At 37.0% G+C, this 72,089-nt stretch overlaps 1 pseudogene; it reads right to left on the bottom strand.

Moving 5' to 3' along the window:
* Nucleotides 1-11,882: 11,882 nt before the first annotated feature.
* On the bottom strand, nt 11,883-70,896 carry LOC100618812 (ruvB-like 1; annotated as a pseudogene).
* Nucleotides 70,897-72,089: the final 1,193 nt, after the last annotated feature.

Below are 72,089 nucleotides of genomic sequence, written 5' to 3'. Positions count from 1 at the left end.
AGGATGGGTCTAGCACCTATGTGTCTACTTGACATTGCAGAATTAAGTTCTAGATCATGGCCACCCCATTGTCATGATAATTTCCCTGCTAGACTGGTTTCCACTTAACAGACCCAGTGTGGGAGACTACTTTTGTATAACTTATAATGTCATCACATGATTTCTTTCACTCAAGCACATTGAAAATTCCTCCAAGAATTTGCTTCATTAATTATGAACATCATCATTATCACCATCATGAGCTTTTCACAATGATCTACCAGCAATGGAAGCAAGCACCTATTTCTAGAGAGCACTGATTCTTCCTCTTCTATAATTTTTTTCATATTTCTAATCCTGGCCCTATGAGTACTATGGTTATGGAATGTTGAAGAAACCCCATACAGTCATCTATATTCCAGAACTATGAGTCTTTTACATGATTTTTATCAGCAAATACCTCTTAATTCTTCAGGGTCCAGAGTTGAGATTTTTCTTGGGGGAGATTTTGTGTGAGTAGTCTATTGAGAAGAAGCCATCTTATTTGAAATTTCACTCCAACAAAGGAAACAATACTTCTCTTTGAGGTCCCTCTCTTTCCCACCCCTATGTGGGCTCATGTTATATATGTGTTATTAGGAATCTACATTTTTTGTCTTTATATTTTTCTGTTTAGTTTTAGGACACACAACATCACAATACCGAGAATGGGCATCTGCCTAACCCATGGCCATTGGCATCTTGTGTCGCCTTGTATAGAGGAGTTGGAGGAACCCCTGACTGCAGAGTCGTTCTTTTTTCTGCTATGCCCCGTTACGCCTGAACCTGAGGAGGTTTGCTGATTCCTCTCTAAAAGTCAGTGATGATAAACATTTTAGAGAATGAGTGACCAAACTGTAACCCTCAAGCGTAATGCAAGCCCCCTGCCTTATCCCAAATAGCAGAGGGAGGAAGATCTCCCATTGGGCTACTGGGCAGAAAGATGGCTGATATGAAAAATGTCCTCCAATGCACATGGGGAGAGGGAAGGGAGCTTTCTTGTCTGGCATGCTCTGGCACATGTGCCATGGAGTTGCCAACACAGCTACAGGTGCTTATTGGTCCTTCCTCATACATTGAGAGAGAGAGAAAGAGACTGGCCAAAGCTGATCAGCTCAGCCTTTGTTGTGGAAGTCTTAGATTCTGAGGGAGCTGGACTTGCACAGGGAAAGAGGAATATGATAAGCACATGAATAAAGAATGATGATGTCCCACCCCCCTGTCAATTAAGGTGGGGGATCCCTTCCCCTGCCCACCCCCAAAATACTCTCCAAAATACTGCTTGACCCATCCTCTGTGCTATGTGCCCAATGATCAATACAGTGGCCTTATGCTTTCTTCCTAGGAATCATGTCACATTTTGAAAGGAGGACTCCTCCTTCTGCTATAAATTATATATGTAACATGCCTTGTTCTTCCCATTCAAGGTTAGATCCTATGCTAGATACTTCAAATGCTCCCCTCCCCTTTCTATTCTACTTAGATGACTCATGCCCTTTCAGGTTCTCTATGCAATGGCACATCTGGGCTCCAAGAATCAATGATTTTTCCTCTATCAACTCATGACCTTTTCCCCAAACTGTAAATATATTTCCAGCCATAGCTGTAGAGAAAGAAAGAAAGAAAGAAAGAAAGAAAGAAAGAAAGAAAGAAAGAAAGAAAGAAAGAAAGAAAGAAAGAAAGAAAGAAAGAAAGAAAGAAAGAAAGAAAGAAAGAAAGAAAGAAAGAAAGAAAGAAAGAAAGAAAGAAAGAAAGAAAGAAAGAAAGAAAGAAAGAAAGAAAGAAAGAAAGAAAGAAAGAAAGAAGGAAGGAAGGAAGGAAGGAAGGAAGGAAGGAAGGAAGAAAGAAAGAAAGAAGGAAGGAAGGAAGGAAGGAAGGAAGGAAGGAAGGAAGGAAGGAAGGAAGGAAGGAAGGAAGGAAGGAAGGAAGGAAGGAAGGAAGGGAGGAAGGGAGGGGCATTCTGAAAATATATGCCACTGGGTTCACATTAATGGGAAAAAAATGGTTTAGTAATCATACACTTAACAATGATTTTGGTAAGTAAGGGAAAGTAATTTATAAAGATGAGGTTTTATAACACATTCAACTTTATTAAGATTTTCAAAACATTCTCTGTACTAGGCAACTGAATCACAGAATAAAAAAAATAAAAAATAAAACAAAAAAAACAACTGGAGACTATGAGAGAAAAGAGTGTATGAGAGAAAAGAGTGGAGGAGACATTATTAGCAAACCAAAATTAAATGAATGACAAAGAAGGTTAGAAAAAGAGACACAGGATAAAAAAGTGGCATAGAGACAAGATTTGGAAGGAAATAGTTCCAACTTCAAGTATATTTAATTAAACAATTTAAATAGAAAGTCAGATTGGTCAGTAGTAGAGACAGGTTGACCTTGATGCAAGTCCTACTTCTGGCATGCAATGCACACCTAACATATATTGGATAAATTGTTCTGGGCAAATATTTTACAGTCCTATTTGCTTTGGGAGCAAATCTCTAGACTATATATTACAAAGCAAGTAGGTCTAGTGTAAAAGTAGAAAAAAAAAGGAAAAAATGACCCCCTCCCCCCAAAAGGCCTGAATATTAAGAGGATTTGGTCCTTGTCTCTATGGAATTTATTGTTGTTTATTCTTCATTTTCAAAGAGGACCAATGACATTATGAGGATGATGTCTTTAATTACATTTGAATTGGGTTTAAGTAAAGCAAAATCAAAAAAAAGTCCTCAGCTTCACTGTCTCATGCAGTAATGGAAGTCTACTGGCAAGACAAAAGCCAAGACAACTGGTGATGGCACAGGATACAGTGGGATACCTTTGTGTTTTTGATGTCTGACTAAGCTCTAAGCTTTCCATGGAATGAGCTAAATCTGACTTCATTGCTACTGGAGCATACTGTTGTCAATCACCTGTTCTAGTGGGGAAGTTTTCACAAGCATGAGGAAAATGTCTCCCTTCCTGTCAAAAGTTTTGAGGCCTGTTGGTTACCTTCAGAATGGTGTAACCTATCTGCCAAAGATAGTTTTACCAGGATTGCTTTGCACACCATAGCTTCTTGGAGCCACAGGTGAGAGCTGGGTTGCAAGTAGACAAAAAAAAGGTAGATGATCAGCCCTGAAATGGACTCAGGAAACTTCATAAGAGATGCTAATCTTCTCTGCATACCTATACCCTCCATGGATGGTATAATGTAGTTGATAATAGCATTAATATAAAAACTTAGATTAACCTGAGATTCATGTGGGTATTCCCTCCATTATAAAAAACAGTTTATTTGGTCAAATGAGACACCTGTGTCTGTTGAGAACAGAAAAGACATCATGTAGGTTGTAGAATTTGAGCTGAAATTTTGAAGGAAATAAGGGAATCTAATCTGTAAAGGGGAGAACGGAGAATATTCTAAACCCAGGATGAAGTGAATAAGTATAAAGCTTGAAAATAAGATGTCATGTGCAGAGAACAGCTGGAAGGCCAATTTGGTTGAATTCCAAACTGTTTGAATAGGATTAATGCATAATAAAGCTGAAAATGTGGGTTGTAGACTAGCTGTGAACTCTTTTTTTTTTTAAACCCTTACCTTCCATCTTGGAGTCAATACTGTGTATTGGCTCCAAGGCAGAAGAGTGGTAAGGGCTAGGCAATGGGGGTCAAGTGACTTGCCCAGGGTCACACAGCTAGGAAGTGTCTGAGGCCAGATTTGAACCTAGGACCTCCCATCTCTAGGGCTAGCTCTCAATCTACTGAGCTACCCAGCTGCCCCCTAGCTGTGAACTCTTACCAGATATCCTTGTATAAATCCTCCACAGGTGATGTACACAGTGTGTTCATTCTTTGAATATTTAGTTTCACAATTGAACTATCCATTTATTATTCCTCATTTTGCTACATGGCTGGATCATTTCTTTTATCCTGTCATATATAGTGATATAACTTTTTAAAAGAGATATAATATATATGAGGGAAAATTATGTTTCATTGGAAAGACCACTGATTTGGGCTTGTGGGAGGGGACATGTGTTCAAATTTTAACACTGCAATTTAATAACTGACCTTGGTCAAGTAATTTAATCACCCTGTTACTCTCTTCATTTGTAAAATGAAAAAGTTGAACTAAGAGAGGTCCAAGAGAAGAAGTACTATTATCTGGTAACAAGATCAAAGAATGTTTCATGAAACACAATATTTGAGCTGTATTTAAAGGAGGTGTAGAATTTCAACAAGTGAAAATTAATATTTTTGTGGGGAGGCATTGAAATGCTAGAAATACTATATGACTCCAGCCTTAGAGATGGAACAGAGACTGATATGTTGAAAACACAGGGCTTTTTTAAATATTTCCCCTGATATTACATCAGTACAGTTTTCAATAATAATTTCCTGTCATTTTGTCATCCATGTTGTATCCCTCCCTCCTACACCTGCTCTCTGCCTAAGACTTCAGGCAATATGATATAGGCTGTACATGTGTTACTATATAATTCCTATTTCCATATAGGTCACGTTGTGAGACTACACATAATGTTTATAAAAGAGAAAAATTAATGGAGAAAATTAAATGAAGAATGACATGCTTTAATCTTCATTCAGACTTTAGGAGTTCTTTCTATAACAACAGGAAGCCTTTTTTGTCGTAAGTCGTTTGGAATTGTTCCAGATCCTTGAATTGCTGATAATGGTTAAGTCTTTTACAGTTGATCATTGAACTTTATTACTGTTACTCTACAACTTTCTGGTATTCTGCTTACTTCGCTGCATCACTTCATATAAATCTTTTCAGGATTTTTGTTTGTCATTTATCATGGCACTATAGTATTTCATTATAATCATATACCATAACTTGTTCAACCATTCCTCAACTGATAAACATCCTTTCCTGTTATTGGCTACAAAAAAGGGGATGGGGATGGGGATAGGCTCACTTTTACTTTAGTTGTTGCATTGAACATGTAGAGGAGAATTTTGTAAGGTAAAATTTTGAAAAAGAAACAATGGTAAATATATGACAATATATTGGGCAGTGTTTGTAAATGTTCATACAAGAAAGATGGAACAGAGACTTAAGAAAGAAGAATAGAATGTGAGGAAAAAAAGAAAAACAAAGGTACAATTCTAAAAGGGGAAAGTTTTCTAAAGTAATTGTCAGTCCATGTTCATTGGGGTTCATTTGCCCTGTGGACTTCACCTTTGACTCCAACCTTTGGATTTCTGATTATTGGATTGGTGTTCATGAATCACAAATTCCTCAATCAATCATTCTCAAAGTGTGGTCAGGGGACCCCCAGGATTCCCTTGAGAATCTTTCATTGAGTCCTTGATGTCAAAACTATTTTCCTAATAGTTCTAAAATGTATTATTTTATAATATGGCATATATTGAATGTTATAAATCACATAAACAAAAGCTCTTTGAGTACAAATAGTTTTTAGGGCCAAAATATTTGAGAATCGCTGTTCTCAGACTTAAATATAGAATTCAGTCAATAGTTTGATAGGCTTCTTTAGGATAGACAATTCTTATGTAGTTTGGTCAATTACTTACCCCTTTCTCTCCTCTCAGTTATATTTTTCCACGGAGAAGGAATGACATTTCCTCTCACAACCTTGAAGTCCCAAGGAGAGAGGGTATGACAGAGTATGGACATACATCTATTCTACTCAGTTCATTTTGAAGCTTTAGGTGAAGAATAAGGGGAAGGATATGAAAAATATTAATGTACTCCTGAAGATCATGTGGTATGATGACACACATTGAAGCTGTATATTCATTCTTATGCATTCACACGTGTAGCATCTACCCCATTGGAAGACTGAGAAATCTAAATGAAATTATGCATGCTAGCTCTTTGTTATGGAATACCAAAGTATAAATAAATTCAATACCATAAATTAAGGTCACTGTCAAAACTGATGCTCAGCTTATAAAGATTGGGAAGGTTTCTTAATTTGGATACTAGAATTAGGTGCACAAGATCATAATCATTATAATACAGGGGAAAGAATGCTCTCTTTATAATCATAAGTTCTCATTTTTTTTTTATTCTGATTCTTCCAATACCATCCTATGGGACCTTAGGCAGTTGCTTAACCTCCCTGTGTTCCAGTTTTCTTATCTACAATATTATAAGTTGAACTAGGCAACTTCTATGGTTCCTTCTACATATGGTGGAGTAGGATGGAAAGCTTTCTTGCCCTCATACAACCCCCACATGCCCCCAAAAATAACTCCATAAAATCAACATTAAAAGCAGCAAGAACAGATCTGAGTCCAGAGTGAAGCTGAATAGCTAAGAAACATTAAGGAGAAAGGTTTCTAATTGACCACCATAGGCACTGACTTCAGGAACAGAAAAAAAAAGAGGGAATACACAAAGAGACCTGGAGGGCAGGATTAGCAGCCTCACCTTGTTTACTAAACATAGAGAGCCTGTAGTCCCCAGGATACCATAGGAACCTGAATCCTCAGGTAGAGGGCTCTGAGAGTTACAGTGTCTGCAGAAACCTTGGTTCAGAAGAACTTTCCTGGCCCTAGTCTGGGGACTGAAGGCATGGGGACACCTCAGAATCTGTGTGTGCAAGCCCCTAAGGGTAGAATCTCAAGTCTCATTGCTAATATATGAGGGACGTTAGAGTCCGCTCTGTCTGGGACTGTGGAGATGGGAGAGAAAAAGTCAGGTAGGAGTGTGCACCTCTGTAAAATTGAGATTTGTACTCTGGACTCCATTCCCCAGGAGTCCTTTCTAGCTCCCAGAATGCCCTCTAATCTCACTGAATTCTCACCTGGGATGAGAACAAAATTTTATTTAAAGGGTCTTCCCTGTAGGTGGCTCTCTCTTGGACTTCCGTTTTGGGGTGTTACAAGGGAATCACTTTAAAAGACTGATATATATTAATTTAAGGTCGCCAAGGAATTCAGCTATGTAATTCCTAAATGAAAAACTCAAGTCAGCCATCAGCCTTTTTTGGAGTTTAATTACAATAGGAGCAAGAAAGGAATTAGAGATAGAGAGAAAGAAAAAGGGAGAGAAGGGAATAGGGCTTAAATACTCCTTCTGTTTAGGCTGGGCCAAAAGGCCCAAGCCCTTAGATAGCTGGGGCAAAGAAAAGAGATCAGTCCCTATCACTCATGTGACCAAAATGGAGAAACAGTCTCAGAGGCCCCCACCTTCAGCTTCCTTCAGCGCAAGCTTCACCGAGTCCACCCCAATCACCCCGACCAAACTCCTCAACCCCCTCAAGTCTCCAGACCCTCCTATCTTTAGGAAACCCTCCAAGTTCCTCCTCTCAGTTCTCCCATCTACCAATCACTGTTCATCAATTTCCCTGTGCCAATGGAGGCTCTAGCTTAACCCAGGACCACCCAGAGGTTTCTGGCTTTTGCACATGTCTGTTGAAGGTCATATTTTCAAATGATTAAATCTTTGATCTAGGCTGCAGCCCTTACTCAATCCTGTTAGGACTGAATAGGGTGGAGATTTATTCCAAGTATCTCCATTGTATCAATTCTAAAATCAATCATGATTCAAAGAAATTCCTGTTCTATGCTTAAGCATAGGTCAAAGTCCTTTCCATTGTTCAGCAAAAGGTTTCTGTCCTAAAGTAATCTGAAAAAGGGAAGAGAAGGAACCTCCCATGCCAATGGGGTTCCCATTCCAATAGACTATCAGTAAGAAATTTTCCAAGTATGAAATATCCCAATGGTGAAATTTCCAACATTTATAAGTCTAAGGAATTTTGAGGTTTACAGGGGCAGAGGTGGCTCTTTCCATAATGTAGGTGAGGTCTTGTCTAGGCCTCTGGCTTAGGCAGGTGTTTTTTCTTACTTGTATATTCTTAAATTCTCAACCTTTAATAAACCTCATAAAATATAATACTCCTTGCAGAGAGAAACTAATTTCTACCTGCCTCAGTCTCCCCTAAATTTTAACTGTTACACCTCTGAGTGTGTCTGCTGAAGGATTGGGGCCATGTCAATAGTAGTCAGTACCAGGAGAATGGGAGTCTCTGATTATTGCCACAGTGGGAATCAGACTAGATGATTGCAGTTTTAGTGGCAGAACTGTCCACTGAAACTTGGAGTACTTGAAATTAGTCAGCAACTAGTGCTTGAGCAGACAGCTTAGAGTACATCTGATTCTGGACTATAAAATCACAATAATTAAATAGGACCTAGGGAAAAATAAATATATACAAAATAATTCTGAAATCTAAGATAACATGCATCAACAAAATAAGAACACTGGAACTCCAAAAAAGAAAAAAAAATTAAGGCTTCTGGCCAGGCCTCTAAAATTAAAATAAAGAAATAAAAATAAAGAAGCAAAGGATAAAGAACCCAAGTATTAATACCTATCATGAGGACAGAGAAGATCTCAGATCAAACTCAGAGGACAGTGAAGTAAAAACATCTACTTCAAAAATAGCGAAGAAATACAATAAATGGCCAGATGCTTTTGGAAGAGATCAAAAAATGACCTCAAAAAACAAATGGAGAAAAAATTAGACAAAAAAAGAAATGCAAGAAAATCAAGAAAATTATAAAGAAAGATCACCCAAATGGAAAAATATACTCACAAACTTATGGGGGAAATAATGTTTTAAGAACTAAAATTGGAAGGAAAAGCTAATGATATCCTAAAACAATACAGAAAAATCAAAATAATGTAATAATAGAAGATAATATGAAATATTTAATCACAAAAACTGATCTGAAAATCGATCAAGGAGAAATAATGTAAGAGTATCTTGACTCCCATATAGTTATGATCAAAACAAGAGTTTAGACATCATCCTCCAATAAATCATCAAGATAGACTACCCAGAAATAATAGAAACAGAGGTTAAAATAGAAAATGAATAAACCACAAACACTTCAAAGAGATCCAAGATAAACGTGAAGAGGAACCTTATTGTCAAGTTCCATAGCTCACTGATTACGGAGAAAATATTAGAAGCAACAAGGAAAAAAATCAAACCTTTTGGAACTATAGTCAGAATAATACAGGACTTAGTAGCTACAACATATGCATTGCATGGAACATAGCATTTCACACAGCAAAACAACTAGGCTTACAACAAGAATAACATATCTAACAAAGATGAGTATTATCAGAAAAGTATTATCAGAAAAAATTAATGGATATTAAACAAACTAAATGAATTTCAACTATTCCTCAAGAAATACCTCAAACTCAGGAAAAAAAATAATTGATCAAGAAAAACATAATAGGAGGCGGAGTCAAGATGGTGGGGTAGAGGCAGCAAATGTTCAGACCTCTGAAAACCCTTCCTTACCAATTGCAAACCAAATTCTCCTAGAGGACTGAAAATCAAACCTAACAAAAAGACAGAGCCAAGGAACCCTCCTACAGGACTCAACTTAAAAGGGATGCCCCAAAAGCCAGAATTCGAGAACACTCTCCTTTAAGGGGAAGGAAGAAGGAAAGTCCTGGTACCCCTCCCCCACCTAGAGCCCTAAGTCTCCAGAGGCAGCTGGAACCTCTGGGTGGGCAAAGGCACTAGTCTGGAGGGGGAGTACCTTGCAGGAAAAGCTGTGCCAGGCTCAGTGTCCAACACAGGCAGTGGGGAAGCAGATAGAGGAGAAACTCAGAGCTCAGACCCAGAGGCATAGTTGCAGCAGCAGAGACACTCCATATTGCCCTCCACACCCTGAGCTTTTGGCACCAGGGCACATCCAGCAATCCAGTCGAACTTAATCCCATCAAAGCCTCCAGAGGACAGGGAAGCTCAAACTCCAAAACCCCTCCCCCACAGACCACACTGAGAGATTTACTGACAAAACTCCAAGGGTGAAGGCAACAAATTGGGAAACAATCTTTATAACAAAATCCTCTGATAAAGGTCTAATTACTCAAATTAATAAAGAAGTAAACCAATTGTACAAAAAATCAAGCCATTATCCAATTGATAAACGGGCAAGGGACATGAATAGGCAATTTTCAGTTAAAGAAATCAAAACTATTAATAAGCACATGGAAAAGTGCTCTAAATCTCTTAAAATCAGAGAAATGCAAAATCAAAACAAATTTGAGGTATCACTTCACACCTAGCAGATTGGCTAACATGACAGCCATGGAAATTAATGAATGCTGGAGGGAATGTGGCAAAGTTGGGAAATTAATGAAATGCTGATGGAGTTGTAAATTGATCCAATAATTCTGGAGGGCAATTTGGAACTATGCCCAAAAGGTGATAAAAGACTGTCTGCCCTTTGATCCAGCCATAGCACTGCTGTGTTTGTACCCCAAAGAGGTAATAAGGAAAAAGACTTGTATAAGAACATTCATAGCAGCGCTCTTTGTGGTGGCAAAAAAATAAATGGAAAATTAGATGATGCCCTTCAATTGGGGAATGGCTGAACAAATTGTGGTATATGTCGGTGATGGAATACTATTGAGCTCAAAGGAATAATAAAGTGGAGGAGTTCCATGTGAACTGGAATAACCTTCGGGAATTGATTCAGAGCGAAAGGAGCAGAACCAGGAGAACATTGTAAACGAGACTGATACACTTTGGTACAATCAAATGTCATGGACTCCTCCATTAGTGGCAATGCAGTGACTGAACAACCTGGAAGATCTATAAGAAAAACCACTATCCACATTTAGAGGAAAAACTGTGTTTTTTCAACTGCTTGAATACATACATGGTCAAGGGGATTTGGCTGGGGATGTAGACTCTAAATGAACATCCTAATGCAAACACCAACAACACGGAAATAGGTTCTGATCAAGGAAACATGTAATACCCAATGAAATTGCATGTTGCCTGCGGGAAGGGTGGAGGCAGAGGAGGGAGGAAAATAATATGATTCTTGTAACCAAGGAATAATGTTCTAAATTGACTAAATAATTTAATTAAAAATTAAATTAACAAAAAATAAACATACTATGATAGCAAAAGATGACTTATTAGTCACCCCCAAAGTCAAATTATTTGTTTCTGGTTTAGGAAAATATCATCCACAGCCCCTGGGAATGACATCATTGCCAGGGTATTTTGATGTGATGGGTATGGATGGAAGAACTGAAATTGAGGGAATGTAATAGAATGAGCTAAAATAGTAGTGGAATAGACCAGAAGGAAGAAGGCTATATTGGTTATCCCATATGGAGGAAGAAAAAGTGGAGAAACTGCCATGGAAAAAGGATGGGGATGGGGAAGACTGGGAGTATTAGAATCCAACTCTCATCAGACCTGGCATAAAAGCACAATAAAATATACAACTAGAGGGATACTTTTTTTAATGTACAGAAAAATGAAAGAAGAAGATTGTGATAAGGAAAGGACTGGGAAAAGTATGGAGGACAAGGGGATAAGAAAAAAAGAGGAAAGTGAAGAATAGCTAGATGGGAGTACATGTCAAGGGTCAGGTGACAGGATGAGGGAATCAGAAAGGAGGACACAGCCGGGGAATAAGGAAGGGATTTTAGTAAAGGTAGAATAAGAAATAAGAAATAAAAGGTAAGGAGAAAGGAATAAGGGAACCTTTGGAAAGGTAGGCCAATTTGGAACGAGTAGGGCAAGGGGAATGGATATAGGAGGAGGATTTGGGTAAAAGGAAGGTAATAGGAGAGTTTTTCTATAACTAAACTTTACTTAAACTTTAACTAAAAAGATTTATTAGATGATATTCCAGCAACTCTGGGAGAAAAACATGATAATTTTATATTAATTATTTCATACAAAATGAATTGCTCATGACTTAGAAAAAAAGACATTAAGTGCAGAGGTTTCTCTGCTCCAAAAATACCCATCCTTATATTTTTGCTGTTTTAGCTGGCCAAGGTACACTTTTTATGTCTTTCCATTATATCTCAAAATTGTTAAAATTCCACCATTATTTTACTTCATATTTTTATCCTGTTGATCAGGCAGGATTTTGCCTGAAGATTTGGCATCAAAAAAGAGTTCACTAATTTCTTCAACATGCTCCTTCTCAATACTAACTTTCCTTTTGATCTTGACTTGCAAGTTAATTGGGATCGATATCTGCAGTAAGTATCTTAATGTTGTCTTGGTACAAATTTTGCCCAGGTGGTTCAATATTTCCTCACTGATGTTCATCCCTCCTTTTGGGCTCTGATTTTTATTATCTGTTTCCCTTCCTGTGGGATATACAGAATGGTATGGATGAGCATCACTTACTCTAGAAGGTCAAGGGCAATTCCATGTGGCCAGATCACATCCTCAAGGCCCTAGATGACACATTTGTTCTGGTTGAAAGCAAAGATGACAAGGGCCAATGGAGGTCTCCAAGGTATCGTACAGGTAGGTGAAGTATTAGATATCCAATCTGTGCACTTCATCAATAAAAAGCATGCCAGGAAACAACTCAACTAGGCCTTGGTCAATGAATTTGTTTAACACCATTTTTTTCTCCTTTCAGAAATGATCTATGACCTTGTTCTTCTTTGGCTTCATTAATTGACTTATCATGGAGAAGATAACCTGTCCACCCTGGGGTCTAGCATTGGCAACAGCTGAATCATTCAGGGTCAAATCCTGAATAATCTTTTATTTATTTATTTATTTTTTTGGTGCAGTCACCCTTTGGAAATATTCTTTCACTTCAAGGTCCAATTCAGCAGCATAAGTATCACACCTGCTTTGCCTCTTTGTTGCATCACTGTTTTCTTCTATGTATATCACTTCTCCAGTCTAAACTTGCTTTTTCTGCAGACTTTCAAAGCTGCTGAAGTTGTTTCAATCATTTGGGTCTTTTTTTGCAATTTTAGGTCCCATAATTACCTGGCGGATGGTTTACCATATCCACCAATAAGGTTTTCTATCTGAGGAGGGATACTGCAGAAAATAAAGAAGAGGGAGACAAACAAAAAAGAAGAATGTAATAGATGGAAATGTACAACTAATAACTATGACACTACATGTATTGGGATGAATTCACACATGAAAAGAAAATGGATAGCAGAAAGAATTAAAAACTAGGATCTGACAATGTGGTGTTTACAAGAAACACTGAAAATGAGAGACAAACATAGAGAGATAGTGAGGGGCTAGAGCAGAATATACTATGCCCTAGCTGATCCAGTCAGGTGCCAGTCAAGATCTCTGACAGAGTTGGGGATAAAAAGGATACAATGGGTTTAACAGGGTAACTGTTGGGGGGGGTGATTACTATAAATAATGAATTATTATCAATATTGTTCTTATTCAACAAATAGGAACAGGGTTCTGAAACTATGACCTGGGGGTCACATGTGCACCCCCCCCAGGCTATTTATCCATCCCTCACCGCAATTCTGGAAGGGGCATCTCTTTCACTGGTGGTCAGTGAGAGGAGCACTCTATGTGGTGGTGCCTCAAAGTATGGCATCACTAATGCACAGTACTACTTCCTGTGACATAATCCTTTGTGTGCTGCCTTGTTCTGAGAGTAACTGAATGAGAACAAGGCACCATGCAATGGATTATGTGGCCGCACAATGGAAAGCATTAGCATGGTGAGCAGCAATATTGGGGAGGGGATTCTACACTGTATATACTGCTGCCTGGTATAGTAGTGGTGGTGATGGGCCTGTGCAAAGTGTTATAGGCCCATCACAGCCAGTGCTGCAGCTTTCACTATCCCAGACAGCGGTACACAGATTTTTTCATAATTTTTTTTAATAGTCCATCCCTCCAACGGTGTGAGGGACAGTGAACTGGCCCCCTGTGTAAAAAGTTTGGGAACCCTTGCTATTCATCAATTGTTATAGCACCCAGATTTTTAAAGGAAAATCTTCTAAATGAGATACAGATGGAAACAGAGAACAAACTAATAAGAGCAGTTGACTTTAATTTTCTCCTCTCAGGGCTAGATAAATCCAACCAAAAAATAAGTAAGAAAAAAGGTAAGATGAATAGAATATTAGATAAATAAGATAAATAACTGAAGATACACACACACACACACACACACACACACGTACCAGGTTAGTGATTAATCTAAGACTGAGCATACACATGATCCAAATACAATTTCCTGTGAGACAACAATGATTTAAAGAGAATAAAGAGTCTACAACAGTCTTACCTTCATACTCATAATACTGTATATGTAATCCTGCATCCCTGAGGGATTGAAGCACTGGAACAAAAGTTCCATTAGTTATGACTAACATGAAAAGACTTGTTTTAGAAAGAGTATGGTCCTGGCAACAGATTGCATCTGATTCCTAAAGACCAATCCAGCAAAATATGGTCCTGGTAATTTCTGTTAACTGAGAACTGGACAGGCTAAAGTGATCAAATTAAATACAAATAGGAATATTGAAAAATGTGCCTAATATCATACTACTAGAACAGCTATGACTTTTTTTTTTTAGAAAAGAAGATGGACTTATATTTAGAGCAGTAAATCTCTTCATATTCATTGATCTAGAATTCTCAATCTTAGGTAAGGCTCTAAGGACATTATTGAGAATGTGAAGAGCTGTGTTTATATAAAATTATCTATGGAAACTTTATTATGAAAAATAACTGGAAATAACAGAAATGCAATTAATGGGAAAATGATTGAATAAACAGTAACATTTTAATGTAGTATGTTATTATTGAAATGAAGAATATTAGAATGTAAAGAAAACAAAGGGAATATATGAAGATATGAAAAGAAAAGAACAGAGAACAGAAATAAAACATATTGTTAAAGGGATTTTCTTAATCTTCCTCTGTCTCTTTAAGAGCAGGAGATTTCTAAGTAAGAGCCAGGAACTGAGAAGTTGCTTTGAAAGAAGCTGAAAATTCTGTTACCTAGGAGACGAGGAAGATATATATAAGGAGAGACAGTTGAGAGTTGAGGGTTGTTTTTTTTTTTTCTCAGTACTTGGAGAAAGCAGGAGGTCTGTCTAGCTCTCTCTCTAGCTGTCTCTCTCTCAGTCAAGAGATGGACTAGAAGTTTTATTACTGACACTTGTAATAAAGAAATGGATTTAAGGAGGTGGTAGGTGACTAATGTTTATTGATTAGCTTATGTAGATAGATAGTAAATATATTTCTAGATAGGAGTTGTATACAAAAGTTAGGCCTGGCCTAGCCAGGCAAGAAGAATATATCCTCGAAGACAGTAGAGTTTTTAAGAAATTTTAGGTAGGATTAGCATTTTAGGTATAGTTATAAGGTATTAGAGTAATAGTCTCACTTTCCTCCTTTCTTTTTTCTATCTGAACTACTTATAAATTAAACTTAGTATTTTATCAAACTGCTCTCCTTAATTTTTGTCAAACTCCTACCCCAAAATTAACCCTTAACAATACCATGATTACATTTTTAAAATAGCCACAAAATCAAGGGGAAAAATATAACCAAGTAAAACAAATCCAAAGGGAACTCAAAAGCAGAGGAAATTTATATTAGCATACCTATGTAATAAATATATCTTAAACAAATTATAAACAATGTAGAGTTTGTGTTCTTGCACATGATATTTTTATGCATTTGTTTGGTTTATTTTGGGGGGATTTTTTGGTGGTGGGTGTGGTTTTAAAAAATTAGGAAAAGAAAGTTATGAGAAAAATAACAGCCCAGGAAACATATATGAAGAGAAAAGATAAGATAGAGCAGCAGTGGTCAGAAAAAAAAATGTCAATGATTGGATTGGACACCATATGTGTGGCATGGAGAATCAAAGAAATGCTCATGAGTAAGGATGACAAAGCTATAATAAATAGTGCATTTTGTAAAAGAATAAAAAAAAATATGTGAGACAAGGGTAACCATAGACAGAGGACTTAATCTTTCTTGTAGTAAAGAAATAAATTCTACTTTAACTAATCTGTTAGAGAATATATAGATTTTGGGAAAATTATATGACATAAAGAAATGCAAAAGCATACATGTTCATCTCCAGGTTTTGTGGCTCTTTTTCCTTCCACGTTGTCTGTTAACTTGAACATTTCAAAGATTTATTATTTTGTTTATAAACATTCTGTGGCTATACTAATATAGAATATGTATAGGCCATGATAAATGCTTTCATGATATTCTGTGGCCAAGAAAAATAATAGATTTAAAAAAAATTTTTTTCTAAATTAGTTTTTCTGACCATACCCAGACTAATCCTTGAGAATCATTTGTCAAATATAGTCATTTCTACCTTTGCAAAATTTACCATATATAGTGAATTCTTTACAATTTTTACCGGAATTTATCACCTATGTCTTATATTAAGAAAGAACCTCTCTATTCCTTGGGTTTCTGACAAAACCATTTAGCTGTTAAAGTGATTTTCCTAAAATCCATGTCTGACCATGCCTCTCACCCTACTAAATTAACTCCATTGACTCCTTATTACTCCATGATTAAATAATATATTTTTTCTCTTCACTATCAATTCCTCACCATACTAAGTTCCTTCAAGATTCAGCTTACGTCTTATGTTTAAAGGGATAATTAACCAGAACCTACTTATTATTTCCTTCTCTCTGAGATTACTTACAATTTAGACCGTGGACATATAAAATATGTGTGTGTATGTATCTACTTATGCATGTTATATTCAGGTGTATTTAGAAACCAGTTCAAATTAGTTCTAGAATGTTAAATTTTCATTGAAAGCATTTATCACTTTAAAAATCAGTGCTTGCTTTGTTATTTTTTGTTGATTTATCAGGTTAAAAAAGTGGTGGTGAAAATATTAATAATGCAAATTAAACTTTAAAATATGTTGATTATGCTTTCCTCCAAGATGTACTGTTATACGTACATCAGTGCACCACATTTTATCCCCCATTAGAATAATATCTCCTTGAAAATAGGGACCACGTTTTTGTCATTTTTTAAATTCCCAGCCTTTTTCAGTGTCTGTCAAAAAGCAATGACTTAATAAATGCTTGATAACTTGATATTTGACTAAATAACTCAGTATGCTCTATCAGTGTTTGTACTACACTCACATCAATCAGGAAGACACTCTTACAATGAAAATTGAGGAACTAATAGTATATTAGTCATATTTACCTTGAGATCATTAATATTTGTGGATACTAGAATTAACTATATGGATCCTGGGAAACAACTAAGAAGCAAAGAACACATTTACAGAACTCTAGAATAAATAGAAAATCAAAATCCTACTAGGTTTTTGAGTATGCAGAGCAAAAAGGGTAAAAGAAATTTTAGTCAGACAATTAGAAAGCAATCTCTAGTACCAAAAAAGAACTAGTGTTTATGTGACTCATTCTGTTACAGAGTACAATTTTTACATTTTTTTCCCTTTCTGTTTTAATTTCTGTTCTCCAGTTCATGAAGTAATGGGTTTCCCTATACAATGTAAAAAATAGACTCGAATACAGGACTACAATCCCCATGAGCCTTTGCTCCACTTCCCCAGAATGCCTTGTAATCTCACCTGGACCGAGATCGAGAAGATATTTAAGCAAAGGCTTTTGAAGTCTTGGGGCTTTTTTGGACTTCCGTTTTTGGAGCAGAGGCGTCTCTTCCATGATGTGAGGTTATTTTGTCTAGGCCTCTGGCCTAGGCACATGTTTCTTACTTGTATATTCTTAATCTTTAACCTTTAATAAATCTCTAAAAAATATAGTACTCCTTGCAGAGAGTAACTAATTTCTACCTGCCTCAGTCTCCCCCTCTCCCCTAAATTTTAATCTTTACAGTTTGGCTAACCACTACGGGAAAAAGAACTTTCAGTCTTCTGATTTCTTTTCTGATCTTAAATTCAGTTTTAATAGCTAGTACCTAGAAAGCTGCCCCGCCGCTTCCTGCCTGCAGCCTGCAGCCCTGATCATCCTCACCTGGTACCTGGTCCCGGCCTTGCCCACCCCCGCAGCCGCTCCTGCTCCTGGCCTCTCACCGGCCCGCTGCCTGCCTATTTCTGTGCCCCAGACCCAGGAGCCCGACCCAGCCGGCTCATCACCCAGATCCTTGGAGCAGATCGCTCAGGACTCATTGCGACCAGCTGGTAACAGTATTGGCCACGTGGGCGGAGGGGAGAGACCAGAGGGAAAGGAGATTTTCCCTTAGGCTAAGCCTCCACGTGGCTGGGGGTATTGGCCACTGCGGGATCAGAGAGGGGAAAGAGAGAAAAGACTAGAGAGAAGAAACAGACTTTTCAAACAGAAACCTAAAAAGCAATGGGCTGTTTAAAAGGATTTTTGACTCTTCTGGCAATTTCATTGATTTTGCCTGCCTGTCTGGGAGCAGACTCAGCCCAAAGATTCAACTTTAACTTTGGGGAGGAAAATGGGTGGCCCAGCGAACTGGAAGCCAGGCCCAGAGACGGGAGGTCTCTAGTTAAAATCTGGCCTCCGATGCTTCCCAGCTATGGGGCCCTGGACGGATCCCTTGAACCCCATAGCCTAGCCTTTACTACTCTACCTTCGGACAATAGACATTTAAATGGATAATTAAAAACAAACAAACAAGAAAAAACAACCCAAGGAACTTTGAAGAGACTAAAGGCTACATTCTAAGGCATTTCAAACTCCAATGGTTTATAAAATTATCTGTATTCTATTGCATTTTTTGTTTAAGGTTTAACTTTGTGATTTTAAGTTCATATATTACTGGATTGAATATTATTCTGTGAACTGAAGGTTGATTGAATTTATTTTGAATGTACTGAGTTTTGAAATTCTGTTGTTTTTCCCCTATAACTGTGTTGAACAAATATTATTGTGAATAAGCCCATATATGAAAAAACAGCCTTTTTCTATTTTGCTGAGGATAGATGGACTTCAGAACTGGTTATAATTGTATTAACAACCTTTGGGATTTTAATGTGCTAAATACCTCAAATGATTTGATTTTAAGGGTTTTTTAAATATGATTTTGGAATTTTTTTAACAGTCTGGTTATTTTTGCCTGCCCCTACCATGAGGTAAGGCCCATTACAGTAGCTGAAGTGAAATGTATTTTATAACCCCCAACCTTCCCACATGTGAATGGAAGTTGGGCAGTTAATTTCAGGGCATTTGTACCCTTGGGAAAAGCCTCCAAGAACAAGGAGCACCCCTTTATTTATGCTCTTCAGCTCACTATTTTACTTATACCAGGATGATATATAGATTTCTTGATTATGTTCTAAACCCAAGATGAGTTTTACTTTGTTTTAAAATATGTTTATTACCAAGGTTGAAAGATTGCTACGTTTGTAAAAATTGTGACAAATGTCCATCAATTCATAGGTTTTAAAAATGTCATACAGCAACTTATGTGAAATATGAAAGTGTGTTTGTTTGCTATTGTAATTAATTGGGCTATTGAGAATTTTGGGGATTTTGATATCTACATATTTGTACTACTGTATTTTTAAAGATGAAAAAATTGTTAACCTTGTTCAATTCATTTGCCTTCTACTCACAGTGATCATGGCCAGATACAAAGAGGAAATGGATCTCATTTTTTGGTGAGAAAGCCTTGCATATCTCTTGCCAATTGATTCATATACCTCATACCTCAGCCATGCATCCCTAACTGATTCTGAATCTTTCAATCACCCACAACACGGGGGAATGTAAAAAAATATCATTATTTAAATTGCAAAGTTTAAATTCTTTTTGAGAAGAATTTTAGGTAAAGAAGATGCTACTTCCCTGAATTCAGAAACTGAACTGTTGGAGAAGCCATCATGAAGAAGCCTCCAGACCACAAGTTGCACAAAATTGAACTTTGGGTGTGGTTGATTGAACATTTATTTGTATGTATACTTTTATGCCAAAGGGGACTGCCCCCTAACGGCTTTTTGTCAATGTGTTCAGAAATTATTGGTTTTATTCTTTTTTCTCTTATCCTCACACTATTGTAATCTTTTAAGTTGATTTTGTTTTTATGATCCTTTTGGGGAAAAATTAATTTTTCCACAAATGATCACACGGGGGGATGTAAAAAATAGACTCGAATACAGGACTACAATCCCCATGAGCCTTTGCTCCACTTCCCCAGAATGCCTTGTAATCTCACCTGGACCAAGATCGAGAAGATATTTAAGCAAAGGCTTTTGAAGTCTTGGGGCTTTTTTGGACTTCCGTTTTTGGAGCAGAGGCGTCTCTTCCATGATGTGAGGTTATTTTGTCTAGGCCTCTGGCCTAGGCACATGTTTCTTACTTGTATATTCTTAATCTTTAACCTTTAATAAACCTCTAAAAAATATAGTACTCCTTGCAGAGAGTAACTAATTTCTACCTGCCTCAGTCTCCCCCTCTCCCCTAAATTTTAATCTTTACAACAATGAATGTCTAAGGGGGAATTGTCCATGTTTTAGTGCTAATATTTACCTGAGCTCACAACTACATGAAGTCAGTTTAGTAAAGTTTCTTGCATGGAGTCTGATCTCATTAAATATGTGAAAAGTTTGTGTATTACTCTTTTTAAAATTATTTTATCTCATTAAAAATATTATTTTATTTTAATAAATTTCCACACGTTTTTAGAAGTTATATGATCCATATCATTTCCCTCTCTTCTTCCCTCTCCCTCCCAGACCTGATAAGCAATTCAATGTGGATTATATATAGAGAGAGATATAGATATTATCAGCACAAAGCATTTAAATAATCATACTTTCCCCTGAAAGAATATAGTTGATATTGATGAGTAGGTGATTCTTGTTGTAAACTCAGTTTCCTTAACTTCCATAATATCATATTTCAAGCCTTCTGAGCCTTCGATGGGGAAGCTGGCAGATCCTGTGTAAGCCTAATTGAGTCTTCATAATATTTGAATTGTTTCTTAATGGATGCTTGTAGTATTTTTTCTTTGAACTGGGAGCTCCTTAGCTTGGCTATAACATCCCTGAGAATTGCCATTTCTATATTTATTTCAGGAGGTGATCTCTGGACTCTTTGAATTTCTATTTTACCCTCTTGTTCAAGAATATCAGGGCAGTTTTCTTTGATAATTCCCTGTAATCTTGTAATATTATATATCTAAGTTTTGTTTCATTTTGTTTTTGATGATGAATTTCAGTAGTCCAATAATTCATAAATTATCTCTCCTGAATCTATGAGATATTTAATAATTTCTCCTATTTTTTTAATTATTTTTATTTTGTTTTATTGTTTCTTGCTGTCTTGTGAATTTATTAGCTATTATTTACCCAATTTTTTTTAATAAAGAATGAATTTCTTGACCTTTTGATCCTCCTTTTCCATTTGGTCCATCTACTTTTTATGAAACTTTTTTCTTCATTGGATTTTTGTGCCTTTTTTCCAGTTGATTGATTTTGCTTTTTAAATTGTTATTTTCCTTTTGCGTTATTTTAATTTCTCTCTTTTCCCATTTTCTTCCCATTTTTCTTTGACCTATCTTATTTATTTTTTTATTCCTTTTTGAGAACTTCTAGTGCTTAAGACCAATTTCCATTTTTCTTTAAAGTTTTGCATGTGGTTGCTTAGATCTAACTGTCCCCCTTTGAGTCTCTGCTTCACTCTTTGTATCCATAGAAATTTTTTAGGTTTAAGTATTTCTTTTGCTGTTTGTTTATTTTCCTAGCCTTTTTTCCTTCTAGAAACTTGGAATTCCAAAAGCTGGTGATTCTGACTCCAATGCTGATGGCTTGCAGGACATAATATTGTTAACTGTTTTTCCCTGGATCTTAAACACAGCATAAGCTTGAAAAGACCAAGTACTTTCAACTTCTGGGCCTCAACATGGGTTAGTGCTACGGCCTGGTACTTCAAGGGGTCAGTCTGGGGTTTGGGGTGCTCTGTTGTTGCTGGTGTAGTCAGGGTCCCATGATCCCAAATTTGGCCTATGCCTAGGCATGGAACCTGGAGAAGTAGGTGGCAGAGAGGTTGACCAGCTCTCCTCCGCATGCAGTTTTGATTTCAGTTCCCCCTTATCCCATGAAAATCAACTCTCTCTACCTACCTTCCAAGTTATGTTCAGCAGGGGAGACCTTTTTCTAATTTGTCATAGATTTTGACATCATTTTAAGGTACCTTTTAAAAATTGATTTTGGATGACTATCAGAGTAATTACAGCTTTTTCTGCTTCTAAACCACCATCGTGGATTCTGAATTACTCTTATCTAAACAAACACACACCTTCTAAATACTTTTCACATCTTGAAGTATAACCTTTTTTGAACTTTTGCATTTTATAGAACAGACATTAAATATCTAGTAAACACGAAATTTCATCTAACCAAAGTAATAACTGGGAACTAGAATCCAAAAAACAAAATGATTTTATCTGTCAAGTCCCACCTTGATCTGACTAGTGGTATAATAAATACTAATGAATTTTTAAAAATAGATCCTTGCTATAAATAACTTAAATTTCTTAAGAAAAATATGAAATACACATAGATATACTTTGATTATACTTGGGAAGAGATGTAGCATAAGACAGTGAATATGAGAATGAAATGTAAAGATAGAAGAAAAAGTAATTAGATTCAAGAGGAAAAACTATCCTCACACAAAGTAACATTAAATTAACTAAAAATGATGAATGATAATGAAATGACTCAAAGGACTAGAACATCTTGGAATTGAATAGCTAGGCTCTCATCATATTTGGCCTTCACTAGACCCTTAGAAAATTTGGTCTGAATTTTGAGTTTGTAAACAAATGAGGTAGTGAACAATTTATCAAGCATTCAGAGTAACAAATAAAAGTTACTTAAAATGAAATATAAAACAACCAATTAAATGTTAAAGATAATAGTATTCTTCCAGCCAGAGAAAAGGAAACATCAGAGAAAATCCTAAATCTTTTCATGTATATTAGATGTCATAAGAGACCTGAATGACAGAGTTGAGAAACTCACTTTAGAAACCAATTTTTCTTTACGTCCAGCAGAGAAAAAATTTGCAATTTGTGCTTGAGTATATTATAAAATTAACTTCAGGTATAGAGGTAATTTAAATAAAAAATAGAAAACCATAACCAGAATCATGGAAAAAATTGAGAACTCTTTTCAAAGATATTAAGCTGGCAGGAAATGTCATCATTTTTACAGTTTAATATGGTCAACCTTTTTAAAGTTAGTGGGATAAATTAGATTATCTTTTAGTTAGTTTATAACCACAATATTCTATGAATATATATATACTGTCAACATGGAAATCTAGAGATCCCCAGTTTATTTAGTTTGAGTGTAGAAACCCCAGGTTTTGACCTTGTCACAGGAGAGTTTCCCACAGAGGGAAGGTCCCTCTTCACCAGACAGTGAACTTCCTGGTAGTTTGGGTGGGAACAGCTAATCCCATCCAATATTAAACATCCCTTTTGTCCCAATGGTTTCTTCCCCCTAGGCTAAAGTCCATGACCAAGGTGACCCAGCCCTAGGCTGAGTCTTTCCCTTTTGTGTCCATTGTAGGGCCCCAGCCCCTCACTATTATTCCTGTCCGGAACTCTTCATTTTCCTTTCTTACCATTGTAAAGTCAATCAACTGTCCCTCTAATCCTAAAGCCCCCAGGTCACCTAGAGTGGTATATAGGTTCCCCAAGTTCTTTTGTTCCTAGGAGTCCATCCTGAGTTGGTGGCACTCCCAGGGGCTGGTGACCAGAGCGTCTTGACTCCGGTGCAGTCTTGGAAATCAGCTCTGTTGTCGTAGCAGCGCTAACCCCTTTTCCCTTGATTAAAGAGTGATTTTGACTATTTAATAGTTCTGTGTTTTTTCTAGTTGACAATACATATATACATATTTTACTAATCAACAATTAATAAAACTTTGAATGACACATTACAACCATAGAATGCAAGGCAGTAAAACTAATAATAATTTTACTGATGCACAAGATGATGATGTTGAAACAATATTTAGAAGTCTGCAGATGAAACTAAATTAAGTGGAATGCTAAAAATGCATAGAGTATATTCATAAGCAGAGAAGTTTCAAGCATTTAATTACCTCATAGTGCTAACATGATAAATGCACCTGGATTCAAATCAGTGGTAAATCATAGGTTTTGAAACAAAATATTTCAAGAGAGCAGTACTCCCTCAATAAAGTATTGTTTCCAATATAAAATCTGGAGCAATGCCAAAAGTAGTGCCAAGAACTGAAAGCAACAGAACTCGAATCTTATCTTTAGCTAAACCCTGGTGATGAGAGACCTACTTTCTGAACTAAAGTTAGGCACATTTTTAGGACATTCAATATTCTTTCAGAAAATATGGGGCAATTTTATGATTGAGGACTGTATTTGTCTGTTTGGCTGTATCTAAACAACTTTTCATTTTAGTGAAGAATCTCCATAGGAAACATATATGTTTCTTCTCTCCATAGACCTATACCCTCCCTGCCCAGAAAAGTTTTTGGATCATCCAGGATTCCAAATGAAGACAATATGGTCTGATCTGTGTTTCTTGACTATATTTATATATCCATCACCATATTCATCTAACCATCCAACCATACCTCATCTCACAGACATATTGCCTCCAGCTAATTAAAATAGGTTGAAAGATGATTGAGAAAACAGAATCAGAGGGAGTAAGGGGCACAATATCTAACAAGTAGTGGAGTGGAGCTCAAATTATAATTGTCAAACAAGTATATATAAAAATCAGCATTCATTTTACATACAAATAGATGCTCATAAGTGGCTTTAAAACTGCTTAAAATGTTTCCATAACATCAAACATCTCCCCCACCCCATCCCTGCAGTTTTACAGAAACTATTTATTCACTTACCAAAACTTTTGATCATCCATTATGCAGAGGGAAAATTCAGCCAAGTCTTCTTTAATTGAATTGGCATACCTTCAGAATGAGTTGAATGTGGATGAAATTTCAACATCATTATGCAGGATTGAAATTAAAATTAGCTACACATAATTTAAGACAATTAGGTGGAGAGAGCACTAGGCCTGGAGTCAGGAAGACTCATCTCCCTGAATTCAAATCTGGACTCAGGCAATGACTAGCTCTGTGATCCTGAGAAAGTCACTTAACAATAATTGTCTCAGTTTCCTCATTTGTAAAATCAGCTGGGGGAGGAAATGTCAGTACATTTCCCTCCAATACATTTGTCAAGAAAACCCCAAACGAGGTCATGAAGATTCTAACATAATTTTGTGACAGTTTTTCATGAAATGTTATGTGAATCTGGAGGATAAACTACATAAATGGTCAACATGGAAATATAGAGATCCCCAGTTTATTTAGTTTGAGGGTAGAAACCCCAGGTTTTGAACTTGTCACAGCAGAGGTTTCCCCCTGAGGGAAGGTCCCTCTTCACCAGACAATGGACTTCCTGGTAGTTTGGGAGGGAAAAACTAATCCCATCCAATATTAAGTATCCCTTTTGTCCCAATGTTTTCTCCCCCTAGGCTAAGGTCCATTACCAAGGTGGCCCAGCCCTGGGTTGAGTCTTTCCCTTTTGTGTCCATTGTGGGGCATCAGCCCCTCACTGTTATTCCTGCCTGGAACTCTTCATTTTCCTTTCTTACCATTGTAAAGTCAATCAACTGTCCCTCTAATCCTAACACCACCCCCTACCCCCCTACCCCACCCCCTGTCACCTAGAGTGGTATATAGGTTCCCCAACTTCTTTTGTTCCTCCCTGTCCATCCTGAGTCGGTGGCACTCCCAGGGGTCACTGACCAGGGCGTCCAGACTCTGTGCAGTCTCCAGGAACAACTCTGTTGTCCCACTTAGTAGTGCTAACCCCTTTTCCCTTGATTAAAGAGTGATTTTGACTATTTAATAGTTCTGCGTTTTTTCTAGTTGACAAAACCAAGATCATATTCTAGAATCATAGAACTTAAAAGTTGGTAATATGACAGATCATATACTCCAGTTGCTTTTTGTAGTTTTGGAAAATGATAGTTTATGGCTCAGTAGAAAAATAATGAATTCAAAGTTAAAAGATGTTTCAAATCTCAACTTTTTCTACTTATTTATATTTACTACCTAATCTCTCTTAGTTTCAGTTCTATTATTTGTGAAACAAACAAATTGCATTAGATGGCTTCTCAGGTCAAATCCAAATTGACATTGATGTTCTTGCGATCCTAGGCCAAGAGATTTTAAATAATTTGACCAAGGCATCTCTTGGAGTAAAAAAAGCAGAATTCAGATTTTAATCTAAGCCCTTGAATTCTGAATTCTTAAGTCTTTTTGTACATTATTTTTAGGAAGTACAGTTTTTAGAGATTTTAATTAACTGAAGATATTCTATAGAAAAAAATCTGTAAGGCAAATCATAGTTAAAGCAAAACTTCTTCTGAGGCAGAATTTATTTTTTGAATGAGTATTAATAAAATAGGGAATAAAACAAGCTCATCCATTAGATTTCACTGTCAGGTGCTACTGCACATATGGTCAATGCAAGCAATCTATTTTGGAGACATCTGCAAAAACAAAGTTAAGTATGCATGCCAAGAACCAAGTTCTGTCTTCACTTTAGAGTTAGCCTCAATTGCAAACTTGTGATCCTAAACTTTCTATACACTGAAACATCCCCAAGAACTTACTTCCCTAAATAAGAAAGGAAGAGAAAAAGAATGAAAAAAAAATCAATGATTAAGGTCTCTTGAATAGTACAACACTAAAGTGTAAGAGAAAGGAGATATCCTTTGGATTTGGGAGGGTATCATGAGTAGAGGTAAATAATCAGTCCTATGGTCAAGGTATAAAGGTTTTGTTTTGTTTTTATAATTACTATATGGAACCAACTTCACAGAAAAATATAAAATTTAACATGGTAAAAGAGTGTGAAATTGAAGAATTATGATTTTGAAGTTAAAGTTAAAAGATAACTATCTTTCCAACACACCAGAAAACCCAACTTCAGCATCAGTGATGGGTAAAATATCTATTCACCAATTCACAACATACCCTTAATAAGAATAGGTTTCCCTAAAAGGCAAAGAAATCTTTCCACAAGAAATGATTGACCCCTTCCTGAATTTATACAGCTTTCTATTTTTTCTATGTTTTCCCCTAAAGACAAAGTCCAACACACATGGATTTGGAGCCCTTTGGCTTGGTGAATGTTTCGATATCAAGAGATAGATTACATCCTGCCATGCTGACTCATTATTTTTCAATATGGAGGTAGAAGGTTGTCTCTAGAAGCTAAACATTACTGGAACTTTGTTATATGTCTGATTCTTATAACTCTATTCAATGTCATTTTATTAATTATTCAATGTCTTATGAGTACTTCATCAAAGTGAAGTAACATGTTACTCATGTCTCTTTGAACCTCAATGTCTGACGGAATTGGTAATTTGGATAAGAAAGCCTGGTGGCTCACTTTATCACTGACTTGGGTGAAGGACCCTGCAAATACAAATGGTAAAGTAATCATATGGTCAAAATTGTTATGATGTTTTAATGTGAAATTTGTTGTTCTGATGTTATAGGGGAAATTTCAATTAAAATAAAGCAGAGCAAGGTGACTAGGTCAGTGGGTAATGGAGGAACCTATTCAGGTGATAAAGAAAGCACTAATCACAGCATACCTCAGTTGCTGACTATTCTGCAGAAGTTGTACTGTCAACATAATAATATTGGAAGACAACTATTTTGTCATATTGAGCACCTGGACACAGAGCTCTAAGGGTCAGATAATGGCACTAATGGCCACAACAATGAAGAGACCTTTCCTGATGGGAGCAAGGACTGGCAGCCATAGCCAGGAACCCATGTTTCATCTTCAACCCAAAATTTCCGAATTTACCAAATTGAAGCCATTAGAGAGAAAAAAAAAAGAATGGAAACAAGGAAGTGATTTTGGGAATTGCAAGCCATGGGATAGAGCATATTTTTATGCTTTAGACTTTTCTTATTTTTATTTTCATGGGTTGAGGGTAATTATGTCCCCTAAAAGATAAAGAGTTAGGCAAGCCTTCACCAGCAAGAAACACAGAAAGTTCACAGAGAAACCATTTTAAACATTGCAGCAGGGGTTTCTGAGAGCAAAGTCTAAGGAAGCTAATGCCAAGACTCCTAAGCAGAGTTCAATAAGCTTCATAAACTATTTGAGGACTCCATTAGAGTCAATCAAATCAATCAGAAGCTCCTGATAGGATTCCTTTGATTCTTTTCAGGTGCATGAAATACGAAGTTATTAATAACTGTTCCCATAAAGATGAAATCCTTTTATAGTCAGTCTTCTAGTGGAATCTCAAACGGATGGAATATTTCCGAAGGAGGTAGGTCTTATAGAATTTATATATCCCTGCCTGTAGTGACCTACCACATTTTATAATACACTTGATTCAGGGTACTTAGCTATTTCCTTCTGAGTGAGGCTATACCTGAATAGTTATGGGTTTTCCATATTATGCAAATGTAAAATTAAATATATATATGTATGTATGTATTACATTCTTTTAAAATTTTGACTTTTCATTTTTCAGTACAAATTCTATCCCTCCTTCCCCTTTTCAACCCATTTAGAAGGCAATAAATACAATATTCGTTATACATATGAAGTTATAAAAACCAAACTTCCCTATTACCCATTTTGTGGGAGTAAAAGGAAAAGCAAAAAAATATATATATATATCCATATATACTCAGATTTTATCAGTTATCACTTTGGAGGTGAATAACATTTTTCATTGTGAGAAATTTAGAATTGTCATGATTCATTCTATTCTTCTGAGTAATTGTCTTCTACAGTTGATTATTTTGACAATAATACTGTTCCTTTGTATAGTGTTCTTCTAATTATGCTTTCTTTACTTTGCATCTTCACATATATAACCCCATTCATCATTTCTAATAACATAGCATTATATCAAATTAATATGCCATAATTTTATCATTCTTTCCCCAATTAATGAATATTCCCTAAATTTCTAATTCATTGCCACTCAAAAATGAGATGTAAAAATATTTTTGCACATATGACTCCTTTTCTATTTTTTTTATCTCTTTGAAATATAGGCATAATAATGGTAGAAGTCTTTAAGTGGGGCAAAGTTTTGTATCATTCCTCTGATGTAGTTCAAAGGGATGTAGATATTTTATTCAGTGAGACATATTGGAAGCCATTCATATCAATTCTCTGGACAAGTCAGATGCAGGATATTTAAAAATGAATCTTATGTGTGAAGGACTGTTGATTGTGATGGAATTGTCATCATCTATGCTATAGCCCTGATTATCTTGGTACTTCTCCTGTTCAACATGTTACCTTCAATCAGGAGAAAAACTTCTGACTAAGCTGATGAATATCATGATCTCTGCAGTATATCTTATACTTTTGGTGTTACTTCTCCTCACCAGTCAATCTTCACCACTATACATTATGAAATTCACTATGAATTGAAAAGATATAACATTACTCACAACATTACCTAGCTAATTTAGATCTGTGGCTCTGTCCTTCAGAATCAGAAAGGAAAGTCTAGGATTTTGGATATTTTCTTATCTATTTCCCCTGTTCTTTTCTCTTTTTTCTTTTCTCCTTAGTAATTTATGCCAAGTGGAAAGGGTAAAAATGTTCCTAAAATGTTCTCTTTGGACTGCAATAAATTCACCTGAAATATGAAAAAAGCTTATTTGCAGCAATAATAGGAAAACTTCTATAACATTCAAAATTTTATCTAGCATAGTTGAGCTTTTTGAGGGGCTGAAATGGCTAGACTGATACATAGATGCTAATAGTTCAGTTTTCATTTTTTTGTAGAAAATAACTAACTTCTGGAAGTTAATAATCTAGTCTATGTGGTAGGTGATGGTAAAAATCTTTATAGTTTGCAAAGAAATGATCTCTATTAAAATACACAACAGATGGCATTGACTTACCATGAAGAGCCATGATTGTTCAGTAGGTATTATCATCTTCTCTGTCTCCCTAATATTCTTATTCCTTTTCCTCTCATAATCAACACTTTTTATTAGAGTTCTGGAATTTCAAATATTTGGCATTATACAACACATGGATTAGGTGATTAATATCTAGGATTTGGTCATTCCAAAGAAGGAAGGGAAAGAGAAAAGAATAAGCATTTATATAGTGAAAGAATGAAAGAGTGATAGTTCAGTGAATAGAATACTTGGCCTGGAGTCGGGAAGACTCATCTTCCAGAGTTCAAAACTGACCTCAGACATTTACTAGCTGTGTGACCCTGGGCAGGTCATTTAATTTTATTTGCCTGAGTTTCCTCATCTACCAAATGATCTGGAGAAGGAAAAGGCAAACCAATCCATTATCTTTGCCAAGAAAACCACAAGAGGAGTCATTTAGAACTCAACATGACAGAAGATAACTGAACAACATAATACCTACTTTGTGCCAGGCACCATGCTTAGTATTTTATAAAATATTATCTCATTTGACTTTGACTAAAACCCATGAAGTAGGTACTATTTATTTTCTCTTACTTTACAGGGAAGGAAACTGGGCTGACAGAGGTTAAGTGATTTTCTGAGTAAAAAATTGGGGTATATTGAGGTGTGTGGATGCTGCTATCCACCAAGTGTTACCTCAGTCCCCTTTAGTGAAGTAAGGCAGATTGGGCCTCACCCCACCAGACCAGAGTGTAAACCAGTCTTCCAAAACTTCGTTATGTAAAATTAACAGGTTTATTAGTAAAAACAAAAGGGAGGGAAGGAGGATTTAGAAACAGAGATGTCCTAATCTCTAAGATCTCTTACTTCCCTCTTCACTCTAACTTCATTACAAGATAGAGTCTTCATGATCTTGATGCTCTCTGACACTTCCTGCTTCTGGCTAAATATTCCCAAATTCTCTTCTCTATTTTATCTGACATTAAAAATCTTCCCTTCTTGGTTTATATAGATGTTATTAGTTTTCAAGATAGATAAGGATGAACTCAAGGTGACTGAGTTCATTCACCCTGGCTCGACCAGATCTGAGATGGAGACCTCAATTCTCACATAATAACAGACTCTGGATAATAATTCTTATTAGTCAGGGTTGATATTACAAAGATCTTCAAGTGTGTTTTGTGTAATTAGAATCTGTTACCCTGAAAACTATGATCCCCAGCAAAACTTCAATTTTAATTCCCAGCAAAACTATGATTCTAAGAAGCCCACTCACTTCCTATCATTATGTGCTGACTTAGACTAGGCTATAAATTGGGTGGAGATTCATTTCTCTCTCTTTTTCTTCCTGTCACAGCTTTAGTGGAGCAGGGATTTTGAGCAGGTAGAAAAACTTAGTTACTTGGTTCTATTATGTCAGATAATAAACTTTTAAAAATAGAATACTTCAAGTATTGGACATTAATTTTAAATCCTACAGTTTATTTTGTGAGAAAAGGTACTCCCAAAGGAATTCAGAAGGTTTCCCTCCTCTTACCAACAGGCTTGATTAAACAGGCTCAGCAGTTAGAAACTCCTTCCTCTGACTTGAGGACAGGAAGCAAGTGCAGTTGACCATTGCAACTTCAAAAACTCTCCTTCCTCTGTCACTTCATTCCAGAATCCCTTCTCTAGAGTTCCTAGAATGTGTTCATGTTAGCCTCTGCAAACCAACTTTCAATGATACTTAACTCATTTCTATTTCTATTATTTATACTATAACATGAGTCACACAGTTAGTATCTTGGGCCAAATTTGAACTCAAGTCTTCCTAATTCCTGGTCCAGAACCCTTTGTAGTGTGTCAATTAACTGCCTCAGACAGACTATGAAACCTGAGTCTTCTGATTGTAGGTCCTTCATGGAAAGAAATTGAAAGCAAAAGTGCTTAGATTATTTGTTGATTGTACTATCATTCTACTTTAGGGTTGTTTTTTTTTTTCTCCTTCAGTAAGGCAAAGCATATATACCTAACTAAATCTTCCATGTCACTGTTATCCATCAATAGTTTTTACGCCATAGAACTTTGGAACGTCTCAGTAAATAAATAAAAAGAAATACATACCAAGTATTGAAATGTCATGAAAGCAGCTTGTAAAGACCATGCCCCAAATATTTTAGATCAGTTTTTTCCCATCAAAATTTCTAGAAATGGTCCTTAAGCTTTCAAGACAAAATCTTGGGCTCTGGATGTAGCTTTCTTGTTACCTGAGTATAAAATCCTTCTGTACATGAAGAACTAAACTTTCTTCCTTATGTTTCTAGACAAAGACCCAGAAATGACCAATACAACCACAAAAGATAAGTACTCAGCTGAATCAAGGATATATATTTTGTCAATATGAATTCATCATTATAATTTTTCCTGACATTGCAGAGTAAACATCCTTTTATATTGCCTTTCTATCTCATACATGATGTATTACACCTATGCTATATTTGGAAAAGGCTGTTAAGCTAAATTACCTCTGTGGTCCCTTCCAAGTTTAAAACTCTGATCCTGTGGTATTATGGATTTAACTCAATAGGATTTTATAAACATCTATTGGTCATAAAGCCATGTGCTAGGTATTTTAAGAATTAAATTAAGCTAAAACTTGTTTTTTCTTCATTGAATTCATAGTCTAAGAATATGATAAAACATGTAGACAAATAAACATAATACATAAAAAAATTAGTTAGATAGATGAAAAGTTAAAATGCTTGATAAAGTTGGGAAAGGGGATACTTCTTACCAAATGAGGATAGGCATTGTAGAAGAGAGATAATTTCAATTGAACTTGTTTTTTCATCTAAAATATTTTATTTTTTCCAAGTATATAAAATAATTTTAAAATTCATTAAATTTAGCATTAAAAATTTGAATTCCAAATTCTCTTCCTACCTCTCTCACTTACTGAAAATGTAAGAAATTTGATATAGATGATATATGTGCTGTCTCATGTAAAACAAACTTCCATGTAAGTTATCTTGTAAAAGAAAACAACAAAAAAGAACAATTCACTAAAAGATTTTTAAGAGTAGATTTTTTTCTACATTCAGATGACATCAATTCTCATTCTGGGAGTGGATTGCATTTTTCATAATAAGTCCTTTGGAATTATTTGAATAATTTAATCACTGAGAATAGCTATCATTCACATTTTAACATCATTAATATTGCTGTTACTTTGTAGACCATTTTCCTGGTTCTGCTCACTTTACTTTAAATTATTTTATCTAAATCTTTCCAGGTTCTTGTGAAAGCATTCTACTCATTTATTATGTATTCCATAACAGTCATATAACACCTTTTCTATTTTTATAGAATTGGTGTAATTGTGTGTGTGTGTGTGTGTGTGTTTGTGTCTGTGTGTGTAAAAATAGGTCCCTTTTTTATTTTTTAATCTGTTTGGGATACAGACCTAGGAGTAGTATTGCTGAATAAAAGAGAATGCAGATTTTGTAGCCCCTTGGTCATAGTTCCAAATTGCTTTTTAGATTGGTTATATGCATTTTAAACTCAACCAACAGTACAATCATGTCCTAATTTTCCCAAAACCATTTCATTATTGCTCATTTTCCTTTTCTGTCATATTAGAGAATCTGATAGGTTTAAACTGATACTTAGATTTGTTCTAATTGGAATTCTCTAACCAATAGATGTTTAGAACATTTTGTATGCCTAGATATAGATTTGAATTTTTCTTTAGAAAATTACCTGTTCATAGCATTTGACCATTCATCAATTGGAGCATGACTTACGTTCTTAGAAATTGGACTCCATTCTTTATGTCTTTGGGAAATAAAGACTTTATCAAAGAAATTTGCTATAAATATTTTCACAGTTATGATTGTCATTTACCTAATTTCTATTTTTTTCTGTTTATTCTCCTCTTCCTCCTTCCCTCTTGTCCCATCTTCTGACCACCCTCTCTACCAAAATGTACTCTCTTCTGTTAGAAGCCCCAGCTTATCTTATTCCCTTCACCTGCTATTTTACTTCAAAGAAAGGTAGATTTCTTTACCCTGATAAGCATGTATTATTGTATTTCTGAGGAAATTGTGATGGGAGTTAGAGTAAAGTGTTGTTCATTATACACATAGTAGTAGTCTCTCAGAAGCCGAGAATGGCAATTGTCTTTGTGCATTATCATCTATTAATGTGCCCTCATATGGCTTTGAAGTCCAAAGACTGAGGTGCAAAGTTTGTGGCACATGGGGCATGGGACAACAGTTGTTATGGGAGGTGCTGTTGTGGCCTGGCGTCGGCGTTCACGGCTGCTTCTGTCAGAGGCAGCAAGTTCTAGTTGCTTTGGTGTAATGCCAGCCCACTTCAAGTTGGACTTTAGCTGATCCTTGAATCTTTTCTTCGGCCGGCCTTGTTTCCTGAGTCCAGCTGACAGTTCACCGTAGAATACCTGTCTTGGTATGCTGTGGGTCCATGCAGATGACGTGTCCAGACCATCGTAGCTGGGCTTTGAGGACCAGGACTTCGATGCTGGTGGAGTTGGCTCTGTCGAGGACTTCCTGGTTGGTGATTCGGTCCTGCCATCGGATCCTCATAATTGACCGGAGGGAGCGTTGGTGGAATTGCTCCAGCTGTTTCATGTGCTTCCGGTACAGTGTCCATGTCTCACAACTGTACAGGAGCGAGCTGAGGACCTCTGCGTTATACACTTTGAGCTTCATCGCAGTGTTTACACCGCTGTGTTGGAGGACTTTGGAGTGCTGCCGTCCGAGTGCCTGGCTGGCCTTTTGGATCCTGGCATTAATCTCGTGGTCTAGGGACCCGTCATTGGCGATGGTGCTGCCCAGGTACTTGAAAGTGTTGACGTTAGAAAGCTGCGTGCCGTCGATTGTAATGCATGGCTGGTTTGTTGGCCTCCCTGGTGCAGGTTGAAACAGCACCTCTGTTTTACTGAGGCTGATAGTCAGGTCAAACAGTTTTGTTGCGGTAGAGAACCTGTCCACAATGGTTTGAAGGTGATTCTCTTGGTGGGCTATGAGAGCACAGTCATCTGTGAAGAGAGCTTCCAGGATGAGTCTCTCTGTTGTCTTTATATACATGAACATACATAAACAAACAAACCCACACACACACACACACACATCTTCTAATCCATTGGATAAGTTTTTTGTAACTTTTTATAATTTGAGAGGTATTCTATATTTCCCTTCCCACTTCTTCTATTGCAACATTCTCTATCAACCCTTAATTAGATATAGATATAGCTATCTCATTATAGTCAATTCACACCCATTCCTTCTCTCTTTGTATATTCCTTCTGATTTTCCTGAATAAAATTAAATTCTTAGGAGGTATAGGTATTATCTTCATGCATAGAAAAATAAATAATTTAATCTAATTGAAGCTCTTTCCTGTTTCATTTTTTATGCTTCTCTTAATTCTTGTATTTGAAAATCAAAATTTCTATTTGAAACTGATATTTTCTTCAGGAATTCTTGAAAGTCCTCTATTTCATTAAATATCCATTATTTCCCTGAAAAAATTATACTCAGGATTCCTGGGTAATTATTTCTTGTAATCTTAACTTCTCTGCCCTCTTAAATATCATATTCAAAAATATCCAATTTTTAATGTAGAAGCTACTAAATATTGGTTTATCTTGAATATGGTTATATGATATTTAAATGGTTTCTTTCTGATTCCTTGCAATATTTTCACCTCACTCTGTGATTTGGCTATATAATTTCTCTGAGTTTGCATTTCAGAATCTCTGGAATTTCATTTTTAACAGCTTTTGAAGAAAACCAAATACATTACTTCTTTTACAAATCTCCATATTAAGTATAACATTAAAATGACATCCTTAATTGACTTGATAGTAGAAGAAAAGTTTTTTCCTCATCATAACCAATTTCATGAAATTGCTTGCTGAAAATGGTCAATTAACAACACTCCTACATGCTTCCAGGATATCAAGACATTATTCCTTGATAATTTATTGATATTTTTGTTTCTAGGTTCTTTCAAATAAATCTTATGTTTCCAGATTATATCAATATGATTTCTTAATATTTATTTTTTGATGTCTTGCAATATTCTGCCCTTCCATTCCTCCCCAAAAAGGAAGGTAATATAATATAAGTTCTACATGTATTATAACATCACACATATTTCCATGTGACCATATTGTGAAAGAAGATGCAAATTACTTACACCAGATAAAAGCTCATAGATATCATAAAAGAAAGAATTATGTTTCAATTTTACATTTGGATTCCTATGTTCTTTCCATGAGAGTAGATAACTTTTTTTTCTGATAAATCTATTAGAGTTGTACTGAATCCTTTTATTGTTGATAATTGTTAAGTAATTTACAGTTGATCATCATATATTATTATTGTGATGGCATACAGCATTCCCCTCATACTCCTTATTTCACTTTGCATCATTTCATGCAAACAATTTTGTGTATTTCCTATCTCCATCCTCTTTACACTTCCAGTGTATTGATGTTCTCCACCCTCCAGCCATGAGCTTCTTTGTGATATATAAGTGTACCCCCATTTGTTTCTTTTCCCATTTTTTAATATTAACCTATTTTTAAGCTCTAGTTATATATATACATATATATGCATACTCATGCGTATGTATTTTTGCATGCATATATCTACATACCTATTTTTCTCTTGTCCTTTCATCCTATATAGTTTGTCACTCTTCCCTCTAAGTGTAATCCTTCTAGCTGTCCAGATGATAAGAAAAGTTTTTAAGAGTTATAAATGACCTCTTTTCTTATAGGGATACATAACATTTTAACTTATTGAGTCTCTTTAAAAAAAAGTTTTGGACTTTGGCTAAAGTTGGTAAACATGGTAAACATGGCTGCAATCTAGACGCGAATCACTTCCTCTCCCCAACACCGAACGAAATAGACTACCTTAAAAGATCATAAGAAGAATGGAGGGACTCTCCAGTATACCACAGCAATGAAGGTACGTGGGGAGTGAACATTTCCATACTATAAGAAGGAGGAAAAGACTTCCGGGTAATCATGGCTGCAATCTAGACGCCACACACTTCCTCTCCCCGGCACCGAATGAAATAGACTACATCAAAGGAGCATAAAATCACCTTTGGAGGAACAGAAGGACTCCCCAGTACCCCACAGAGGCAAAGGTACGTGGGGCTTGAACATTTCCACACTAAAATAAGAAGGAAAAGCTTGCACAGAAAAGTGAACTGAGCCGCCCTTCCCCCACCCCACCTCCCCCACTAAACCAGAGTGAGCTACCTGAGCGCTCACCAGGACAGCAAGTGAGTGGGGAGCGTTTCTGTCTGGGGGGGCACTCCAGGGTCCTTGGGATCTGGGGACTGCCAGGAAAAAACGTCTCAGGGCGCTTTCACTGGAGAATCCAGTGGAACTGGACTTGGGGCGGGCTGCGCTGAACAACGCGCTGATTATCTGGGCGGAGCTGAATACCTGGGCTCGGAGGCTGGGAAGAACTAGTCTGAAGCAACCTAAATTCACAGAAAAACCGCTCTTATAACCCAGACCCCAGACCAAAAAGGAAAGGGGAATAAAACCACCAAAGGGATGGCTCACATGGCCCAAAATCAAGCCTCCAGGAAGAAAGGGAAAAAAGTGACTATTGAAAACTTTTATGGTGGAAATACCCAAGGAAAAGAGGAGAATGAGGAGGAAATCCAAAAAAATTCAGAACACGCCTCCCAAAATGGAAACTATCAACAAGCTCTGGAAGATCTCAAACTGGAACTTATCCAAAAGATGGAAACCTTCTGGAAAGAAAAATGGGAGAAAGAGATCAGCTGTCTGACACATAAGACTGCTCAATTGGAAAAAGAACTCGAAGCATCCAATAGAAGGGCAGACAAGGTTGAAAAGCAAAACCAGTCCCTAATGACCAGAATTAAGCACCTCGAAGAAAGTGAGATGATAAAACAGCAAGAATCAATAAAGCAAACCCAAATAATTAATGAATTGGAAGAAAACATAAAATATCTCACTGAGAAGATCACGGACCTGGAGAACAGAGGAAGACGAGAAAATCTCCGTATCATCGGTCTCCCAGAAAAACCAGAGGTAAACAACAAATTGGATATTATTCTACAGGAGATTATAAAAGAAAATTGCCCCCATGTTCTGGAGCAAGGGGGCAAAATAGAAATAGAAAGGATTCATAGAACACCTTCTATACTAAATCCCCAAAAGACAACGCCTAGGAATGTAATTGCCAAATTCAAAAGCTTCCAAGTAAAGGAGAAAATCCTACAAGAAGCCAAGAAGAAGAGCTTCAGATATAACGGGGCTCCTATAAGGATCACACACGACTTAGCGGCTAATACACTAAGACACCGCAAAGCATGGAACACGATATTTAGAAAGGCAAGAGAGCTGGGTCACCAACCAAGAATCAACTACCCAGCAAAACTGACTATATACTTCCAGGGGAAAGTATGGGCATTCAACAAAATAGAAGATTTCCAAGCATTTGCTAAGAAAAGACCAGAGCTCTGTGGAAAGTTCGATATCCAAGCACAGAAAGCAAGAAAAACATGAAAAGGTAAATATGAAAGAAAGGGAAAAGGAGATAAATCTTATCTTTCTCTTTAAGTCAAACTCTCTTCTATAAGGACTACATTTACATCAAATTATATATATTAATATGTGGGGAAAATGTTTTGTGTAACTCTCATAAATTGTATCATCATAAGAGTAGTTAGAAGAAACATGCATAGGGAAAGATTGGGGAATTAAGAAGATTTGGGGAAAGTTGGGGCAAAAAAAGGAAAAGGGAGGGGGGAACCGTGATAATACTAAGATTAACTTCAAGAAATAGGGGGGGAATCAATAGAATAAACTTTCCCATATAAAGATACACATGGGAAGGGGAGGGGAAGAACTCTCATATGAGAAGGAGAGGAAGAGAGCGTGAAGTGGAATTACTTAAACCTTACTCTCAGTGAAATCAAATCTGAGAGGGAAGAACATCTAGATCCAGTGGGATCCTGAATTCTATCTAATCCATTAGGGCAAGAAAGAAAGGAAAATTAAGGAGGGGGAGGGGGGAGGGAGTACAAAAAGGGAGGGAAGGAGAGGGGGGAGGGGAAGGGAGCATAAAAAGGGAGGGGCTAGAAAGGGAAGCATCTCAAGGGAGGGGACTAGGGGGACTGACCTAAAGTAAATCACTGGTTCAAAAGGAGAAAGCTAAAGAAGAAAGGTCAGAACTAGGGGAAGATATCAAAATGCCAGCGAATCCACAAATAACAATCATAACTTTGAATGTGAATGGGATGAACTCACCCATAAAATGCAGACAAATAGCAGATTGGATTAGAACCCAAAACCCTACCATATGTTGTCTTCAAGAAACACATATGAGACGGGTTGACACTCACAAGGTTAGAATTAAAGGTTGGAGTAAGACCTTTTGGGCCTCAACCGATAGAAAGAAGGCAGGAGTTGCAAACATGATATCTGACAAAGCCAAAATACAAATAGACCTGATCAAAAGGGACAGGGAAGGTAAATATATTCTGCTAAAAGGAAGTATAGACAATGAGGAAATATCACTAATCAACATGTATGCACCAAATGGTATAGCATCCAAATTTTTAATAGAGAAACTAGGAGAATTGAAGGAGGAAATAGACAGTAAAACCATATTAGTGGGAGACTTGAACCAACCACTATCAAATTTAGATAAATCAAATCAAAAAATAAATAAGAAAGAGGTAAAAGAGGTGAATGAAATCTTAGAAAAATTAGAATTAATAGACATATGGAGAAAAATAAATAGGGACAAAAAAGAATACACCTTCTTTTCAGCACCACATGGCACATTCACAAAAATAGATCATACACTAGGTCATAGAAACATGGCACTTAAATGCAGAAAAGCAGAAATATTAACTGCAGCCTTTTCAGATCACAAGGCAATTAAAATATTGATCGGCAAGGGTACATGGAGACCCAAATCAAAAATTAATTGGAAATTAAATAACATGATACTCCAAAATTGGATAGTTAGAGAAGAAATCATAGAAACAATTAACAATTTCGTTGAAGAAAATGACAAAGGCGAAACATCCTTTCAAACCTTATGGGATGCAGCCAAGGCAGTACTTAGAGGAAAATTCATATCCCTGAGTGCATATATTAACAAATTAGGGAGGACAGAGACCAAGGAATTGGAAATACAAATAAAAAAACTTGAGAATGAACAAATTAAAAACCCCCAGAAGAAAACCATACTAGAGATCCTAAAAATTAAGGGAGAAATTAATAAAATAGAATGTGACAGAACTATTGAGCTAATAAACAAGACTAGAAGCTGGTACTTTGAAAAAACAGACAAAATAGACAAAGTACTGGTTAATTTAATTAAAAAAAGGAAAGAAGAAAGGCAAATTAATAGCATCAAGGATGAAAAGGGGGATCTCACCTCCAATGAAGAGGAAATTAAGGCAATCATTAAAAACTACTTTGCCCAACTATATGGCAATAAATATACCAACCTAGGTGATATGGATGAATTTTTACAAAAATATAAATTGCCTAGACTAACAGAAGAAGAAATAGTTTTCTTAAATAATCCCATATCAGAAATTGAAATCCATCAAGCCATCAAAGAACTGCCTAAGAAAAAATCCCCAGGGCCTGATGGATTCACCAGTGAATTCTATCAAACATTCAGAGAACAGTTAACCCCAATACTATACTAACTATTTGACATAATAAGCAAAGAGGGAGTCCTACCAAACTCCTTTTATGACACAAGCATGGTACTAATTCCAAAGCCAGGCAGGCCAAAAACAGAGAAAGAAAACTATAGGCCAATCTCCCTAATGAATATAGATGCAAAAATCTTAAATAGGATACTAGCAAAAAGACTCCAGCAAGTGATTAGAAGGGTCATCCACCATGATCAAGTAGGATTCATACCAGGGATGCAGGGCTGGTTCAACATTAGGAAAACTATTCACATAATTGACCACATCAACAAGCAAACCAACAAGAACCACATGATTATCTCAATAGATGCAGAAAAAGCCTTTGATAAAATACAACACCCATTCCTACTAAAAACACTAGAAAGCATAGGAATAGAAGGGTCATTCCTAAAAATAATAAACAGTATATATCTAAAACCATCAGGTAATATCATCTGCAATGGGGATAAACTAAATCCATTCCCATTAAGATCAGGAATGAAACAAGGATGCCCATTATCACCTCTATTATTTGACATTGTATTAGAAACACTAGCAGTAGCAATTAGAGAAGAAAAAGAAATTGAAGGCATCAAAATAGGCAAGGAGGAGACCAAATTATCACTCTTTGCAGATGACATGATGGTTACTTAAAGAATCCTAGAGACTCAAGCAAAAAGCTAATTGAAATAATCAACAACTTTAGCAAAGTTGCAGGATACAAAATAAACCCACATAAGTCATCAGCATTTCTATATAATTCCAACACAGCTCAGCAGCAAGAACTAGAAAGAGAAATCCCATTCAAAATTACCCAAGACAAAATAAAATACTTAGGAATCTATCTCCGAGACAAACACAGGATCTATATGAACACAACTACAAAACACTTTCCACACAACTAAAACTAGACTTGAACAATTGGAAGAATATTAACTGCTCATGGGTAGGACGAGCCAATATAATAAAAATGACCATCCTACCCAAACTCATCTATCTATTTAGTGCCATACCCATGGAACTTCCAAAAATTTTTTTTTACTGATTTAGAAAAAAACATAACAAAGTTCATTTGGAAGAACAAAAGATCAAGGATATCCAGGGAATTAATGAAAAAAAATACAAAGGAAGGGGGTCTTGCAGTCCCAGATCTCAGACTATATTATAAAGCAGCGGTCATCAAAACAATTTGGTACTGGCTAAGAGACAGAAAGGAGGATCAGTGGAATAGACTGGGGGCAAGCAACCTCAGCAAGACAGTATATGACAAACCCAAAGATCCCAGCTTTTGGGACAAAAATCCACTATTTCATAAAAACTGTTGGGAAAATTGGAGGACAGTGTGGGAAAGATTAGGCTTAGATCAACACCTCACACCCTACACCAAGATAAATTCAAAATGGATGAATGACTTGAACATAAAGAAGGAAACTATAAGAAAATTAGGCGAACACAGAATAGTATACATGTCAGACCTTTGGGAAGGGAAATACTTCAAAACCAAGCAAGAATTAGAAAGAATTACAAAATGCAAAATAAATAATCTGGATTACATCAAATTAAAAAGTTTTTGTACAAACAAAACCAATGTAACCAAAATCAGAAGGGTAGCAACAAATTGGGAAACAATCTTCATAAAAACCTCTGACAAAGGTTTAATTACTAAAATTTATAAAGAACTAAATCAATTGTACAAAAAATCAAGCCATTCTCCAATTGACAAATGGGCAAGGGACATGAACAGGCAGATTTCAGTCAATGTAATCATAACTATTAATAAGCACATTAAAAAGTGCTCTACATCTCTTATAATCAGAGAGATGCAAATCAAAACAACTCTGAGGTATCATCTCACACCTAGCAGATTGGCTAACATGACAGCAAAGGAAAGTAATGAATGCTGGAGGGGATGTGGCAAAGTGGGGACATTAATTCATTGCTGGTGGAGTTGTGAATTGATCCAACCATTCTGGAGGGCAATTTGGAACTATGTCCAAAGGGCGATAAAAGACTGTCTGCCCTTTGATCCAGCCATAGCACTGCTGGGTCTGTACCCCAAAGAGATAATGGACAAAAAGACTTGTACAAAAATATTCATAGCTGCGCTCTTTGTGGTGGCCAAAAATTGGAAAATGAGGGGATGCCCTTCAATTGGGGAATGGCTGAACAAATTGTGGTATATGTTGGTGATGGAATACTATTGTGCTAAAAGGAATAATAAAGTGGAGAAGTTCCATGGAGACTGGAACAACCTCCAGGAAGTAATGCAGAGCGAGAGGAGCAGAACCAGGAAAACATTATACACAGAGACTGATACATTGTGGTACAATCGAAGGTGATGGACTTCTCCATTAGTATCAATGCAATCCCTGAACAATCTGCAGGGATCTAAAAAAAAATACTACCCACAAGCAGAGGATAAACTGTGGGAGTAAAAACACCGCTGAAAAGCAACTGCTTGACTACAGGGTTGGAGGAGATAAGACTGAGGAGAGACTCTAAATGAACACTATAATGCAAACTCCAACAACAGGGAAATGGGTTCGAGTCAAGAACACATGTGATAACCAGTGGAATCATGCGTTGGCTATGGGAGAGGGAAAGGTGGGGGCGGGGGGGAGGGGAGGGGAGGAAAAGAAAACGATCTTTGTTTCCAGTGAATAATGTATGAAAACGACCAAATAAAATAATATTAAAATTTAAAAAAAAAAAAGAAGGAGGAAAAGCTTGCACAAAAATGTGAACTGAGCTGCCCTTCCCCCACCTCCCCCATGGAACCAGAGTAGGGGTTCAGAACATTCAAAGGGGACAGCAAGTGAGTGAGGAACGTCTCTGTCTGGGGGGGCGCACACCAGGGTCCCTGGGATCTATGGAGGACTGCTAGGGAACTACCTCTCAGGGTGGTTTCACTGGAAAACCCTGAGCACTGGAAAGCACGCAGACCTCAGGAGCCATTGCAAACTGCGAAAAGTATGGAGTCTCGAGAAACTTTAGTAACTGCTAGAGGCCAAATCTCTGCTCCTCACTGTAGTGGGGGGGGCATGCCAGGGTCCTTGGAAACTGACAAGGACTATCAGAGAACTACCCCTCAAAGCGGTTTTATAGGAGATTCCTGAGCACTGGAGAGGAGAGTACAGGGGTGGGCGGGTGGCGGGGTGGCATGCCAACAAACCCCTGAGGCAGGGAAGAAGTAGTCTGAGGCAACCTAAATCCACAGAAAACCCGCCCATATCACCCAGACCTCTGACCAAAAAGGAAAGGGAAAACCACCAAAGGGATGGCTCACACTGCCCAAGATCAACCCTTCAAGAACAAAGGGGAAAAAGTGACAATTGAAAACTTTTATGGAGGGAAAACCCAGGCAACAGAAGAGAAAGAGGATGAAATTCAAACAAAATCAAAATATGCCCCCCAGAATGGAAATTATCCACAATCTCTGGAAGAACTCAAAATGGAGCTTATTGAAAAGATGGAATCCTTCTGGCAAGAAAAATGGGAACAAATTCAGAAAGAGGTCAGCAGCCTGACAGACAAGACCTCACAATTGGAGAAAGAGCTGGAGGCCACAAACAGAAGGGCAGACCAAACTGAAAAGCAAAACCAGTCCTTAAAGACCATAATTAAGCAACTGGAATACAATGATCTTGCATAACAGCAAGACTTAATAAAGCAAAGTAAAAAAAAAATGAATTAGAAAAAAACATAAAATATCTCACCGACAAGGTGACAGATCAAGAAAATGGAGTAAGGAGAGACAACTTGATAATCATTGCTCTACCCAAAAAACCACAGATAAATATCTTGATGCCATACTACAAGAAATTATTGAGGAAAATTTCCTTAATGTTCTTGAGCAAGGGGGAAAATAGAAATAGAAAGGGTTCATAGGACACCCTCTATACTAAATCCCCAAAAGACAAACCCCAGGAATGTAATCACCAAATTCAAGAGCTTCCAAACTAAGGAAAAAATTTTACAAGAATGCAAGAGGAACTTCAGATATAGAGGAGCCCCCATAAGGACATGTGTGAACATGACCTAGAAGTAAACACAGTAAGAGACTGCAAAGCATGGGGCATGATATTCAGAAAGGCAAGAGAAATGGGTCTCCAACCAAGAAGCAGTTACCCATCAAAATAGATTATATACTTCCAGGGGAAAGTATGAGCATTCAACAAAATAGAAGATTTCCACTTATTTGCAAAGAATATACCAGAATTCAGTAGAAAGTTTGATATCCAAACACAAAGAGCAAGATAAACATGAAAAGGTAACTATGAAAGAATGGGAAAAGGAGAAAAATGCTATCTTTTTCTTTTATTCAAACTCTCTTCTATAAGGACTACATTTATATCAAATTATATATATTAATATGTGGGGAAAATATAAAGTATAACTCTCAAAAACTGTATGAATCATTAGAGTAGTTAGAAGAATCACTCATAGGGAATGATTGGGGCATCAGGATGATATGTTCAATGGGGTGAAAGAAAGAAAAAGGGAGGGGGAATCATTGATGGTACTAATATATGCTTCAAGAAATAGAAAAAATAAAATAAATAGAATAATCTTTCTCACACAAAGATACACATAGAACTATTGAACTAATAAATAAGACTAAAAGCTGATACTTTGAAAAAACAAACAAAATAGACAAATTACTAGTCAATCTAATTTTTAAAAAAGGATAGAAGAAAGGCAAATTAAAAGCATCAAAGATGAAAAGGGGGACCTTACCTCCAATGAAGAGGAAATTAGGGCAATCACTATATGGCAATAAATATACCAATCTAGGTAATATGGATGAATATTTACAAAAATAAAAATTGCCTAGACTAATAGAAGAAGAAATAGAATTCTTAAATAATCCCATATCAGAAAAAGAAATCCTACAGACCATCAAAGAACTCCCTAAGAAGAAATCCCCAGGGCCTGGTGGATTCTAAAGTGAATTCTATCAAACATTCAAAGAACAACTAACCCCAATACTATAGAAACTATTTGACATAATAAGCAAAAAGGGAGTTCTACCAAATTCCTTTTATGACACAAACATGATACTGATTCCAAAGCCAGGCAGGTAAAAAATGGAGAAAGAAAACTATAGACCAATCTCCCTAATGAATATAGATGCAAAAATCTTAAATAGGATACTAGCAAAAAAACTCCAGCAAGTGATCAGGACTTTCATTCACTATGATCGAGTAGGATTTATACCAGAAATGCAGGGCTGGTTCAATATAAGGAAAACCATCCACATAATTGAGAATATCAACAAGCAAAACCAACAAAAATCACATGATTATCTCAATAGATGCAGAAAAAGCCTTTCATAAAATACAACATCTATTCCTATTAAAAGCACTAGAAAGCATAGGAATAGAAGGGTCCTTCCTAAAAATAATAACAGTATATATCTAAAACCATCAGCTAACATAATCTGCAATGAGGATAAACTAGATGCATTCCCAATAAGATCAGAAGTGAAACAAGGATGCCCATTATCACCTCTATTATTTAACATTGTACTAGAAACACTAGTAGCAGCAATTCAAAAAGAAAAAGAAATTGAAGGAATTAAAATAGGCAAGGAGGAGACCAAGTGATCACTCTTTGCAGATGATATCATGGTCTACTTAAAGAATCCTAGAGAATCAACCAAAAAGCTAGTAGAAATAATCAACAACTTTAGCAAAGTTGCAGGATACAAAATAAACCCGCATAAGTAATTAGCATTTCTACATATTTCCAAAACAGCTCAGCAGCAAGAACTAAAAAGAGAAATCCCATTCAAAATCACCTTAGACAAAATAAAATACTTAGGAATCTATCTTCTGAGACAAAGACAGGAACTATATGAACACAACTAGAAAACACCTTCCACATAACTAAAACTAGACTTCAGCAACTGCAAAAACATTAACTACTCATGGGTAGGATGAGTCAATATAATAAAAATGACCATCCTATCCAGACTTATTTATCTATTTAGTGCTATACCCATTGAAAAGTTTTTTTTTTTCTGATTTAGAAAAACCATAAAATGGAGTTCATTTGGAATAACAAAATATCAAGGATATCCAGTGAAATAATGAAAAAAAAACAAAAACAAAGGAAGGTGGCCTTGCAGTCCGAGATCTCAAACTCTATTATAAAGCAATGGTCATCAAAACAATTTGGTACTGGCTAAGAGACAGAAAGGAGGATCAGTAGAATAGACATGGAGTAAGTGATCTCAGCAAGACAGTATATGACAAACCCAAAGACCCCACCTTCTAGGACAAAAAACCAGTATTTGACAAAAACTTATGGGAAAACTGGAAGACAGTGTGAGAGAGATTAGGTTTGGATCAATACCTCACACCGTACGCCAAGATAAACTCAGAATGTGTGAATGACTTGAACATAAATAAGGAAACTATAAGTAAATTGGGGGAAAACAGAATAGTATACATATATGACCTGTGGGAAGGGAAAGATCTGACCTGTGGGAAGGGAAAGACTTTAAAACCAAGCAAGACATAGAGTCACAAAATGTAAAATAAACAATGTTGATTACATCAAATTAAAAAGTGTTTGTACAAACAAAACCAAAGAAACCAAAATGAGAAGGGAAGCAACAAATTGGGGAAAATTTTCATAAAAAAAAACCTCTGACAAAGGTTAATTACTCAAATTTATAAAGAGCTACGTCAATTGTACAAAATATCAAGCCATTTTCAAATTGATAAATGGGCAAGGGACATGAACAGGCAGATTTCAGTCAATGTAATCATAACTATTAATAAGCACATCAAAAAGTGCTCTAAATCACTTATAATCAGAGAGATGCAAATCAAAACAACTCTGAGGTATCACCTCACACCTAGGAGATTGGCTAACATGACAGCAAAGGAAAGTAATGAATGCTCGAGTGGATGTGGCAAAGTCGTGACATTAATTTATTGCTGGTGGAGTTGTGAATTGATCCAACCATTCTGGAGGGCAATTTGGAACTATGCCCAAGGGTCAATAAAAGACTGTTTGCCTTATATCCAGCCATAACACTGCAGGTTTTGTACCCCTAAAGAAATAATATGGAAAAAGGCATGTACAAGAATATTTATAGCTGTGCTCTTTGTGGTGGCCAACAATTGTAAAATGAGGGGATGCCCTTCAATTGGGAAATGGCTGAACAAATTTTGGTATATGTTGATGATGGAATACTATTGTGCTAAAATGAATAATAAAGTGGAGGAATTCCATGGGGACTGGAATAACCTCCAGGAAGTGATGCAGAACAAAAGGAGCAGAACCAGGAAAACATTGCACTGTGACTGAATCACTGTGGTACAATCGAAAGTAATGGACTTCTCCATTAATGTAAATACAATTTCCCTGAACATTCTGCAGGGTTCTAGCAGAAAAAAAATCACTATCCACAAGCAGAAGACAAATTGTGGGAGTAAAAACACCAATGGAAAGCAACTGCTTGCCTATAGGGGTTTAGGGGACATGATTGAGGAAAGACTCTAAATGAACACCCTAATGCAAATACCAACAACTTGGAAATGGGTTTGAATCAAGGACACATATGATACGCAGTGAAATCGCGTGTCAACTATGGGAGGGGTGGTTGGATGGGGGGAGGAAAAGAAAATTATCTTTGTGTCCAAGGAATGTTTGAAAATGACCAAATAAAATAATGTTTAAAAAATTTACATCTGGATTTCATACTGATCTAACTGACACCATTTCATTCATCAAATTAAATTAAATAATTCATTTAAAAAAGGGTTTTTTGTTTGTTTTGGTTTTTTTTTTCCCCTCTTTTTTAATTATCTTTTGATGATTCTCTTGAGTTCTGTGCTTGGGCATCAAATTTTCTGTTCAGGTCTGGTCTTTTCTTTACAAATTCTTGGAATTCTTCTATTTTGTTATATTTCCATACTTTCCCCTGTAAGAATATAGTTTTGCTGGGTAGTTGATTCTTGGTTCTAGACCTAGTTCCCTTGCTTTCTGGGATATCATATCCCATGCTTTTTGGTCCTTCAGTGTGGATGCAGCCAGATCCCTTGTTATCCTCACTGTGGTTCCATGGTATCTGAATGACTTTTTCTTGGCAGCTTGTAATATCTTTTCTTGGGTCTGATAGTTCTTGAGTTTGGCTATAACATTTATGGGTGCTGTCAGTTGGGGAATAAGAACAGGAGGTGATCTGTGGATTCTTTCAATCTCCACTTTTCCCCTTTGTTCTAGAATATCAGGGAAGTTTTCCTGAATAATTTCCTCTTCTATTATGTCCAGGCTTTTTCTTTTGTCATGGTCTTCTGGTAGACTGATGATTCTTAAATTGTTTCTCCTTGAATTATTTTCTAAATCATCTGTTTGGTGAATGAGATATCTCATATTTTCTTCAATTTTTTCATTCTTTTGGTTTTGTTTTACAGTGCCTTGCTGCCTTGTGAGGTCAGTTGATTCTAGTTGTTGCATTCTGGCTCTTAAAGACAGAATTTCATCCCTGGCTTTTTGGTCATCCTTCTCCTTCTGGTCTGATTTTTGTTGGAGGTTATCTTTCATTCTTTTTACCTCACCTCTCATCTCCTTTGCCTCATATTTCATCTTCTTTACCTCATCTTTCAGCTTCTTTGCCTCCTCTTTTACCTCCTTGGCCTCATTTTTAAGCTGGTTGATTTTGGCTTTCAAAACACTATTTTATGTTTCCAGATGACTTATATTAGTTTTTAAATTCTTGTCAGACTCTTTTAGTTGTGTTTTGAATTGCATTTTGAGTTCTTCCAAAGCCTGTGTCCAGTTCGCTGGGATTTCTGTTTTATTACTTGCATCCTCCTGTGTATTGTTTGTTCTTGGTTCATTGCCTGTGCAGAAACTGTCAATTTTAATTTCTTTCTTCTCTTTCTGTTGTTTGCTCATATTTCCCCCTTCTTTGCTCCCTGTATTTGTCTGTGCTCTTGCTCCTCTCATTTTTTTGGTTTGGGGCTTTCTGTCAGTGTCCCCTCTGGGAGCTTTGTCAGATCTCTCAGTGCAGTCTCTGTGGTAGGAGTGTTGGAGTTTGTCCTTCCCTGTTACCTGGAGGCTTTTGGTAGGATAAAGTCCAGCAGTCAGTGTTGCAGCCTAGGCTTCCATGACCTCTGAAGTCTTTTGATGGGATTAAGTTCAGCTGGGTTGGTCTAGGTGTGCTCTGAGACCAAAAACCTCCTAGAAGTATGGAGCAGTATGGAAGATCTCCATGGCTCTGACCAGGCTGCCAGCTCTATGCTCCTTCTCTATCTCCTTCCCCGCTGTCTGTGCTCAATTTTCTGAACTTGGCACTGCCCTGCCCACAAGGTACACCCTCCAGATCATCTCCTTTGTCCACCCAGATTTTCCCGCTGCCACTGGAGGCCCAGAGGTTTAGGTGAGGGGGATTGGGTCCAGGGACCTTTCTTCTACCTTCTCCTTAAACCCGAGTGTTCTCAGGTTCTGGCATTTGAGGGGGGCGTACCTTTGAATTAAGTCCTGCAGGAGAGTTCCTTGACTCTGTCTTGTTGTTTGGTTTGATTTTCAGTCCCTTAGGAGCATCCCATTTAAGATCAGTAAGGGAGGGTTTTCAGAGGTCTGAACTTCTGCTTCTTCTATGTGGCCATCTTGACCCCACCTCCTCATGGAAATAATTTTGAAGAGTTTGTTTGTGATCATCTCATTTGTTATTTCTTATGACGCAACTTTTTCAGCCATGCCCCACTGAAGAGTATCTCTTTAGTTTGATCCTCCACTCTATTTCTTAGGCAGTACCAGATTGTTTTGATTGTTGCTTTGTTATAAAACATTTTGAGGGTGTGGAGCTAAGATGGCTGAGTAATCTAGAGATGCTCCATGCCACTATGAGAATCCTTTCCAACCAAGATTAAGATATCAGCACAAAATGAATATAGGAGTGAGAGAACCAACAAGGAGATAGAGTGAAACAATTTTCAAGAAAAGAAAAACACAAAAGGTAGGCAAAGAACATCTGGGGCACTGGGGTGAGAGGAGGGAAGAGACAACAAGAAGCTGTAGCAAGGAGGGAAAAACAAATCACACCCCACACCTGCTGACACAGGTTTGGGAACCTATGACCAAGCCAAAATATAGATCCTGAGATCCTGCCTATGCAAATGGTGGTACAAACCAACCCATACCCCCTGAAATTTAAAACCTGTGGAGAAGTCCAGAGCCCCTGCCCAAGGAATTCTAGTCATGGCTTGAGATAAGCACTTAGTTCACACTTTGAGGTGGTTGATAGCACTAAGTACTAAGTATCAATTTTTGCCTAAAGCTCAGGACAGAGATCCAAAACAGGACAATAGGAGTGTGCTGATTGGATCAAGTATATAGCTCCTGTCCTGATCAAGGTCAGAGTGAGATAAAAAATCTTACATCTAAGCCTGAGGCAAGTCTTTAAGCTATTAGCATCTCAAGGGTCAATTAAATCTGCAGAGGGAGGGGGATCTCAGAGTTCTCAGCCCACATACCATCACATCATTCCCCCAAGCCAACCTATAATTACAGAGGGAAAATGAGCAAACAACAAAAAATTATCTAACACTAAAGAATTTTATAAAGACAAAAAGCAAGGTACAGACACAGAAGGGAACAATGAAAGCAAAGGAAACACATATAAAGTCCAAAAGAAAAATATAGATTGGACACAGATTTTGGATGAACTCAAAAAGGACTTCAAAAACCAATTAGGAGAAGCAAAGTAATAGTAGGAAAGAGAAATGAAAGTAATGAAAGAAGAAATAGGTCAACTGAAAAAGGACAAACAAAAACTGACAGAGGAAAACCAGGCATTAAAAATCAGAATTGACCATATAGAGACTAATTATTCTATGAGAAATCAAGTAACAATGAAGCAGAATCGAAGGAATAAAAAAAAAAATAGAGAGGAAAACATGAAATATTTTATTGATAAAACAACTGATCTAGAAAATAGATCTAGGAGAGACAATTTGAGAATTATTGGACTACAGGAAAGCAATGATCAAGAAAAAAATGTGTACATCAAATTACAGGAAATTATTAAAGATAATTCCTGGAGATCCTCAAACAAGAAAAAAATGGAAATGGAAATGAATTTACAGATCACTTCCAGAAAGAAATCCTCAAATGACAACTTCCAGGAATATAATAGCTAAATTCAAGAGCCACCTAGCCAAGTAAAAAAAAAATGCTTCAGGAAGCCACTAAAGAATTCTTTTCCACCCTGGAACTGTTTCCAGGGTCTTCACTCCCCTCTACCTACATTTTATGATGTCCTACTTTTCCTAGTTCTGTTACCATGATATGGAACTTCATATGGGCAATGAAAGTATCCATCCATTTTTGAGATTTTAGCCCCCATAATCACCTTCTCAACAGGTGCTAACCACCCTACTATCTTAGGAGGGTGATTTAGGGGATGGGACAAGATAGATAAATTTGGGCAAGTATCAGAAAATAACAGGTTTTGCAAGGTCAACAGAGCCCAGTGCAGGCAGAGCCTGACTCTAAGATGACCACAAATCATTCAGTAAAATGGGAAGTAGGTTTAATAAAAGAAAGAAGGTAGAAGGGCATGGGATAAGCTAAAGCTAATTTAATCTAACTAATACTTCAGAATCTGATATCTCTTCACAGAGATTTCTTTAGAGTGATTTTTCCTACACTAATCCTCTCCTAACTGCTTATGATCACCAGGCCCTGTTATTTGGAAGCTAAACTAAACCCCCCTTAGCTGGTTTTAAGGAAAGGATCTATGTAAGCCTTATAGGAGCCAGGGAAGGTCCTAGGTCCAAAAGACCCAAGGTCTAGTCTCACATTCAGATGCCAAATGGTTCAGTATCACCAGGAATTGCAGTAGACAAAACAGCAAAGTAAGCAGGGCAGCAGGGCAGCTGGAGAGTAAGAAAGAATAGAGAATTCAGAGTAGTATAGGGTAGTATCAGCCATGAAGGAAAAATCAGTTTGTCCCTCCAGTTCAAACCAGAGAAAGAGCCATAAACCTCAGTTAACTGCCTCTCCCTTACTTGTGCATCCTAGAATTCTTTCCCTGTTAGTTTCATGTTTCTGCAAACTTACTCTAACCCTCTCTTCCTTATAACAAGGCTGAAAGTTCTGGAAATCTTTCCACAGCTGATTCAGTTGTCTCCAGAACCTACTTATAATTTTCTGGGAGATGACCTTTGCTGTACTAAACTCTAGTTTTAGTCCAGTGAAACAGGTCTTTTTTTCAGACTTTCTCAGTTGTTATGGCATAGGAAGTTGTTTTATGCCATTCTTTTGTTCTTTCTACCACTTCAGAATTCATTTTGAAGCATTATTTGAATTTGTTTAGAGAGGAATCTCAACCTAAAGCCTAACAATCCAGAGCCTGTCTCCAAATCTCAGGCTCAGAAATACCCCCCTATACACACACACACACACACACACACACACACACACACACACTTCCTGCCTGATCTCACAATATTTTCCATTCCCTTCACTCACTAGCTCTCCTACATCACTTGCAAGGAACCAAATTTCCTCAATTAGCCTGGTACCACCAAAGGGGGCAGTGCCTATGTAATCAATTCCCTAGTTGCTGATTGATCCAAATTCAAAACAAATGGAAGGGAAGTATAAGGAAAGTAAAGGGAAGTATAAGGAAAGTATAAATTTCTGACTGATCAAATCAAAATACAAATTTGCTTCTCACAATATCATTTAACAGAGTGAGGAATAATTAGATTTCAACATTATAAAAATGATTTAATAACCATAATATAGAATGATTGAGAAGGCAGTAAATGGAGGCTTGAGAATATGTTACCAGGTTATAACAATAATATAGGCAGATAAGCAATAGGGCATTTAACTGTAACAGTACAAACAGAGAGCATAAACAAATGTGAAATATATTGTGCCTATAGAAATAATGGGATTGATAAGATATGAGTGATATTGTAAAAGGTAGAAAAAAGTTAAAGTTGAAGATCATAATGTAATTTTGAAAATGGAACACTCAATTAAATATTGTACCCTGTGAAAAGTAGCAACGTCTGAAGCAAACAATAGTTTCAAAGGTAAAAATTTTATAATGAATTTACATAGCTCTATGCTTTTTGGGCTTGAAAGAATTTTAAGGTCATCTTATCCAATACCCTTATTTACTAAATGGAACCTAGAAAAGTTAAGTCAACAAAGCAAAGATTTGAACTCATTTGAGGATACATACAGGGAAAGTATGTTTTAAGTAATTGTACATGTGGATCTGGTGCTTGGAAGACAATTTGGTGATAGAGGTGCAACTCAAGATTTATAGAGTACATATGTAGAGATGCTTATGTGAGGTGCTGGAGGAAAAGTAAGCTCTTTTTTTTTTTTTTTTTGCAACCTGAGAGCCTAAAATAATGTATTGCACATGATATTAATATAATAGGATAATAGAATAGTAGTTTAGAGGAACAGGAAATATTAAAGGTTGTTTCATCTAATGACCTCATTTTAAAGACTGGTTAATTGAAACCAAAAAGGCTAAGTAATTCATACATAGCCAGAAAGTGTCTGAGGCAGGATTTGAATTTTGATTTTCCTCATGCCGAGTCCAACACTTCTGTTGTTTACTTGAATTAACTGGGCATGTATAGAGAACACAAAAGAGACAATTCTGAGGGACATACACCACAATCAAGTGGAAAGAAGATAATGAACTAACCAAGAAACAGTAGTTATGTATATTAGAAGAGAACTAGAAGCATGTTGTGTCTCTGAAACCAAGAGAAGGAAAAAGAATTTGGGAGGAATGGAATAGCCAATAATGTCAAATTCTGTATAGAATTCATCATGCATAAGAATCCTTTTGTCCTTTGGTAAAAAAAAAAAAAAGGAAGAAAGAGAGAGAAAAATATGGACCTGTCTATAAAATTTCTCTGATTTACTAGAGAGACAGGAAATTAGTACATTTTTGAGGTATTTTTTCTTAATAAACCTATTTTGACTTCTTAGCTTTTGCATATTGGGGCAACAAATACATAGCACCATACATCTGGAGCTGGAATTCATCTCGGATACCATCAAGTCCAACTTCTTCATTGTAGAGAAGAATAACATGAGATCCAAATTGATAAGAAACTTGCCCAAAGTCACATAAGTAGTAACAGAGACAAGATTTTATCTCAGGTCCTTTGACCCAAGAGCCTTTCTTAGGGGTGCTAAGAATATCAATTTCATTCTGACACAAAAAACCATCTTGATCAATTAACAGAGTTCCAAAAAGTAAAGATGGACTCATGTTCAATAAATGAAAACATAGATTATTCAGGTAGTAATCAGAATAGTACCCAATAACAGTTAAAGAACAACAGAAGAATGTTCAATGAGGAAAGATGAGAATAGGAACAGCCCTCCCAAAGAGACAGGTTAATTGTCATATTGCTTTCAGCTGAGAGAGTTCCTTTTTGCCCATTTAGAAATCAAAGCAAGGACTTGTAGTAGAATGGAAAGAGCTACAGCTCTGGAGTTAGAAGACCTTCAACATATCTTTGAAGCAGCTAAATGTCATAGTAGGTAGAGTGTTAGGCCTGGATTCAGGAAGTCTTGAGTTAAAATCCAGCCTTAAATATTTCTTAGTTGTGTGATCCTAGTCAGGCAACTTTAGTATTCTCTGCCTCAATTTATTGAAATGTAAAATGAAAATAATAATGCCTTCTAACTTTTCAGTGAGAATCAAATGAGGTAGGGGCATCTGGATGGCTCAGTGAATTGAGAGTCAGGCCTAGAGAAGAGAGGTCCTAGGTTCAAATCTGTCTTCAGACATTTCCTAGCTGTATGACACTGTGCATATCACTTAACCCTCATTACCTAGCCCTTACTGCTCTTCTCCTTGGAACCAATACATAATATTGATTCTAAGACAGAAGTTAAGGGTTTTTAAAAAAAATAATCAGATGAGATCTTATCTAATACTTTGCACAATGCCTGACACATAGTAGGAATCTCATACATTTTATTCTCTTTCCACAATCCAAGATTTGATGCTTATCACCTTTTTGATCTTGGACAAGTCTCTTGACCTCATTGTAACTTAGTTTCCTCAGGTGTAAATATAGTGGAGTTGACATGAAGAGCTTATGAGGTCCCTTCTATTTCTATGACAATTAACATTGAATTGTAGATATCACACTCCTTGTGTACAACATAATGGTTTATAAATGTAGTCATCGCTATTAATCTTTTTTTTTTTTACACTGGGTAAGATTATCATCTAGAAAATTACTCCCTTGCTATAGCTCACAAACTGACTAACTATAGACATAGAGCAATGCCTAGATCCTATGAAGTTCAACTGAATTTCCTCTACTTATATATTCATAAAGCTATCATGTATAGAAAGGACTTGGACACACATCACAGCTTTTTGATCATCTATGATCTCTGTCTCTCTCACTCTCATATACATTGTATGTATAAAGTTATATATACATATGTGTGTGTCTTTATGTATATAAATATACATATTGTTATATATTTGTGTATATACATATGTTTGCATATATAAATGTATATATTTCTGATAGTCATATATATACACATCTGTAGGGAAATATGTATGTGCTTATATTTTATATATTAGGTTTATATATGTCTGTATAAATAAGTTTTTTGTAAGTTTTTAAAGCATTTGTAAAAGTCTATAGACCTGAGAGAACTAGCCAGTACTTCTAAGACTTTTGAGTATACTTGCTTCATTTTACATTCAAATGGAAATTTCATTAAAAAATCTGAGATAATACATTTGAATAATTGCACTCTTTGTACTGTAACATATAAGTGCATATTTTATTTCCTTGGTACAAAACACTGTGAGGTAAGGAGATGCTATAGATACTATTATCCCTATTTTATAAAAGAGGAAATGAACTTTAAAAATGATTAGTAACTGGCTCATGGACTCATAGCTACTATACATAGAAGGTGGCATTTAAACTAAGTCTAATATTTTGAACTGAATCTAATAATCTGTTCACTATACTATCACACTTCTCCAGGTTCCCAGAATTCCCCCTTTCTTCTCTTTTAAAAATCAAAATAGCTCTTTTCTAAAAATCAGGATAGTCACTTTCTTGTCTTCTACCACTGGAGGGAGCACCCACATCAAAGAAATCTTGGAATCTATTAAGCTAAAAGAAGAAAATCTTTGATGAGCAGGTTGGATTGAACAGTTACTATGGCTCTTCCTCTCTTCCCAAAGCTCCTTAACAAAAAATCACACATACATACACACAAACACACACACACACACACAGACACACACACACACACCCACACACACCCATACACACACATACACTGACCTGTTTACCCAAGCATGTTAATTTTTTTCTTAGCTTGTTCTATGTGTTTTTTCCCTTATTTTATTATTAGGTTACTAATCTCATTATAATTATTTTTTAATACTTTAAATTAATGATTATTAATTTAAAAGAATCTGAAGCTCTGTGGAATTTTTTTTCAAATACAGAAGTCTATTCAAAAAGTAGGAGGGATTAAAATCTTGCCTGAATAATATGTAAGAGTTGAGACATTAGAAATGATCAACAAAATAAACTTGCCCCCAAATTAGAAAGACATACCAAGTAATGCAAAGTGAAGTGAGCAGAATCAGGAAAATGTTCTACAGAGTAGTAGCAATAATGTAAGATGATCAACTGTGAAAAATAATTATTTATACAACAAGGATCCAGGAGAACTCCAAGAGCCTCTTGAAAAAAATAGATATCTATCACTATTAGAAGGAACAGGAATCTATTAAAAAATCTATAAAAAATTGGGTGAATGAATTGATTATGGATATAAACTAATTAGATACTCTGCTTGCTGTGCTTACAAAGTATCTTCAGTTTATATAAGTGAAGTGAAGTTCATAAGTGAAGTTCTCTTCAGGGACAAGCACAAGGATGCTAAGGAGATCCTTGTTATACAAAAATAAACTATTTATTGATAATATAAGGATATAAAATGATTTCTAACTATAAGGGATTCTAAATCCACCCAAATAAAACTTCCTGGTTCCACAAGTAACCTTTATTCCTGTTTCCACAGGCTAAACTGATCCTTCCTCATCTGACTAACCAAATTTTCCCGATTCTACAATAAACTAACACTGTTATCCTTATAAGAAGTATATAATTCTTAACTTTGTGTCCAAGTTAAAAAATAATAAAGACCAGCTGGCTGAGTCTCAGCAAGAACCAAGTTAGGACTCTGAGCCTTAGCTGACTCAGAGTTCAAATGAAAGATCAAGTCTTTCTTTGGTCTTCTCAGACATTAAACAATCAATGAAACAGCAGTAGATAGTCACTAGTGATTCCCAAGTTGGAAAAGGAAATCACTGAGCTCCTTCAGGCTTTTTTAGCTCTTTTCCTTCTACATTCAGACAATGAGGAGAGGGAATAAAAAAAAATGGTGGGTGACAACTTCCAACTACCTCAGAGTAACAGCCACACCCAGAGAGAGTAACTGCCATAGAAAAACCATTTCACCTGCTCCACACAGTCAACATTTGAAACTGCCATTCTGCCTCAGATCTGTTTCAAACTCCAACTCTTTCTCAAGTTAGCTTCTCTACTTCTTATCTCTAAACTAATATAAGAAGACTTAATTTCTAATATTCTGATAAATTAGAATCTAGATTAAAACACACCATTCTTCATCTTATTTCCTCCAAGAATTTTTACTAATTTAAGTAATCTTTGCAGAAGAAAAACAGTGAAATGTGTGTTATATATAAAACCCACATATTACCTTTCTTCTTGGGGAGATGGGAGGATTATTAGATAGGGGGAAAAGAATGAGACTGCTTTTTGAACACAACTAAGGTGACCATCTGTTTCTCTTGGATGCATATATTGATTATAATTTAATACATATTTAAGACAAAAAATTTATTTGTTTTCTTAAGGAATGTAATAAAGGTAATAGAAGATTTCCAGAGTAAGTTTTCTACTGAAAAACAATGACTTTATTTTACCTTTCTCTTTTTTTAATTTTTAAAATTTAATTAAAAAAATATTTTTCCATGTTTACATGACTTATTTTTTTCCCTTCCTTCTTCCCTCCCCCCCTCCCAGAGCTGACAAACAATTCCACTGGGTTGTACAAATATTATCACTTGATACCTGTTTCTATATTATTCATTTTTGCTATAATCTTTTAAAGTCTAAACCCTAATTCACATACCTATATATACATTTGATAAGTGATATCATTTGATCTTTTTCATTTCTACTCCCATAGTTCTTTTTTTCAATGTGGATAGAATTATTTTACATAAGTCCTTCAGGAGTGTCCTGGCTTGTTGCATTTCTACTAGTAGAAAAATCCATTAAATTGGATTTTTCCACAATGTTTTACTTTCTGTGTACAATGCTCTTCTGGTTCTGCTCATTTAGCTCAGCATAAGTTCATTAAGGTTCTCCCAACTCATGTGGAGAGCCTCCAGATTATCTATCCTTACAGCACAACAATATTCCATCACAATAATTTGTTCAGCCATTCCCCAATCAAGGGACACCCCCTCATTTTCCAAATTTTTTGCCATTACAAAGAGTGCATCTATGAATATTTTTGTACAAGTATTTTTCCTTATTATCTCTTTGGAATATAAATCCAGCAGTGGTATGCCTAGATCAGTATGTATTCATTTAAAGCCCTTTGCACATAATTCCAAATTATCTTGCAGAATGGTTGGATTAAATCATAACACCACCAGCAATGTATTAGTGTCCTGATTTTGCCACAATGCCTCCAACATTTATTATTTTCCTTTACTGTCATATTGGCCAATCTTCTAGAGGTGAGGTGGTACCTCATCATAGTTTTCATTTGCATTTCTCTAATTATGAGATAATAATAAGACTTTCATATACTTATTGATAGTTTTGATTTCTTTATCTGAAAACTGCCTATTCCTGTCCCTTGACCATTTGTCAATTGGGGAATGGCTTGATTTTTTTTGTACAATTAACTTAGATTCTTATAAATTTCAGAGACTAGATCTCTGTCAGAGGTTTTTATTGTAAAACATTTCCCCAAAATTTGTTGCTTCCTTTTTATTTTTGGTTGCATTAGTTTTGTTCATACAGAATCTTTTAAATTTAATATAATCAAAATTGTTCATTTTACATTTTGTAATGTTCTCTATTTTTTGCTTCGTCTTAAATTTCTTTCTTTCACATAAACCTGAGAAGTATACTCTTCTATGTGTAAGAGGTAGAAAATATGAGGGCTCTTTATAAAAGATTGGACTGGATTATTAAAGAATAGGGTCACCAAGAATTTTAATTAATTCCAAGAGATTTTATTTAACAATTTATTTACAAAATATAGAAAGAGTGGAAGTAAGAAAATGAGAGAGAGGATAGGATAAGATATCTAGTCAAAGCACTAAGTATTTTGCTCTGACCCCTTGGATCAAAAACAGGCAGGGGAGTTTAGTTATTAGTCAGAGAGGCCTTGGTCCTTGTAGCCAAGGACATGAGGATGCAGGCAGCCTTTCTCAAGAGGATAGGTCTCTCCTGAGGCTACTCTCTTCAGAAAATCCAGGAAAGGAATCAATTCTTTCACTTACCATTTGTCAGTCCAAAGGGAGAGATTCAAAGACAGTCTCACCAAGTCTAAGGTCTCAGGTTCAATCAGCAGATTCTTCATCAGCCTCCAACTCAAACTCAGAACTGCAAAGAATGAGAGCACTCAGAAGTCCCAAGCACAAAGAACTTCTGAAGAAATCACAGAACCCACCCACCCCAGGAAGTAATAGCTCCTTTTAAAGAGGCTTAATTGCCTCACTTCCTGAATCTTCCTCTACTTTACATGGACAAATCATAGTCTAAAACTTTGCTTAGGACTGACCAGGGGGAAGTAAGTCAATTCTGATTCATCACCCAGTATTGCACGCATGGGTCAAAGTCCTCCCCCACTCAAGTGTGAATGGGGTGTTTACACATCTGGTGATTAAATCTAAAATAAAAATCTAAAAATGAGCAGGGGAGTTAATTTAATCTTCACATATGTTAACTTAATTTGTTTATTATTTCCCTCTTTATATATAAAATATTTATACATTCTGAATTAATTTTTGGATAGGATATAAGATGTTTATCTAAATCTAATTTTTCCCATACTGTTTTCCAATTTTTCCAGCATTTTTTGTCAGATAGCAGGTTCTTGTGCTAAAAGCTGGGATCTTTGGGTTTGGGGGTTTATTGAACAATATCTTGCTACTGTCATTAAACCCAAGTCTATTCCATTGATTCACCCTTCTACCTTAAGCCAGTATCATATTGTTTTGATGATCACTGTGTTAGAGTATAGTTTCAGATTTGTTAATGCTAAGGCTCCATCCTTCATAGTTTTTTCATTAGTTTTCTTCATATTCTTGATCTTTTCTTCTTCCAGATGAATTTTGAAATAATTTTTCTAATTCTATAATAATTTTTTGATGTTTTGATAGGTATAACACTGAATCAGTAAATTAATTTCAGTTGCATTATCATTTATATTATATAAGCTCATCCTACCCATTGTCAATTGATGTTTTTCTAATTATTTAGATCTAATTTTATTAGTGTGATTATTTCTTTGAGCTTTTTAGTTGATTTTCTTGAATTCTCTAGGTATACCATCATGTCAGCTGCAAAGTCATAGTTTTGTTTCCTCATTGCCTATTTTAATCCCTTAAATTTCTTTTTCTTCTCTAATTGCAACTGATAGCATTTCTAGTACAATATTAAATCATAGTGTTGATAAGGGGCATCTTTGCTTCATTCCTCATCTTATTGGAAAACCATTTACCATGACAAACACAGGTATTATATGAACACAACTACAAAACACTTTTCTCACAATTAAAACTAGAACAAAATGATTAGGTAAACATTAAGTTTCTGAGGTACAATAAGCTAACATAATGAAAATGACAATCCTACTCAAATTAATCTACTTATTCAGTGTCATACCTGTCAAACTACCAAAAAACTTTCAACGAAGTTTATCTGGAAGAACAAAAATCATGATCAAGGGAAATAATGAAAAAAAAAACCTGAAGGATTGGGACCTAGCAGTCCCATATCTTATAGTAGTGGTAGTATCTCAGTGATCAAGAATGACTATTGTCTTTGTGCAGTTTCGTCAATGGTGTACCTTCATGTGGCTTTGGAGTCCAAAGGCTGAGGTGCAAATTTTGTGGCACATGTGGCATGGGACTCCAGTTGTTACGGGAGGTGCGGTTGTGGCCTGGTGTCGGCATTCAAGCGCAAAGGCAAGACGTCGACGTCGCTCATCTTCAAAGGTTGTGGCGGCATGGTGAATGTGGGCTCGCCAGCTGCTTCTGTCAGAGGCAGAGAGTTTTAGTTGCTTTGGTGTAATGCCAGCCCACCTCAAGTTGGACTTTATCTGATCCTTCAACCTTTTCTTTGGTCAGCCTTGTTTCCTGAGTCCAGCTGACAGTTCACCATAGAATACCTGTCTTGGTATTTGCTGTGGGTCCATGTGGATGACGTGTCCAGACCATCGTAGCTGGGTTTTGAGGACCAGGACTTCGATGCTGGTGGAGTTGGCTCTGTCAAGGACTTCCTGGTTGGTGATTCGGTCCTGCCATCGGATCCTCATAATTGACCGGAGGGAGAGTTGGTGGAATTGTTCCAGCTGTTTCATGTGCTTCCTGTATGGTGTCCATGTTTCACAACCATACAGGAGCGATCTGAGGACCACTGCATTGTACACTTTGAGCTTCATCACAGTGCTTACACCTTTGTGTTGGAGGACTTTGCAGTGCAGCCACTCAAGTGCCTGGCTGGCCTTTTGGATCCTGGCATTAATCTCGTGGTCTAGGGACCCGTCGTTGGTGATAGTGCTGCCCAGGTACTTGAAAGTGCTGACGTTAGAAAACTGAGTGCTGTTTATTGTAATGCACGACTGGTTAGTTGGCCTCCCTGGTGCAGGTTGGAACAGCACCTCTGTTTTGCTGAGACTGAGAGTCAGACCAAACAGCTTTGTTGCAGTGGAGAACCTGTCCACGATGGTTTGGAGATGATTTTCTTGGTGGGCCATGAGAACACAGTCATCTGCAAAGAGAGCTTCCAGAATGAGTCTCTCTGTTGTCTTTGTTTTTGCAGTCAGGCAGCGAAGGTCGAATAGTGAGCCATCCAGTCAGTATTTGATGCAGATGCCCTGGTCTAGATCCACCATAGCATGTCGTAATACTTGGGTGAAAAATAGGTTGAATAGTACTGGAGTGAGGACACAGCCTTGTTTCACGCCATTGGAGATGCCGAAGTGATCAGAAGTCTCTCCACCAGATAGGACTTCCCCTGTCATGTCTACATGAAAGAGCTGGATCAGTTTGACGAATTTTGCTTGGCAACCGAGCTTGCTGAGGATTACCCACAATGAGTCCCTGTTCACTGTGTCGAACGCCTTTGTCAGGTCTATGAAGACAATGTAGAGACTCAGGTTCTGCTCAAGGCATTTTTCCTGCATTTGCCTCACTATGAAGACCAGGTCGATGGTGCTGCGATCTGGTCGGAAGCCACATTGTGATCCAGGCAGGTTCTGTTCTGAAACAGATGACAGGATTCTGTTGAGTATAACATGGGCGAGGATCTTTCCAGCAGTGGAGAGTAGTGAGATTACTCTGTAGTTGTCACAGGCTGCTCGTGAGCCTTTGTTCTTGTATAGGGCTATGATGGAGGCATCTCTGAGTACTGGGGGCATGTCTTCCTCTTCCCATATGCTGGTCAGCACTATGTGGAATGCCTGGAGCTCTTTTCCATTTAAGGCCTTGTACACCTTGGTTGGGATCCCGTCTTTACCGGGTGCCTTGCCTGCACTCATTTGTTTAATGGCTTTTTGGACTTCCTCTATTGAAGGAGGGACGTCAAGTTGTTCAATGGAGCGGCTTTGGGGGATCTGGTCAAGGGCACTTTGTTCGACTGAAGAGGGTCAGTTGAGAAGCTGACTGAAGTGTTCTTTCCACCTGTTGCTGATGCCTTTTTTATCTTTTATGAGAGTGTCACCATCAGAGAATAGCAAGGGAGTGGTGGTGGGTTTTAATGGATCATAGACAGTCTTGAGGGCACTGAAAAATTGTTTGTAATTTTTCATATCAGCAAACCACTGGATTTCTTCTGCCTTTTTTTCCCACCATCGGTCTTGCATCTTCCTGATCTCACGGTGCACCGTGGCTTGGAGAGACTTGAATCTGTCCTTTTGAGGAGCAGAGTTTGGGTTATTTTGCCATTCCATAAAGGCTTTGTTCTTCTTGCTCAATAGGTCTTCAATAGCAGTGTTGTTCTCGTCAAACCAGTCCTGGTGGTTGCATTGTTTGGGGCCTAGGATGGCCTTTGATGTTGCCTTCACTGCGTCTCTGAATTGGTTCCATTTCTCGGTTGAGCTTCCAGTGAGTGGTCCCTTGGCAGACAGCTTGTTGTCCAGGCAGGACTGGAATGTTTGCAAATAAGATGGATCTCTAAGACGACTCAAGTTGTAAAATGTGCGAACTGTCTGGGCGCGTTTTGGATGGCGAGGCACAATGCACATTTGAAGAGTCGCTCTAACCAATTGGTGGTCTGTCCAGCATTCAGCTCCTCTCATGGCTCTGGTGATCTTTACATCCTGGATGTCTTGCCAGTGTACAATGATGTAGTCAATGAGATGCCACTGTTTTAATCTTGGGTGCATCCATATTGTTTTATATTTGTTCGCCATTCTGAACACAGTGTTCATGATGGTGAGTTCAAACTCTGAGCATTTGCTGAGTAGCAGTAGGCCGTTGTTCATTTTGCCCATGCCGTTTTTGTTGAGCACTCCTTTCCATCTTTCATGGTCCTGGCCAAGGCAGGCATTGAAGTCTCCCAGTAGTATCAGCTTGTCATTTGTGGGCATTGAGTGCAGGAAGGCACTCAGGTCAGAGTAGAACTGCTAGATGGTCTCCTCTGTGCTGGTCAGTGTTGGGACATATGCGCTGATGATTGTGGCATACTGGTCTTTGCTGAGAGGCAAACAGATCTTCATGAGCCTCTCACTGATTCCCACAGGCAAGTCTGGCAGCTGTTTGAGCAAACTGGTCTTGATGGCCAGGCCAACACCATGGATTCTGTCTTCATTTGAGGCTCTACCTTTCCAGAAGAAGGTGTATCCAGTGGTGGGTTCACTGAGTGATCCCTCTTCTGGTAAGCGTGTTTCGCTTAAGGCTGCGATGTCGATGTTTTATCGTGCCAGTTCTTTACCGATTAGAGCTGTTCTTCTCTCAGGTCTTGGGGTATTCTCTCTATCAAGTAATGTCCTGATGTTCCATGCTCCTAGTAGGAGTTTCTTTGTATTTTTTCTTTTATTTTGACTGCTTAAAGGGGATGACCCTTCAGCCGTGGAGTGCTGACCGGGTGTTTGTAGGGCAGGCAATGTTTGGGACACCTTTTCTAGTCCCCTCCCTTGATTAGGGTGAGCAGTGCTGTCCTAGAGAGGGCTGCTCAGTCACCCAGGATGCTGCCGAACTTCCCTGCTCCCCTACAGGGCCGAGCGACCACTGGTCCGTGGGCCGCCTACGTGCAGGATCGTGACTACAACTGCCAGTGGTCACCTCCACCTGTTGCATTGTCACTCCCTTATCGCCGCAGGTCTTGAAGAGGGTGGACAGGGTTAGGATAGATGAGTGTGCACAAAGATACTTGTGCGTGAAAGAGATTTAAGTGGAAAAGTCGATGCACAGTGACAGTCCCACTCTCTCGGCATTGGAAGCCTGAGTCTAGTGGCACGAAAACTTGTTACATCTGGAGACTTCCTCAGCTGCATTGGATGGCTCGTGTTGTCCTTTGTGCTCCAACACGCCCTAAGCACTCCACAGTGCTTTGCTGCGTCGCCCTCTCAGCCGTTGAACCTTCTTATTGGTTTCTTCCATCTGTTCAGCCGAAGCAGTCACATGCTGGGTGAGCAAAGCCCTGGTTCACCAGGGGTCGATGACCCGATGGCTACCCTCACAAGGTTTGGCCGGCCTGTCGAAGCTGTTGCCTGGGGTGTGGCCGCGGGCCGCATGCTAGCAGCTACTGGGAGCCACGAGTGAGAGCTGGGTGTCAGATGGGGGTCAGAGGCTGGAGAGCTGCCCTAGGAGGGCACGACAAGCCCTCCATACCAGAGATACTACCCCTCCCTGAGCACCCCACCACCCCATAAACCCCACCCCATACACCCCATATCTTAAACTGTAGTATAAAGCAGTGGTAATCAAAACAATATGTTACTGGCTAAGAGACAGAAGGGAGATCAGTGGAACAGATTAGGTGTAAATGACCTCAGCAAGCTAGTATTTTCAAATCAAAGATCCCAACTTTTGAGACAAGAACTCACTATTTAACAAAAACTACTGGGAAAATTGAAAAACAGCATGGCAATATTAGGTTTATATCAACATTTTCTACCCTATACCAAGATAAATTCAAAATGGGTAAGTGACTTAAATATAAAGAATGAAATCATAAATAAATTAGTTGAACATAGAATAGCATGCCTGTCATATCTGTGGGAAAGAAAGGAACTTGAGACCAAGCAAGAGATAGAGAACATTGTAAAATATAAATTGAATGACTTTGATTATATCAAATTTTAAAATTTTTGGAGAGGACATACTCAAGGTGGCAGCTTAGAGGCAGAAGGAATCAGACCTCCACAAATCCCCCCCCCAACAGATATGGCAGGCATTTCACAATTTAAAAATGGTCAGAGATATGAAGAGGCAATTGTCAGAAGCAGAAATTACACTATGTTTAATCATGTGAAAAAAGTTCAAAATTATTATTAATTAGGGAAGTACAAATTAAAACAACTCTGAGGTACCACCTTACATTCATAAGACTATTTAATATGGCAGAAAATGAAAATGATAAATGTTGGAGGGGATGTAGAAAAATCAATTTGTTAATATACAAATGTGTAAAGGGGGAATTTCAGATAGAGAGGCAAAAGGGCCACGGAATGTTGTGAACCTGCAGAGTGAGAGGCAAACCCATTTGGAATCTGAAAAGGAAGGGGCTGAGGGAATTCTAACCCAGGGGAGTTGGAGAGGGGCTCTGGAAAGAAAGTCAGCTCTTAGAGCCAGCTCAAATCTCTTGATAACCCTGGACTGATTCCTGTGAGCCATTCTGCCAACACCAGCATCCTGCTAAAGCCTAGAAAACTAAAGCTGAGAGAGAGTAGCCAATCAAACTGCCTCAGTTGCCTCAGAGAGAACATACCTTGTTGGGTTGGGCCCAAATCACTCTTCATTACATTTTCCCATATCAAACTTTCTTTATCCTAAAGACTTGATATCCTGTGTGGGTTGACTTTAGGAAAAAGCCAGATAGCTTGGAACTTTCTAGTGAGCTCAGGAAGACAGAGTAGCCTTGGTCCAGTCAGGGAAAGAAGAGACTTTAAAAATAAAAGTCAGATGGGGGAATCTTAAGGTAGAAACCATAGAATTAGGGACCCACCTGAAACCCACATTCCTACCTCCCCTTCCTGTTATTCTTAGAATAAACCTCATTTACCTGAAAACACTGTCAGATGAGATTTGTACTAGCCTAGGATTGAGAGCATCACGATCTTTGCTCTCTGTACTTAAAAGGAGAAGCCCTGTCAGATAAGGTTGTGTTAAATTCTAGTCATCTGATTACACCATTGTTACAGGGTCTCCTTCTTAAATAACATGCTAGAGCTGCAAACTGATATAACCATTCTGGAGAACAATTTTTAACTATGCCCAAAGGGCCATCAAACCATTCATATATTTTAACCCAGAAATGCCAATATATACCATTATCATCCTACATCTTAGAGAGATTAAAGATAAGAGAAAAACCCTAACTGTACAAAAACATTTATAGCAACTCTATTTTAGTGTCAACTAATTAGAAATTAAAGGTTGTGTAACAGAAGTTTATACCCTTGGACTTCATCTCCCAGAATCCATTTCCCTTCATCCCCACATCAAATCCTTATGTTATATCTATAAATTTGTGTATAACTCTGCCCTTCTCTTTCTCTTCTCCCATGTCCACAATCTGAGTAACCTCTTCCTGATGTGGCTTTGGTGGAGCAGTTCTTTTAAACAGGCCAAGCGAGTTTGGGCATGCGGTTTTTTTATGTTAGATAATTACTTTTTTATTCCTTTACTTCAAGTGATTATTAATAAATCTTATAAAATATAATACTTGGAGTTATTATATATTAATTTTAATCTTATGTTTACGGCAACAAACGAAGTTGGAAAAAAAGAATCCATCATTTTCTTTTTAAGAAAGTCTTTGAGTAAAGAATAGGGAGTAGATAAATTTTGCAAAGTCATGTTCCTGCTGCTTCTGGTGACCCCCTCCTGCTGTTTTTGTTGTTGTTGTTGTTGTTGTTTTTCATTGGGCACCCTGATCACCTACCCACTTTCATTTAAGAGACGTAGCTTGGGGCTCCTTGCCAAAAGGGAAAAACTGAGGTGCTTGTGTGGATGGTAATTCATAAATTCCCCTTTCCTTTGCTTGCTGCAGCTTCCCAAGCCAATTTCCAAGCTGACCAGGAACTGAGGTATCACGGGGCCACTGGTTTTACCCCTGAGGGGAGGGGAAGGAAAGTTATTCTTCCAAATTTCTTATTCCTAGCCAGTGCATACCAGGGTAGTGCCACCTACAGACAGGAAGTAGAGATTTTAAGCATGGCTCAGTTTCCTTCTTATCTCAAACAGATCATGTTTCCAGAGAGCCTTACTGAGTTCACACAGCTCTTGGTTTTAGGATGTCTTTTCTTCCTACTGCTCTTACATATACTTATCCTTTCAATTAGCTTGGGTAATCCTCAGATTCAGGGGGGAGGAGGGAATTCACCTCCCTATACCTCCTTACAATTTTGGCCTGCCCAGTCTCTGAAACACACTTAATATGGGATTCATCTACACTATGCCCAGTGTGAGTACGTGGAACCCCAGAGGTCTGACAAAAAAAAAAAAATCAAATACATGATGATACTAGGGAGGGAAAAGAACTTTAAGAATCTGGAGGTGAAATTTAAGCCTCTTCAGACAACATTGCTTTATTGATTGCTAACTGTTTTCAGTTTTTTTTTTTCCTATCTGAATTGTGAATAAGAATTTATTGGAATTGGAGAAAAGGAATCTTGAATTCAATGCCTGTATCCTGTCACTCTTATTGTATTTTCAGAGGGTTTACTTTAAAATTCAATTTTGTTTTTTAAGTTCACATATTAATATAATCTAAGATCTTTTGTTACTGTAAGTCATTTTGAGTTACTGTGCTTTGGCCACACTGACACAATGTTCTGTTACATTGTCTTTATTTGTACCTCCCCTATGCCTGGACTGGAAAAAATACCATTGTAAAAGTCCACAAACAACTTGCACAAACCCTTTTCCATGGCAAAACCATAATTCCTTATGGATGCTGGTTTGCCACCAGATACAACAAGGTCACATGTTGCCTAAGTGGCCTTTTGTTCCTTTTTGCCTTTGTTAATTGTTAATCTATGTTAATCACATAGATGGTGATATATTGACTCCTTCAAACTGGTTAGAATTTGTATACAACCTTTGGAGAATTTAATGAGCTAAATATCTCAGTGGATTTTAAGAGGCCTTTAGAAGTGATTTTCAGATATATAGTAACATCCCTGCCTCTGATTGATCATTTACCTGCTTTGAGTTGTTTGTAACAAGAGGTAATGGTCCATTTGTAATTGAAGTGAAGTATTATAGCACTGTTGTATTTTTCCCATCTCCCCATATATTAAAAATGTAATGGATGAGACATCTGAAGTCTTTTTCACTATTTAGTTCTCGACTTGTTAAGGGTAAATTTTAGGATTGAGACTGAATATATTATTTAGTGGTCACCAGGGATTTAAACTCTAACTCCCAATGAAATACTCATCAGAATAGAATTTTATGGTGGTATATTTACAATAGAAGGAAGAAATTAAGAATGAGGGAGAGAGAGAGAGAAAAAAGGGGAAGATCTCTGCTCTGGTCTGGGCTGAGGCAAGGGGAGTTCAGAGGCCTCAGCCAAGGGGCCTTCCCAGAAGATTAAATCTAACTCGGCTTCCAGCCATGAGGCCTTCTCCAAGATGAGGGGCCTCCTTGGAGGCTGGTATCTTCAGAAAGGTCAAGGGAAAGGTGAATCAGTCTTATCACTTACCACATGGTCATTCAGGGAAGCAGGCTGAGGACCCAAGCTCCACCAAGTCAAGTTCCACTGCCAACGTCCACAAAAGCCCCTCTCACAGGAAGTAATGCAAAATATAAAGGAAGTTCTTTACCTCACTTCCTGTGTCTCACATGTACCAATGGTAGCCCAAACTTGGCTTAGGACAGCCTAGGGGCTCAGTCAGTTGTTTCTGATTTGTCACTTGCTAGCACACACAGATCACAGACCATCCTCCCCCAAACTTAATCCTTAAATGGGGGTGTATACATTCCTGGCTACTAAAATTCTAAAGATTAAGCAGGGTGGACTAAATCTAAAATTCACAGGCTCCACATTGAAATTGAATGGGACATTTTGGAGACAGGTCTTTTACATTGTTACAGTCTCATACGAGAGGGAGGGAGGTCCCTGAAAAGGGGCTTAGTTACCCTGTAATGGGTTGTAATCTCATCTGGGAGGTGGGAAGGATTTTCATGGGAAACCTAGTAGCTCCTGTATGGGTTTTAATATTTGTAACTCTTTATATCTTACTCTATCCTTCCACCAGAATGGTCTATATCAGTAATGGGCAACGTTTTGAGCTTGGTGTGTCAAAAGTCACCAAAAAACTGAGCATAACTCAGGTGGTAAATCACTTTGAGAAAAAAATGTTTTGTGATATTTGTGGTTTAAATAAAAAAAAACATATAATTGTAAAATATAACTGTATTTAATAAACCACAAATTAATTAACTTACCTACTTAGTGACTTTTTTGTTCACCTTTGGTCAGTTGATTTCTTTTGTTGGTCTTTTGTTTTGTTGGTCTATTCATTTTATTATTATATTATTTTATTATCATTATATATAATACATTATTTTATTATTATATTATTATTTAACTTGTTTGGGGTGCCATGAACTAAGATAAGTGAAGGGGAATTCTTTAACTAGCCTGCTTATTAATGACATTTTTGTTGCTGAATTTCATTGGTTAAATCTTCAATTGAAGGTTGGTATTTTGTACCCTTCAAGCCCAAGAAAGCTCTTCTAGCTTAATCTGTCAATCTGTTTCTTTTGTTGGTTTTGATATTATTTCACTGCCTGTGCCACCCCCGTGCACCCCAGAAACCTGAAGTGTATCTCCAAAAACTTACCCCTTGCCCATGCAACCAGCTTGTATAGCAGCCACTCCCTTCCACAGATGGGAGAGGGGCATGGCCACAGCTATGGATGTATGTGTACAGTGGCTCCTAGGCCCCAACACACAATTATCCCGCATATAGCCTTGTGCCATAGAAAATGATTACGTGTGTCAGTGCTGACAGGTGTGTCATAGGTTCACCATCATGGATCTAGATTCTTGTTGAAATTTTAGACCCAAAAGGTTTTCATCAGTGTTACAGAGATTTTTTCTGGTTTCTCTTGCCAAATTTTGGAATGATGGCACTGATAGACTGTTAAAAATATCTCAACCAAGGTTGAAAGATTGGCTAGATCTGTAGAACTTGTGACAGGTATCCATGAGGTTCAAAGTTTTGTTTTCTTTTAATGTCACACAGGAAGTGGCTATAGACTCATATGAATCCTAATGATAGTGGATTTGTTTGCTATTGTCATTAAAATAAATATGATTTTGGTACTTCTTTAAATGTGCATTACCTGTTGTACTACTGTTTTATAAAGTTGTTACTTAGTGAAAATCATTTGTACTCACATTGTGGATCATGGCAAAGTTAAAAAGGAAATGGATCTCATTTTGGGATGAAAAACCTTTGTATTCTATCTCTCCTTGGCTGACATAGTGTGTCATTGATTGTAAGATATATATATATATATATATATATATATACGTATATATATATATATATGTATATATATTATGATATTTAAAATACTTTTATTATTCTTTTCCTTTGTATGTACAATATAGTATTTAAGTTTTCTTTTTTCTCTCATTTTTTGTACTTTAAGCACATATTGCCAGTATTACTGGGTTTCTTTTATTTTGTACTACGGTAAGTTTAAAATGTCCATTAGGCCTAATGTCAATGCATACCCAAAAGATTTAAACTATGAAAACAGTGCCATTGATTGTTTAAAAATTATGGGACTTTGGTTAATTATTATGTCTGATTCCTGAAGAAGGGAACACAAAAATTGCCACTGCACAGTGCCAAGGAAGCACAAAGTTAACCTGCATAGTGTCAATTGGTCACACAAAGAGACCAACCAATGCCAGTGGGGTTAATATCATTCTGTGCCAAGGCAAGAGGAATTGAAGTTGCTTGAGGTTTGAGGCTATGGTTGTTTGACATATATTAGATGCAGTACTTCCCTGTCTCATATTCTACCAAGCACCTAACTTTAGTTGCCATCCTGGCTCCCCTATTTCTAAGAGAAATGGTAAAATCAGTTCAGAGAATGCTATTTCCCAATTTGCTCCTAAAATCTAGTCCCTTTTATTTCTTTCAT

This window comes from Monodelphis domestica, chromosome 3 (genome assembly GCF_027887165.1).
Source record: "Monodelphis domestica isolate mMonDom1 chromosome 3, mMonDom1.pri, whole genome shotgun sequence".
Classification (NCBI taxonomy): Eukaryota; Metazoa; Chordata; class Mammalia; order Didelphimorphia; family Didelphidae; genus Monodelphis; species Monodelphis domestica.
Note: the sequence above shows the minus strand (reverse complement) of the source record. Positions and strands in the feature narration are given on the sequence as shown.